Source organism: Coloeus monedula, assembly GCF_965178545.1.
Source record: "Coloeus monedula genome assembly, chromosome: Z".
In the NCBI taxonomy this organism is placed as follows: domain Eukaryota; kingdom Metazoa; phylum Chordata; class Aves; order Passeriformes; family Corvidae; genus Coloeus; species Coloeus monedula.
Window position 1 is genome coordinate 16,966,365 of NC_138822.1, and position 70,096 is coordinate 17,036,460.

Below are 70,096 nucleotides of genomic sequence, written 5' to 3' on the forward strand. Positions count from 1 at the left end.
GGAACACATGCTGGTCGATGCTGTCTTTTTCTAGGGACAGCTCCTGCTCAATGCAGGCTTCCCCTTGGGACCCTTCCTGGTCGTCCCTGGCTTCTTCCAGGGGCAGCTCCTGCTCAGTGCAGGCTTCCCCTTGGAATACATCCTGGTCATTGCTGTCTTTTTCTAGGGATAGCTCCTGCTCAATGCAGGCTTCCCCTTGGGACCCTTCCTGGTGTTTGTTGGTTTCTCCTTGGGACAGCTCTGTGTTTTCCTCATCTTTGCACTGAGAAAGCTCGAGCTCCCCAGCCGAGTCCCTCTCCTCAGTCTCTTTCTCTGCCAGGACTGAGCCCCTGTCTGCCTCCTCCTGCTGCTCACTGAGGGCTTGGGCTCCCAGTGGGCTGGGCGAGGCGCTGGGGGTGCAGCAGGGGCTGTGCAGGCCAGAGATGGGGCTCTCTTGCTTTTCTTCTGGAGCTGCTGCTTCTAGTTCTGCAGCTGTGCTTTGCTCCAGGTCCCTCTGTTCCTCTGGCTGCTGGCCAGATGCCTGGGCCTCAAGCACAGCCTCTCGCACCACCTCATGGCTGATGTGCCACGCCAAGTCCAGCAGAGCCTGGCTGTAGCCTGGGGGGCTGCGTGGAGCAGGGACTGGGCTCTCTGGCGCTGCCGATGGCACCTCCTCCGTGAGGCCAGGAGAAGCTGGTGCCTTTTCCACCTCGGCAGGCAGAGGCTCGGGAGGCTCCTCCTCCTCCTCAGCAGCTCCAGCTGGAGCAGCAGCGGCTGCCAGCTCGTCCTCTGTGGGACTCCCTGGGGCAGGAGAGGCGCTGGGCAGCTCATGGGCTGCCTCTCCTGCCACCTGGGTGCCCACGCTGCTGGGAGAGGCGGGCCCCTCCTGGGCATCCTCATCCTTCTCTGGGTACAAGGGTTTGTCCCACATCTTGTCACTGACACCTTCTGCCCATTGGGGCAGCCCCTGGCTGCTGACACTTCCTTCCCATTGGGGCAGCTTTTGGTCACTCCTGTCTTTTTCCCACCGGGCTAGCTCCTGGACATTGTAGTCTTTTCCTTGTGATAGCTCCTTGTCCCTGTTGTCTCCCACCTGGGGCAACTCTGGCTGTCTCTTGTCTCCTTCCCATTGGGACATGTGCAGGTGGCCTTGCACATCTTCTTCCAAAGGAGACAGCTCCTGCTCTCCCTCCCCTTCCCACTGGGACAGCTCTTGGCACGTCAGGTCTTCTTCCCACTGGGACCATTCTTGGCATAGCTCATCCTCTTCCTCCCATGGGTACAGCTCCTGGCCTGTCACGCTTTCTTTCCCGTAGTACAGCTCTTGCTGTGTGCCATCCCCCCACTGGACTTTCATACCTACCTCCCTCTGATGCAACTCTTGGTGTGTCACAACTCCCCATGGGGAAACTTCCTGGATCGTCACTTCTTGCCCTTGGTAAAACTCTTGGATTGTCACTTCTTCCCAGAGGCAAAGTTCTTGGCCACTAAGGCCTCCCCACTGGGAAAGCTCTTGATCCGAGTCGTATTCCCACTCTTCGTCCATGTTGACAAAGGCCCCCTCCTCCTCAGTGTCCGACAGGGGCAGGCCTGAGCTGCTGCCTGCCCCCAGCCACTGCCCACTGAGGGCCTGGTCTGGCAGCCAGCCGGGCAAGGGGCTGGGGGGCTGTGAGTTGGGGTTCACGTGGTCCTCCTTCACGTCTGACGTTGTCTGACGCACAGGAATCCCGGGAGCTGCTTCCTCCTGCGAGAGCGGCTCTGGCGGGACTGGGCTCCCCAGGGCTCTGCGCCCCTTGGATACCCCCTGGCAGGGCAGGGCGGGGCTCTACCGTGTCACAAGGGCCTCTGGGCACCACAATGTCCCACATCATCCAGGGCCCTGACACAAGGCGCCTGTGTCACAAAGGGCCACACCTGGCACCCCTTTGACAGCTGAAGCCACTGGAAGTGGCATGGAGCAGCCCCCAGGCTTGCGGGCTTCTAGACCCTTGTTATGATCCCGTCATTAAACTTGTCAGAAATGCTTCGGCCTGAATTAAGGTGCAAATGAGGCCATATGCCAAAGTCAGTAGTATGGGTTTTATTGAACAGTAAGTGAGAGAGAGAGAGAGAGAGAAAGAGAGAGAAAGAGAAAGAAATAGAAAAGAGGTGGGGGCAGACAAAGAGAGTGACAGAGACAGATTTAAAAACATCACCACTCTGAGGATGCCAATGGCATTCTGCTGATGCTCTCCATCAGGGCTTCTTGGCAGTAAGGGTTCCCTGGAAACATGGAGTTTGGGGGATTGACGTACGTTTGGGCCAGGTGGGAACGCCCAGGTACCTGCCCTGGTGGGGGGCAAGTTTGACACAGTCTCTTGCAACAGACTCTGGATCTGTTGTATCCCTTTGCATGGCGTGTGATGCTCTGCTGCAAGGCCTCAGCAATGAGTCTGGGGAGCGCTTTGGGGGTCTTTGATGGATTATGACACCTGCTCAGCTGCCCGTCATGTGAATTTCTCATGGATGTGGCCTTCCCAGGGTGGGGGGTTTTACAGCTGAGCCAGTTTGTGTGAGGGAGGATGGGTGTTCAGTGCCTCTGACCAGAGGTCACGCCACAGCCCCAAAACTCTCCTCCTCCCTTCTTGGTTGTGGGGGACTGTTGGGGTTTTAGGAGCTCTGCTGGGTTTTTTTCTGTTACAGGAATTTTCCCCATATGTGTTGCTGGGGGGACAAATGGCTGCATATTTCATCAAACAAAAGAGCTGGCGATGGGGGTGGGGTGCATCTGGCTACTCTTTTGTTTTGCCTGGGTGTGTGGGCAGTCGGTGCCCGGCGTTTGGACAGAGAGGGAGGCTGCTTTCTTTGGCTGCTTTTCCTTCTGCCAGAGAAACCCCGGGATCCAAAGCCCGCCTTCCCTGCCCCCACCATTGCTTTGAGCCTGCGCTACCTTGTAGCCCTGCTCATCCTGCCTGCCCAGACCTCCGGGGGGCTCCCACCGCAGCTCCGCGCTTTGGATACATCTCGCCTGCCACCCAGGATTTGTGCTCGTCCCTGCCGCTCCAGCCTGCCGCTCCAGCCTGCTGTTGCCCAGGGTCCGGCCGGACACCGGGATCGGCTGCCCAGGGCTTTGCGAAGCCTTTGTCCCATCCCTTCCCGGCATCCCAGGCCACCAGGGCCGCGTGCTCCCCGAGCTCGCTCCGGAGCGCCCCCTGCAGCCGCGGGGGAACCATCGCACCTGCCCTGCTCACCGGGAGCCGCCAGCGCCCCTGCCGGCTGCGAGCGGAACTGCACCCCAGGGGAAAGGGCCCGACAGCCCAGAGGGCTGGCACTGGGCTTGGGATTGTTTGCTGCTACTGCCAGAATTGTTGCTGTTTGCTTGACTGGTTATACACATAGAGATCTATCATAGTAAAGAACTGTTCTTCCTATTTTCCCACATCTTTGCCTAAAAGCCCCTTGGTTTCAAAATTATAATAACTCGGAGGGAAGGGGGGGTTGCATCTGCCATTCCAAGGGAGGCTCCTGCCTTCCTTAGCAGACACCTGTCTTTCAAACCAAGACAGGGAGTGTGTGCAAACCTGGCCTCAGCAGATGAGCCTGTGGCCTATGGCCTCCCCAGGCTGAATCCAGCCCAAGCTGATTTTCAGGACAGCTTCTGCGTTTGGCTTTCTTGTGGCTACCTTCTCCTCCCTTAGTCTTGTTTCCTTGTTCCTAGACCAGAGGTAACTGAGCACTAATGTCGCCGTCATGCTATCTCAAGTTCTGTCAGGCAGCTTAAGTCCCAGCCCAAAGCTGCAGTCAGGTGAAGGAGAGGTGGGCTTGGGGAGTCTCAGCCTCTTTATACAGTTTTGCCATAATGGGCAAAACTCCTTTGTAACAATGTTTAAGTCCTTACCCATAACATTTCAGTCTCTGACAATCCTGATGTGCCCAGAGCCCCTGTGAGGCTTTGGACACAGTGCCACACGACACCTCAAGCCCCACACTGCACAGCCCTGCCTTTGGAGGGTGGGCTATGCAGGGCATGAAGACTTGGCCAGATGGAGGCAGCTGGGGAGCTGTGGTCAGTGGCTCCATGCCCAGGTGGAGGCTGGGGACGAGGAGCGTCCATCAGGGCTCTGGCCTTGGCCCTGGGGCTCTTGAATGGCTTCGCCAGTGACACAGAGAGTGCATGGAGCTCCCTCTCAGCACAGGGTTTGCAGGGCACAGGAAGCTGAGTGGGGCAGGGGCTGAGGAGAAGGACTTGGGGGTGCTGATGGAGGAGAAGCTCAGCGTGAGCCAACAATCTGTGCTGCCAGCCCAAAAAGCCACCCGTGGGCTGAGCTGCATGGAAAGGAGCAAAGAGCTGCAGGTCAAGGGAGGTAATTGTGGCCCTCTAGTCCATTGTTTGAAATCTCACCCGCACCACTACCTCTGTGTCTGGGGGCCCCAGGATAAGGGATGCGGGCCTGTTAGAATGAGTTCAGAGGAGAGCGACTGAGGGTTCCTAAGAGCGTTGGAGAACCTCTGCTTTGAAGACAGGTTGGGAGTGTTAGCGTTGTTCAGCCTAGGGAAGAGAAGACCCCAGGGAAACCTTAGAACCCTTGCCAGTACCTAAGAGGGCCCCCTACAAGAATGATGGAGAGAGACTTTTCACAGGCATATGTAGTGATGATAGAAGAAAGGGCAGTGGCCTTTAACTGAAACAGATATGGATTAAATAGCAGGAAGACATTCTCTTCTGTGAGGCTGGTGAGGCATTGGCATAGGTCTCCCAGAGGCTTTGTGGATGCCCCCTCCCTGGAAGAGATACATTTGTGAAACTGAAGTGAAACAATGAGATGAAGCCGAGTGATACTCATTTAATAACTGTTAGGATTGGATTAGAGAGAGATGCCTCTGCCCAAATTAAGGTTCAAATGAGACCATATGATGACAACATACAGATTTTATTGAACGTGGATTTTATTTAACAAGAATTGTGAAGGAGAGAGATAGAAAGGTTTGAGGTCCTTCCCAAATTAAACCTTTCTGTGATGCTAGAGGATGTGTGGATGTGTATTTTAACTTGATATAACTGTTCTAATAATAATAATAATTTGTTACTCCTACTATTTAATCTTCTTCTTTAGCCTCTTCTTCTTCTTCTTCTGATCCCCATGCTTCTTCTCCTTCTTCTTAGTATTTACTTTTACTCCTCTTTCTTCTTCTACATCAACTTAGTCTTAGATTTATTCTTTTTACTTTGTCTTGTTTCTATTCTTATTCTTATTCTTATTCTTATTCTTATTCTTATTCTTATTCTTATTCTTCTTATTCTCATTCTCATTCTCATTCTCATTCTTATTTATTTAATTCTTATTTTTATTCTTATTCTTATGCTTTTTCCTATTCTTTTTCTTATTATTTTTTCTTTTCCTTTTTCCTATTCTTATTCTTATTCTTAATCCTATTCTTATGCTTGCTCTTATTCTCACTCTTATTCTCATTCTTCTTATTATTCTTTTTTTTCTTGTTCTTATTCTTAAGTTTACTTCTTTTTCTTATTTACTACCACTATTTCTTCATTTTCTTCATCTTCTTTGTATTATTATTAGTCCTATTCCTATTATTTTTCTTTTTGTGGATTTTTTTTGTGTTTTGTGTTGGTTTTAGGGTTTTTTTGGTTGGTTTGGTTTGGTTTGGTTTGGTTTGGTTTGGTTTGGTTTTGCTTTTCACTACTGCCACTATTTCTTAAAGCCAACTTCCCTCTGTTTTGGAAGAATTGTTTGGTGAAGCCATGCAGTGGAGTCCTGGGAGCAATACCTCCTGTCTGCGCCCATTCCTCATGGATAAAATCCCAAAGGATCAGCACGTAGTCCTTTCAGGATGAGAGGAAATGGCCTTGGATTCCACCAGGGGAGGTACAGATTAAATATTCCAAACAACTTTTCCCTGACAGAGTGGTCAGGAATCGATTGCAAGAAGTTGCTCAGGGAGGTGGTAGAGTCACTGTCTCTGGAAGTGTTCAAGTCTTGTCTGGATGTGGCACTTGGGGACATGGTTTCAGGGTGATGATGGTGATGCCAGGGTGACGGTGGGACTGGATGACTTTCAAGGTCTCTTCCCACCCTGATGAGTCTCTGGCCTTCACCGCTGAGCCACCTGGCACCAAGTGTCCCGTGTGGATACTGGTCTGAGGCTGGCCACATGGGTAATATTTGCTCTTGGGGAGAGTGGCTTGGGATGCTCCAAAGCAGCCAGGGATTGCTGAGGCTGCAGGGACATGTCCAGGCAAAGGCAGCCCGTGTGGCTCCCCCAGGATGTGGGGCAGGCTGCCAGCCAGCTGCCGTCCAGGGGGCCCGGGCTGGCGCCGGCCGCAGCCCTAATCCTCGGGCCGTGGCGCCAGGCAGGAGCAGCGGAATAGGCCGCGCAGCATCCGCAGCGCCCGCCCGAGGCGGGAGGGACGTTTCTTGCGGGGACTCAGCTGCTGCCTGAGGGCCTGGGCTCCCAGCTGGGGAGGCGAGGCACAGAGCGGCGCTTGGGGGCACGGCTCAGATGGCCCATGCTCAACCCAGGCCTCGCGAGGGGCAGGCACTGGGAGCCTGCCTCCTGCCAAACCTCCCAGCTCTCTGTCTTCTTCACGGAGCTCGAGGAGGCTCACTCCATCCCACTCGTCCTCCTCCTGCAGCAAGGGCTTGTCCCCAGTGTTCTGTTCCCAGCTGTCCTGCATCGGGTCTTGGTCACTGTCATTTTCCCAGCTGGACTGAACTGAAGGTCTCTTGCCATTCCCTTTGGAAACCTCCTGACCAATGGAGTCTTCCTCTTCAGAAACCTCCTGGCCAATGGACTCTTCCCAGTCAGACACTTCTTGGTAGCTACCGACATCTCCATGGGACAGCTCCTGCTCAATGCAGGCTTCCCCTTGCAATACATCCTGGTCGATCCTGGCTTCTTGCAGGGGCAGCTCCTGCTCAATGCAGGCTTCGCCTTGGAATGCATCCTGGTCGATCCTGGCTGCTTCTAGGGACGGCTCCTGCTCAATGCAGGCTTCCCCTTGGAACACATGCTGGTCGATGCTGTCTTTTTCTAGGGACAGCTCCTGCTCAATGCAGGCTTCCCCTTGGGACCCTTCCTGGTCGTCCCTGGCTTCTTCCAGGGGCAGCTCCTGCTCAGTGCAGGCTTCCCCTTGGAATACATCCTGGTCATTGCTGTCTTTTTCTAGGGATAGCTCCTGCTCAATGCAGGCTTCCCCTTGGGACCCTTCCTGGTGTTTGTTGGTTTCTCCTTGGGACAGCTCTGTGTTTTCCTCATCTTTGCACTGAGAAAGCTCGAGCTCCCCAGCCGAGTCCCTCTCCTCAGTCTCTTTCTCTGCCAGGACTGAGCCCCTGTCTGCCTCCTCCTGCTGCTCACTGAGGGCTTGGGCTCCCAGTGGGCTGGGCGAGGCGCTGGGGGTGCAGCAGGGGCTGTGCAGGCCAGAGATGGGGCTCTCTTGCTTTTCTTCTGCAGCTGCTGCTTCTAGTTCTGCAGCTGTGCTTTGCTCCAGGTCCCTCTGTTCCTCTGGCTGCTGGCCAGATGCCTGGGCCTCAAGCACAGCCTCTCGCACCACCTCATGGCTGATGTGCCACGCCAAGTCCAGCAGAGCCTGGCTGTAGCCTGGGGGGCTGCGTGGAGCAGGGACTGGGCTCTCTGGCGCTGCCGATGGCACCTCCTCCGTGAGGCCAGGAGAAGCTGGTGCCTTTTCCACCTCGGCAGGCAGAGGCTCGGGAGGCTCCTCCTCCTCCTCAGCAGCTCCAGCTGGAGCAGCAGCGGCTGCCAGCTCGTCCTCTGTGGGACTCCCTGGGGCAGGAGAGGCGCTGGGCAGCTCATGGGCTGCCTCTCCTGCCACCTGGGTGCCCACGCTGCTGGGAGAGGCGGGCCCCTCCTGGGCATCCTCATCCTTCTCTGGGTACAAGGGTTTGTCCCACATCTTGTCACTGACACCTTCTGCCCATTGGGGCAGCCCCTGGCTGCTGACACTTCCTTCCCATTGGGGCAGCTTTTGGTCACTCCTGTCTTTTTCCCGCCAGGCTAGCTCCTGGACATTGTAGTCTTTTCCTTGTGATAGCTCCTTGTCCCTGTTGTCTCCCACCTGGGGCAACTCTGGCTGTCTCTTGTCTCCTTCCCATTGGGACATGTGCAGGTGGCCTTGCACATCTTCTTCCAAAGGAGACAGCTCCTGCTCTCCCTCCCCTTCCCACTGGGACAGCTCTTGGCACGTCAGGTCTTCTTCCCACTGGGACCATTCTTGGCATAGCTCATCCTCTTCCTCCCATGGGTACAGCTCCTGGCCTGTCACGCTTTCTTTCCCGTAGTACAGCTCTTGCTGTGTGCCATCCCCCCACTGGACTTTCATACCTACCTCCCTCTGATGCAACTCTTGGTGTGTCACAACTCCCCATGGGGAAACTTCCTGGATCGTCACTTCTTGCCCTTGGTAAAACTCTTGGATTGTCACTTCTTCCCAGAGGCAAAGTTCTTGGCCACTAAGGCCTCCCCACTGGGAAAGCTCTTGATCCGAGTCGTATTCCCACTCTTCGTCCATGTTGACAAAGGCCCCCTCCTCCTCAGTGTCCGACAGGGGCAGGCCTGAGCTGCTGCCTGCCCCCAGCCACTGCCCACTGAGGGCCTGGTCTGGCAGCCAGCCGGGCAAGGGGCTGGGGGGCTGTGAGTTGGGGTTCACGTGGTCCTCCTTCACGTCTGACGTTGTCTGACGCACAGGAATCCCGGGAGCTGCTTCCTCCTGCGAGAGCGGCTCTGGCGGGACTGGGCTCCCCAGGGCTCTGCGCCCCTTGGATACCCCCTGGCAGGGCAGGGCGGGGCTCTACCGTGTCACAAGGGCCTCTGGGCACCACAATGTCCCACATCATCCAGGGCCCTGACACAAGGCGCCTGTGTCACAAAGGGCCACACCTGGCACCCCTTTGACAGCTGAAGCCACTGGAAGTGGCATGGAGCAGCCCCCAGGCTTGCGGGCTTCTAGACCCTTGTTATGATCCCGTCATTAAACTTGTCAGAAATGCTTCGGCCTGAATTAAGGTGCAAATGAGGCCATATGCCAAAGTCAGTAGTATGGGTTTTATTGAACAGTAAGTGAGAGAGAGAGAGAGAGAGAAAGAGAGAGAAAGAGAAAGAAATAGAAAAGAGGTGGGGGCAGACAAAGAGAGTGACAGAGACAGATTTAAAAACATCACCACTCTGAGGATGCCAATGGCATTCTGCTGATGCTCTCCATCAGGGCTTCTTGGCAGTAAGGGTTCCCTGGAAACATGGAGTTTGGGGGATTGACGTACGTTTGGGCCAGGTGGGAACGCCCAGGTACCTGCCCTGGTGGGGGGCAAGTTTGACACAGTCTCTTGCAACAGACTCTGGATCTGTTGTATCCCTTTGCATGGCGTGTGATGCTCTGCTGCAAGGCCTCAGCAATGAGTCTGGGGAGCGCTTTGGGGGTCTTTGATGGATTATGACACCTGCTCAGCTGCCCGTCATGTGAATTTCTCATGGATGTGGCCTTCCCAGGGTGGGGGGTTTTACAGCTGAGCCAGTTTGTGTGAGGGAGGATGGGTGTTCAGTGCCTCTGACCAGAGGTCACGCCACAGCCCCAAAACTCTCCTCCTCCCTTCTTGGTTGTGGGGGACTGTTGGGGTTTTAGGAGCTCTGCTGGGTTTTTTTCTGTTACAGGAATTTTCCCCATATGTGTTGCTGGGGGGACAAATGGCTGCATATTTCATCAAACAAAAGAGCTGGCGATGGGGGTGGGGTGCATCTGGCTACTCTTTTGTTTTGCCTGGGTGTGTGGGCAGTCGGTGCCCGGCGTTTGGACAGAGAGGGAGGCTGCTTTCTTTGGCTGCTTTTCCTTCTGCCAGAGAAACCCCGGGATCCAAAGCCCGCCTTCCCTGCCCCCACCATTGCTTTGAGCCTTCGCTACCTTGTAGCCCTGCTCATCCTGCCTGCCCAGACCTCCGGGGGGCTCCCACCGCAGCTCCGCGCTTTGGATACATCTCGCCTGCCACCCAGGATTTGTGCTCGTCCCTGCCGCTCCAGCCTGCTGTTGCCCAGGGTCCGGCCGGACACCGGGATCGGCTGCCCAGGGCTTTGCGAAGCCTTTGTCCCATCCCTTCCCGGCATCCCAGGCCACCAGGGCCGCGTGCTCCCCGAGCTCGCTCCGGAGCGCCCCCTGCAGCCGCGGGGGAACCATCGCACCTGCCCTGCTCACCGGGAGCCGCCAGCGCCCCTGCCGGCTGCGAGCGGAACTGCACCCCAGGGGAAAGGGCCCGACAGCCCAGAGGGCTGGCACTGGGCTTGGGATTGTTTGCTGCTACTGCCAGAATTGTTGCTGTTTGCTTGACTGGTTATACACATAGAGATCTATCATAGTAAAGAACTGTTCTTCCTATTTTCCCACATCTTTGCCTAAAAGCCCCTTGGTTTCAAAATTATAATAACTCGGAGGGAAGGGGGGGTTGCATCTGCCATTCCAAGGGAGGCTCCTGCCTTCCTTAGCAGACACCTGTCTTTCAAACCAAGACAGGGAGTGTGTGCAAACCTGGCCTCAGCAGATGAGCCTGTGGCCTATGGCCTCCCCAGGCTGAATCCAGCCCAAGCTGATTTTCAGGACAGCTTCTGCGTTTGGCTTTCTTGTGGCTACCTTCTCCTCCCTTAGTCTTGTTTCCTTGTTCCTAGACCAGAGGTAACTGAGCACTAATGTCGCCGTCATGCTATCTCAAGTTCTGTCAGGCAGCTTAAGTCCCAGCCCAAAGCTGCAGTCAGGTGAAGGAGAGGTGGGCTTGGGGAGTCTCAGCCTCTTTATACAGTTTTGCCATAATGGGCAAAACTCCTTTGTAACAATGTTTAAGTCCTTACCCATAACATTTCAGTCTCTGACAATCCTGATGTGCCCAGAGCCCCTGTGAGGCTTTGGACACAGTGCCACACGACACCTCAAGCCCCACACTGCACAGCCCTGCCTTTGGAGGGTGGGCTATGCAGGGCATGAAGAATTGGCCAGATGGAGGCAGCTGGGGAGCTGTGGTCAGTGGCTCCATGCCCAGGTGGAGGCTGGGGACGAGGAGCGTCCATCAGGGCTCTGGCCTTGGCCCTGGGGCTCTTGAATGGCTTCGCCAGTGACACAGAGAGTGCATGGAGCTCCCTCTCAGCACAGGGTTTGCAGGGGACAGGAAGCTGAGTGGGGCAGGGGCTGAGGAGAAGGACTTGGGGGTGCTGATGGAGGAGAAGCTCAGCGTGAGCCAACAATCTGTGCTGCCAGCCCAAAAAGCCACCCGTGGGCTGAGCTGCATGGAAAGGAGCAAAGAGCTGCAGGTCAAGGGAGGTAATTGTGGCCCTCTAGTCCATTGTTTGAAATCTCACCCGCACCACTACCTCTGTGTCTGGGGGCCCCAGGATAAGGGATGCGGGCCTGTTAGAATGAGTTCAGAGGAGAGCGACTGAGGGTTCCTAAGAGCGTTGGAGAACCTCTGCTTTGAAGACAGGTTGGGAGTGTTAGCGTTGTTCAGCCTAGGGAAGAGAAGACCCCAGGGAAACCTTAGAACCCTTGCCAGTACCTAAGAGGGCCCCCTACAAGAATGATGGAGAGAGACTTTTCACAGGCATATGTAGTGATGATAGAAGAAAGGGCAGTGGCCTTTAACTGAAACAGATATGGATTAAATAGCAGGAAGACATTCTCTTCTGTGAGGCTGGTGAGGCATTGGCATAGGTCTCCCAGAGGCTTTGTGGATGCCCCCTCCCTGGAAGAGATACATTTGTGAAACTGAAGTGAAACAATGAGATGAAGCCGAGTGATACTCATTTAATAACTGTTAGGATTGGATTAGGGAGAGATGCCTCTGCCCAAATTAAGGTTCAAATGAGACCATATGATGACAACATACAGATTTTATTGAACGTGGATTTTATTTAACAAGAATTGTGAAGGAGAGAGATAGAAAGGTTTGAGGTCCTTCCCAAATTAAACCTTTCTGTGATGCTACAGGATGTGTGGATGTGTATTTTAACTTGATATAACTGTTCTAATAATAATAATAATTTGTTACTCCTACTATTTAATCTTCTTCTTTAGCCTCTTCTTCTTCTTCTTCTGATCCCCATGCTTCTTCTCCTTCTTCTTAGTATTTACTTTTACTCCTCTTTCTTCTTCTACATCAACTTAGTCTTAGATTTATTCTTTTTACTTTGTCTTGTTTCTATTCTTATTCTTATTCTTATTCTTATTCTTATTCTTATTCTTATTCTTATTCTTCTTATTCTCATTCTCATTCTCATTCTCATTCTTATTTATTTAATTCTTATTTTTATTCTTATTCTTATGCTTTTTCCTATTCTTTTTCTTATTATTTTTTCTTTTCCTTTTTCCTATTCTTATTCTTATTCTTAATCCTATTCTTATTCTTGCTCTTATTCTCACTCTTATTCTCATTCTTCTTATTATTCTTTTTTTTCTTGTTCTTATTCTTAAGTTTACTTCTTTTTCTTATTTACTACCACTATTTCTTCATTTTCTTCATCTTCTTTGTATTATTATTAGTCCTATTCCTATTATTTTTCTTTTTGTGGATTTTTTTTGTGTTTTGTGTTGGTTTTAGGGTTTTTTTGGTTGGTTTGGTTTGGTTTGGTTTGTTTTGTTTTGGTTTGGTTTGGTTTTGCTTTTCACTACTGCCACTATTTCTTAAAGCCAACTTCCCTCTGTTTTGGAAGAATTGTTTGGTGAAGCCATGCAGTGGAGTCCTGGGAGCAATACCTCCTGTCTGCGCCCATTCCTCATGGATAAAATCCCAAAGGATCAGCACGTAGTCCTTTCAGGATGAGAGGAAATGGCCTTGGATTCCACCAGGGGAGGTACAGATTAAATATTCCAAACAACTTTTCCCTGACAGAGTGGTCAGGAATCGATTGCAAGAAGTTGCTCAGGGAGGTGGTAGAGTCACTGTCTCTGGAAGTGTTCAAGTCTTGTCTGGATGTGGCACTTGGGGACATGGTTTCAGGGTGATGATGGTGATGCCAGGGTGACGGTGGGACTGGATGACTTTCAAGGTCTCTTCCCACCCTGATGAGTCTCTGGCCTTCACCGCTGAGCCACCTGGCACCAAGTGTCCCATGTGGATACTGGTCTGAGGCTGGCCACATGGGTAATATTTGCTCTTGGGGAGAGTGGCTTGGGATGCTCCAAAGCAGCCAGGGATTGCTGAGGCTGCAGGGACATGTCCAGGCAAAGGCAGCCCGTGTGGCTCCCCCAGGATGTGGGGCAGGCTGCCAGCCAGCTGCCGTCCAGGGGGCCCGGGCTGGCGCCGGCCGCAGCCCTAATCCTCGGGCCGTGGCGCCAGGCAGGAGCAGCGGAATAGGCTGCGCAGCATCCGCAGCGCCCGCCCGAGGCGGGAGGGACGTTTCTTGCGGGGACTCAGCTGCTGCCTGAGGGCCTGGGCTCCCAGCTGGGGAGGCGAGGCACAGAGCGGCGCTTGGGGGCACGGCTCAGATGGCCCATGCTCAACCCAGGCCTCGCGAGGGGCAGGCACTGGGAGCCTGCCTCCTGCCAAACCTCCCAGCTCTCTGTCTTCTTCACGGAGCTCGAGGAGGCTCACTCCATCCCACTCGTCCTCCTCCTGCAGCAAGGGCTTGTCCCCAGTGGTCTGTTCCCAGCTGTCCTGCATCGGGTCTTGGTCACTGTCATTTTCCCAGCTGGACTGAACTGAAGGTCTCTTGCCATTCCCTTTGGAAACCTCCTGACCAATGGAGTCTTCCTCTTCAGAAACCTCCTGGCCAATGGACTCTTCCCAGTCAGACACTTCTTGGTAGCTACCGACATCTCCATGGGACAGCTCCTGCTCAATGCAGGCTTCCCCTTGCAATACATCCTGGTCGATCCTGGCTTCTTCCAGGGGCAGCTCCTGCTCAATGCAGGCTTCCCCTTGGAATACATCCTGGTCATTGCTGTCTTTTTCTAGGGATAGCTCCTGCTCAATGCAGGCTTCCCCTTGGGACCCTTCCTGGTGTCTGTTGGTTTCTCCTTGGGACAGCTCTGTGTTTTCCTCATCTTTGCACTGAAAAAGCTCGAGCTCCCCAGCCGAGTCCCTCTCCTCAGTCTCTTTCTCTGCCAGGACTGAGCCCCTGTCTGCCTCCTCCTGCTGCTCACTGAGGGCTTGGGCTCCCAGTGGGCTGGGCGAGGTGCTGGGGGTGCAGCAGGGGCTGTGCAGGCCAGAGATGGGGCTCTCTTGCTTTTCTTCTGGAGCTGCTGCTTCTAGTTCTGCAGCTGTGCTTTGCTCCAGGTCCCTCTGTTCCTCTGGCTGCTGGCCAGATGCCTGGGCCTCAAGCACAGCCTCTCGCACCACCTCATGGCTGATGTGCCACGCCAAGTCCAGCAGAGCCTGGCTGTAGCCTGGGGGGCTGCGTGGAGCAGGGACTGGGCTCTCTGGCGCTGCCGATGGCACCTCCTCCGTGAGGCCAGGAGAAGCTGGTGCCTTTTCCACCTCGGCAGGCAGAGGCTCGGGAGGCTCCTCCTCCTCCTCAGCAGCTCCAGCTGGAGCAGCAGCGGCTGCCAGCTCGTCCTCTGTGGGACTCCCTGGGGCAGGAGAGGCGCTGGGCAGCTCATGGGCTGCCTCTCCTGCCACCTGGGTGCCCACGCTGCTGGGAGAGGCGGGCCCCTCCTGGGCATCCTCATCCTTCTCTGGGTACAAGGGTTTGTCCCACATCTTGTCACTGACACCTTCTGCCCATTGGGGCAGCCCCTGGCTGCTGACACTTCCTTCCCATTGGGGCAGCTTTTGGTCACTCCTGTCTTTTTCCCGCCAGGCTAGCTCCTGGACATTGTAGTCTTTTCCTTGTGATAGCTCCTTGTCCCTGTTGTCTCCCACCTGGGGCAACTCTGGCTGTCTCTTGTCTCCTTCCCATTGGGACATGTGCAGGTGGCCTTGCACATCTTCTTCCAAAGGAGACAGCTCCTGCTCTCCCTCCCCTTCCCACTGGGACAGCTCTTGGCACGTCAGGTCTTCTTCCCACTGGGACCATTCTTGGCATATCTCATCCTCTTCCTCCCATGGGTACAGCTCCTGGCCTGTCACGCTTTCTTTCCCGTAGTACAGCTCTTGCTGTGTGCCATCCCCCCACTGGACTTTCATACCTACCTCCCTCTGATGCAACTCTTGGTGTGTCACAACTCCCCATGGGGAAACTTCCTGGATCGTCACTTCTTGCCCTTGGTAAAACTCTTGGATTGTCACTTCTTCCCAGAGGCAAAGTTCTTGGCCACTAAGGCCTCCCCACTGGGAAAGCTCTTGATCCGAGTCGTATTCCCACTCTTCGTCCATGTTGACAAAGGCCCCCTCCTCCTCAGTGTCCGACAGGGGCAGGCCTGAGCTGCTGCCTGCCCCCAGCCACTGCCCACTGAGGGCCTGGTCTGGCAGCCAGCCGGGCAAGGGGCTGGGGGGCTGTGAGTTGGGGTTCACGTGGTCCTCCTTCACGTCTGACGTTGTCTGACGCACAGGAATCCCGGGAGCTGCTTCCTCCTGCGAGAGCGGCTCTGGCGGGACTGGGCTCCCCAGGGCTCTGCGCCCCTTGGATACCCCCTGGCAGGGCAGGGCGGGGCTCTACCGTGTCACAAGGGCCTCTGGGCACCACAATGTCCCACATCATCCAGGGCCCTGACACAAGGCGCCTGTGTCACAAAGGGCCACACCTGGCACCCCTTTGACAGCTGAAGCCACTGGAAGTGGCATGGAGCAGCCCCCAGGCTTGCGGGCTTCTAGACCCTTGTTATGATCCCGTCATTAAACTTGTCAGAAATGCTTCGGCCTGAATTAAGGTGCAAATGAGGCCATATGCCAAAGTCAGTAGTATGGGTTTTATTGAACAGTAAGTGAGAGAGAGAGAGAGAGAGAAAGAGAGAGAAAGAGAAAGAAATAGAAAAGAGGTGGGGGCAGACAAAGAGAGTGACAGAGACAGATTTAAAAACATCACCACTCTGAGGATGCCAATGGCATTCTGCTGATGCTCTCCATCAGGGCTTCTTGGCAGTAAGGGTTCCCTGGAAACATGGAGTTTGGGGGATTGACGTACGTTTGGGCCAGGTGGGAACGCCCAGGTACCTGCCCTGGTGGGGGGCAAGTTTGACACAGTCTCTTGCAACAGACTCTGGATCTGTTGTATCCCTTTGCATGGCGTGTGATGCTCTGCTGCAAGGCCTCAGCAATGAGTCTGGGGAGCGCTTTGGGGGTCTTTGATGGATTATGACACCTGCTCAGCTGCCCGTCATGTGAATTTCTCATGGATGTGGCCTTCCCAGGGTGGGGGGTTTTACAGCTGAGCCAGTTTGTGTGAGGGAGGATGGGTGTTCAGTGCCTCTGACCAGAGGTCACGCCACAGCCCCAAAACTCTCCTCCTCCCTTCTTGGTTGTGGGGGACTGTTGGGGTTTTAGGAGCTCTGCTGGGTTTTTTTCTGTTACAGGAATTTTCCCCATATGTGTTGCTGGGGGGACAAATGGCTGCATATTTCATCAAACAAAAGAGCTGGCGATGGGGGTGGGGTGCATCTGGCTACTCTTTTGTTTTGCCTGGGTGTGTGGGCAGTCGGTCCCCGGCGTTTGGACAGAGAGGGAGGCTGCTTTCTTTGGCTGCTTTTCCTTCTGCCAGAGAAACCCCGGGATCCAAAGCCCGCCTTCCCTGCCCCCACCATTGCTTTGAGCCTGCGCTACCTTGTAGCCCTGCTCATCCTGCCTGCCCAGACCTCCGGGGGGCTCCCACCGCAGCTCCGCGCTTTGGATACATCTCGCCTGCCACCCAGGATTTGTGCTCGTCCCTGCCGCTCCAGCCTGCCGCTCCAGCCTGCTGTTGCCCAGGGTCCGGCCGGACACCGGGATCGGCTGCCCAGGGCTTTGCGAAGCCTTTGTCCCATCCCTTCCCGGCATCCCAGGCCACCAGGGCCGCGTGCTCCCCGAGCTCGCTCCGGAGCGCCCCCTGCAGCCGCGGGGGAACCATCGCACCTGCCCTGCTCACCGGGAGCCGCCAGCGCCCCTGCCGGCTGCGAGCGGAACTGCACCCAAGGGGAAAGGGCCCGACAGCCCAGAGGGCTGGCACTGGGCTTGGGATTGTTTGCTGCTACTGCCAGAATTGTTGCTGTTTGCTTGACTGGTTATACACATAGAGATCTATCATAGTAAAGAACTGTTCTTCCTATTTTCCCACATCTTTGCCTAAAAGCCCCTTGGTTTCAAAATTATAATAACTCGGAGGGAAGGGGGGGTTGCATCTGCCATTCCAAGGGAGGCTCCTGCCTTCCTTAGCAGACACCTGTCTTTCAAACCAAGACAGGGAGTGTGTGCAAACCTGGCCTCAGCAGATGAGCCTGTGGCCTATGGCCTCCCCAGGCTGAATCCAGCCCAAGCTGATTTTCAGGACAGCTTCTGCGTTTGGCTTTCTTGTGGCTACCTTCTCCTCCCTTAGTCTTGTTTCCTTGTTCCTAGACCAGAGGTAACTGAGCACTAATGTCGCCGTCATGCTATCTCAAGTTCTGTCAGGCAGCTTAAGTCCCAGCCCAAAGCTGCAGTCAGGTGAAGGAGAGGTGGGCTTGGGGAGTCTCAGCCTCTTTATACAGTTTTGCCATAATGGGCAAAACTCCTTTGTAACAATGTTTAAGTCCTTACCCATAACATTTCAGTCTCTGACAATCCTGATGTGCCCAGAGCCCCTGTGAGGCTTTGGACACAGTGCCACACGACACCTCAAGCCCCACACTGCACAGCCCTGCCTTTGGAGGGTGGGCTATGGAGGGCATGAAGACTTGGCCAGATGGAGGCAGCTGGGGAGCTGTGGTCAGTGGCTCCATGCCCAGGTGGAGGCTGGGGACGAGGAGCGTCCATCAGGGCTCTGGCCTTGGCCCTGGGGCTCTTGAATGGCTTCGCCAGTGACACAGAGAGTGCATGGAGCTCCCTCTCAGCACAGGGTTTGCAGGGCACAGGAAGCTGAGTGGGGCAGGGGCTGAGGAGAAGGACTTGGGGGTGCTGATGGAGGAGAAGCTCAGCGTGAGCCAACAATCTGTGCTGCCAGCCCAAAAAGCCACCCGTGGGCTGAGCTGCATGGAAAGGAGCAAAGAGCTGCAGGTCAAGGGAGGTAATTGTGGCCCTCTAGTCCATTGTTTGAAATCTCACCCGCACCACTACCTCTGTGTCTGGGGGCCCCAGGATAAGGGATGCGGGCCTGTTAGAATGAGTTCAGAGGAGAGCGACTGAGGGTTCCTAAGAGCGTTGGAGAACCTCTGCTTTGAAGACAGGTTGGGAGTGTTAGCGTTGTTCAGCCTAGGGAAGAGAAGACCCCAGGGAAACCTTAGAACCCTTGCCAGTACCTAAGAGGGCCCCCTACAAGAATGATGGAGAGAGACTTTTCACAGGCATATGTAGTGATGATAGAAGAAAGGGCAGTGGCCTTTAACTGAAACAGATATGGATTAAATAGCAGGAAGACATTCTCTTCTGTGAGGCTGGTGAGGCATTGGCATAGGTCTCCCAGAGGCTTTGTGGATGCCCCCTCCCTGGAAGAGATACATTTGTGAAACTGAAGTGAAACAATGAGATGAAGCCGAGTGATACTCATTTAATAACTGTTAGGATTGGATTAGAGAGAGATGCCTCTGCCCAAATTAAGGTTCAAATGAGACCATATGATGACAACATACAGATTTTATTGAACGTGGATTTTATTTAACAAGAATTGTGAAGGAGAGAGATAGAAAGGTTTGAGGTCCTTCCCAAATTAAACCTTTCTGTGATGCTAGAGGATGTGTGGATGTGTATTTTAACTTGATATAACTGTTCTAATAATAATAATAATTTGTTACTCCTACTATTTAATCTTCTTCTTTAGCCTCTTCTTCTTCTTCTTCTGATCCCCATGCTTCTTCTCCTTCTTCTTAGTATTTACTTTTACTCCTCTTTCTTCTTCTACATCAACTTAGTCTTAGATTTATTCTTTTTACTTTGTCTTGTTTCTATTCTTATTCTTATTCTTATTCTTATTCTTATTCTTATTCTTATTCTTATTCTTATTCTTCTTATTCTCATTCTCATTCTCATTCTCATTCTTATTTATTTAATTCTTATTTTTATTCTTATTCTTATGCTTTTTCCTATTCTTTTTCTTATTATTTTTTCTTTTCCTTTTTCCTATTCTTATTCTTATTCTTAATCCTATTCTTATGCTTGCTCTTATTCTCACTCTTATTCTCATTCTTCTTATTATTCTTTTTTTTCTTGTTCTTATTCTTAAGTTTACTTCTTTTTCTTATTTACTACCACTATTTCTTCATTTTCTTCATCTTCTTTGTATTATTATTAGTCCTATTCCTATTATTTTTCTTTTTGTGGATTTTTTTTGTGTTTTGTGTTGGTTTTAGGGTTTTTTTGGTTGGTTTGGTTTGGTTTGGTTTGGTTTGGTTTGGTTTGGTTTTGCTTTTCACTACTGCCACTATTTCTTAAAGCCAACTTCCCTCTGTTTTGGAAGAATTGTTTGGTGAAGCCATGCAGTGGAGTCCTGGGAGCAATACCTCCTGTCTGCGCCCATTCCTCATGGATAAAATCCCAAAGGATCAGCACGTAGTCCTTTCAGGATGAGAGGAAATGGCCTTGGATTCCACCAGGGGAGGTACAGATTAAATATTCCAAACAACTTTTCCCTGACAGAGTGGTCAGGAATCGATTGCAAGAAGTTGCTCAGGGAGGTGGTAGAGTCACTGTCTCTGGAAGTGTTCAAGTCTTGTCTGGATGTGGCACTTGGGGACATGGTTTCAGGGTGATGATGGTGATGCCAGGGTGACGGTGGGACTGGATGACTTTCAAGGTCTCTTCCCACCCTGATGAGTCTCTGGCCTTCACCGCTGAGCCACCTGGCACCAAGTGTCCCGTGTGGATACTGGTCTGAGGCTGGCCACATGGGTAATATTTGCTCTTGGGGAGAGTGGCTTGGGATGCTCCAAAGCAGCCAGGGATTGCTGAGGCTGCAGGGACATGTCCAGGCAAAGGCAGCCCGTGTGGCTCCCCCAGGATGTGGGGCAGGCTGCCAGCCAGCTGCCGTCCAGGGGGCCCGGGCTGGCGCCGGCCGCAGCCCTAATCCTCGGGCCGTGGCGCCAGGCAGGAGCAGCGGAATAGGCCGCGCAGCATCCGCAGCGCCCGCCCGAGGCGGGAGGGACGTTTCTTGCGGGGACTCAGCTGCTGCCTGAGGGCCTGGGCTCCCAGCTGGGGAGGCGAGGCACAGAGCGGCGCTTGGGGGCACGGCTCAGATGGCCCATGCTCAACCCAGGCCTCGCGAGGGGCAGGCACTGGGAGCCTGCCTCCTGCCAAACCTCCCAGCTCTCTGTCTTCTTCACGGAGCTCGAGGAGGCTCACTCCATCCCACTCGTCCTCCTCCTGCAGCAAGGGCTTGTCCCCAGTGTTCTGTTCCCAGCTGTCCTGCATCGGGTCTTGGTCACTGTCATTTTCCCAGCTGGACTGAACTGAAGGTCTCTTGCCATTCCCTTTGGAAACCTCCTGACCAATGGAGTCTTCCTCTTCAGAAACCTCCTGGCCAATGGACTCTTCCCAGTCAGACACTTCTTGGTAGCTACCGACATCTCCATGGGACAGCTCCTGCTCAATGCAGGCTTCCCCTTGCAATACATCCTGGTCGATCCTGGCTTCTTGCAGGGGCAGCTCCTGCTCAATGCAGGCTTCGCCTTGGAATGCATCCTGGTCGATCCTGGCTGCTTCTAGGGACGGCTCCTGCTCAATGCAGGCTTCCCCTTGGAACACATGCTGGTCGATGCTGTCTTTTTCTAGGGACAGCTCCTGCTCAATGCAGGCTTCCCCTTGGGACCCTTCCTGGTCGTCCCTGGCTTCTTCCAGGGGCAGCTCCTGCTCAGTGCAGGCTTCCCCTTGGAATACATCCTGGTCATTGCTGTCTTTTTCTAGGGATAGCTCCTGCTCAATGCAGGCTTCCCCTTGGGACCCTTCCTGGTGTTTGTTGGTTTCTCCTTGGGACAGCTCTGTGTTTTCCTCATCTTTGCACTGAGAAAGCTCGAGCTCCCCAGCCGAGTCCCTCTCCTCAGTCTCTTTCTCTGCCAGGACTGAGCCCCTGTCTGCCTCCTCCTGCTGCTCACTGAGGGCTTGGGCTCCCAGTGGGCTGGGCGAGGCGCTGGGGGTGCAGCAGGGGCTGTGCAGGCCAGAGATGGGGCTCTCTTGCTTTTCTTCTGCAGCTGCTGCTTCTAGTTCTGCAGCTGTGCTTTGCTCCAGGTCCCTCTGTTCCTCTGGCTGCTGGCCAGATGCCTGGGCCTCAAGCACAGCCTCTCGCACCACCTCATGGCTGATGTGCCACGCCAAGTCCAGCAGAGCCTGGCTGTAGCCTGGGGGGCTGCGTGGAGCAGGGACTGGGCTCTCTGGCGCTGCCGATGGCACCTCCTCCGTGAGGCCAGGAGAAGCTGGTGCCTTTTCCACCTCGGCAGGCAGAGGCTCGGGAGGCTCCTCCTCCTCCTCAGCAGCTCCAGCTGGAGCAGCAGCGGCTGCCAGCTCGTCCTCTGTGGGACTCCCTGGGGCAGGAGAGGCGCTGGGCAGCTCATGGGCTGCCTCTCCTGCCACCTGGGTGCCCACGCTGCTGGGAGAGGCGGGCCCCTCCTGGGCATCCTCATCCTTCTCTGGGTACAAGGGTTTGTCCCACATCTTGTCACTGACACCTTCTGCCCATTGGGGCAGCCCCTGGCTGCTGACACTTCCTTCCCATTGGGGCAGCTTTTGGTCACTCCTGTCTTTTTCCCGCCAGGCTAGCTCCTGGACATTGTAGTCTTTTCCTTGTGATAGCTCCTTGTCCCTGTTGTCTCCCACCTGGGGCAACTCTGGCTGTCTCTTGTCTCCTTCCCATTGGGACATGTGCAGGTGGCCTTGCACATCTTCTTCCAAAGGAGACAGCTCCTGCTCTCCCTCCCCTTCCCACTGGGACAGCTCTTGGCACGTCAGGTCTTCTTCCCACTGGGACCATTCTTGGCATAGCTCATCCTCTTCCTCCCATGGGTACAGCTCCTGGCCTGTCACGCTTTCTTTCCCGTAGTACAGCTCTTGCTGTGTGCCATCCCCCCACTGGACTTTCATACCTACCTCCCTCTGATGCAACTCTTGGTGTGTCACAACTCCCCATGGGGAAACTTCCTGGATCGTCACTTCTTGCCCTTGGTAAAACTCTTGGATTGTCACTTCTTCCCAGAGGCAAAGTTCTTGGCCACTAAGGCCTCCCCACTGGGAAAGCTCTTGATCCGAGTCGTATTCCCACTCTTCGTCCATGTTGACAAAGGCCCCCTCCTCCTCAGTGTCCGACAGGGGCAGGCCTGAGCTGCTGCCTGCCCCCAGCCACTGCCCACTGAGGGCCTGGTCTGGCAGCCAGCCGGGCAAGGGGCTGGGGGGCTGTGAGTTGGGGTTCACGTGGTCCTCCTTCACGTCTGACGTTGTCTGACGCACAGGAATCCCGGGAGCTGCTTCCTCCTGCGAGAGCGGCTCTGGCGGGACTGGGCTCCCCAGGGCTCTGCGCCCCTTGGATACCCCCTGGCAGGGCAGGGCGGGGCTCTACCGTGTCACAAGGGCCTCTGGGCACCACAATGTCCCACATCATCCAGGGCCCTGACACAAGGCGCCTGTGTCACAAAGGGCCACACCTGGCACCCCTTTGACAGCTGAAGCCACTGGAAGTGGCATGGAGCAGCCCCCAGGCTTGCGGGCTTCTAGACCCTTGTTATGATCCCGTCATTAAACTTGTCAGAAATGCTTCGGCCTGAATTAAGGTGCAAATGAGGCCATATGCCAAAGTCAGTAGTATGGGTTTTATTGAACAGTAAGTGAGAGAGAGAGAGAGAGAGAAAGAGAGAGAAAGAGAAAGAAATAGAAAAGAGGTGGGGGCAGACAAAGAGAGTGACAGAGACAGATTTAAAAACATCACCACTCTGAGGATGCCAATGGCATTCTGCTGATGCTCTCCATCAGGGCTTCTTGGCAGTAAGGGTTCCCTGGAAACATGGAGTTTGGGGGATTGACGTACGTTTGGGCCAGGTGGGAACGCCCAGGTACCTGCCCTGGTGGGGGGCAAGTTTGACACAGTCTCTTGCAACAGACTCTGGATCTGTTGTATCCCTTTGCATGGCGTGTGATGCTCTGCTGCAAGGCCTCAGCAATGAGTCTGGGGAGCGCTTTGGGGGTCTTTGATGGATTATGACACCTGCTCAGCTGCCCGTCATGTGAATTTCTCATGGATGTGGCCTTCCCAGGGTGGGGGGTTTTACAGCTGAGCCAGTTTGTGTGAGGGAGGATGGGTGTTCAGTGCCTCTGACCAGAGGTCACGCCACAGCCCCAAAACTCTCCTCCTCCCTTCTTGGTTGTGGGGGACTGTTGGGGTTTTAGGAGCTCTGCTGGGTTTTTTTCTGTTACAGGAATTTTCCCCATATGTGTTGCTGGGGGGACAAATGGCTGCATATTTCATCAAACAAAAGAGCTGGCGATGGGGGTGGGGTGCATCTGGCTACTCTTTTGTTTTGCCTGGGTGTGTGGGCAGTCGGTGCCCGGCGTTTGGACAGAGAGGGAGGCTGCTTTCTTTGGCTGCTTTTCCTTCTGCCAGAGAAACCCCGGGATCCAAAGCCCGCCTTCCCTGCCCCCACCATTGCTTTGAGCCTTCGCTACCTTGTAGCCCTGCTCATCCTGCCTGCCCAGACCTCCGGGGGGCTCCCACCGCAGCTCCGCGCTTTGGATACATCTCGCCTGCCACCCAGGATTTGTGCTCGTCCCTGCCGCTCCAGCCTGCTGTTGCCCAGGGTCCGGCCGGACACCGGGATCGGCTGCCCAGGGCTTTGCGAAGCCTTTGTCCCATCCCTTCCCGGCATCCCAGGCCACCAGGGCCGCGTGCTCCCCGAGCTCGCTCCGGAGCGCCCCCTGCAGCCGCGGGGGAACCATCGCACCTGCCCTGCTCACCGGGAGCCGCCAGCGCCCCTGCCGGCTGCGAGCGGAACTGCACCCCAGGGGAAAGGGCCCGACAGCCCAGAGGGCTGGCACTGGGCTTGGGATTGTTTGCTGCTACTGCCAGAATTGTTGCTGTTTGCTTGACTGGTTATACACATAGAGATCTATCATAGTAAAGAACTGTTCTTCCTATTTTCCCACATCTTTGCCTAAAAGCCCCTTGGTTTCAAAATTATAATAACTCGGAGGGAAGGGGGGGTTGCATCTGCCATTCCAAGGGAGGCTCCTGCCTTCCTTAGCAGACACCTGTCTTTCAAACCAAGACAGGGAGTGTGTGCAAACCTGGCCTCAGCAGATGAGCCTGTGGCCTATGGCCTCCCCAGGCTGAATCCAGCCCAAGCTGATTTTCAGGACAGCTTCTGCGTTTGGCTTTCTTGTGGCTACCTTCTCCTCCCTTAGTCTTGTTTCCTTGTTCCTAGACCAGAGGTAACTGAGCACTAATGTCGCCGTCATGCTATCTCAAGTTCTGTCAGGCAGCTTAAGTCCCAGCCCAAAGCTGCAGTCAGGTGAAGGAGAGGTGGGCTTGGGGAGTCTCAGCCTCTTTATACAGTTTTGCCATAATGGGCAAAACTCCTTTGTAACAATGTTTAAGTCCTTACCCATAACATTTCAGTCTCTGACAATCCTGATGTGCCCAGAGCCCCTGTGAGGCTTTGGACACAGTGCCACACGACACCTCAAGCCCCACACTGCACAGCCCTGCCTTTGGAGGGTGGGCTATGCAGGGCATGAAGAATTGGCCAGATGGAGGCAGCTGGGGAGCTGTGGTCAGTGGCTCCATGCCCAGGTGGAGGCTGGGGACGAGGAGCGTCCATCAGGGCTCTGGCCTTGGCCCTGGGGCTCTTGAATGGCTTCGCCAGTGACACAGAGAGTGCATGGAGCTCCCTCTCAGCACAGGGTTTGCAGGGGACAGGAAGCTGAGTGGGGCAGGGGCTGAGGAGAAGGACTTGGGGGTGCTGATGGAGGAGAAGCTCAGCGTGAGCCAACAATCTGTGCTGCCAGCCCAAAAAGCCACCCGTGGGCTGAGCTGCATGGAAAGGAGCAAAGAGCTGCAGGTCAAGGGAGGTAATTGTGGCCCTCTAGTCCATTGTTTGAAATCTCACCCGCACCACTACCTCTGTGTCTGGGGGCCCCAGGATAAGGGATGCGGGCCTGTTAGAATGAGTTCAGAGGAGAGCGACTGAGGGTTCCTAAGAGCGTTGGAGAACCTCTGCTTTGAAGACAGGTTGGGAGTGTTAGCGTTGTTCAGCCTAGGGAAGAGAAGACCCCAGGGAAACCTTAGAACCCTTGCCAGTACCTAAGAGGGCCCCCTACAAGAATGATGGAGAGAGACTTTTCACAGGCATATGTAGTGATGATAGAAGAAAGGGCAGTGGCCTTTAACTGAAACAGATATGGATTAAATAGCAGGAAGACATTCTCTTCTGTGAGGCTGGTGAGGCATTGGCATAGGTCTCCCAGAGGCTTTGTGGATGCCCCCTCCCTGGAAGAGATACATTTGTGAAACTGAAGTGAAACAATGAGATGAAGCCGAGTGATACTCATTTAATAACTGTTAGGATTGGATTAGGGAGAGATGCCTCTGCCCAAATTAAGGTTCAAATGAGACCATATGATGACAACATACAGATTTTATTGAACGTGGATTTTATTTAACAAGAATTGTGAAGGAGAGAGATAGAAAGGTTTGAGGTCCTTCCCAAATTAAACCTTTCTGTGATGCTACAGGATGTGTGGATGTGTATTTTAACTTGATATAACTGTTCTAATAATAATAATAATTTGTTACTCCTACTATTTAATCTTCTTCTTTAGCCTCTTCTTCTTCTTCTTCTGATCCCCATGCTTCTTCTCCTTCTTCTTAGTATTTACTTTTACTCCTCTTTCTTCTTCTACATCAACTTAGTCTTAGATTTATTCTTTTTACTTTGTCTTGTTTCTATTCTTATTCTTATTCTTATTCTTATTCTTATTCTTATTCTTATTCTTATTCTTCTTATTCTCATTCTCATTCTCATTCTCATTCTTATTTATTTAATTCTTATTTTTATTCTTATTCTTATGCTTTTTCCTATTCTTTTTCTTATTATTTTTTCTTTTCCTTTTTCCTATTCTTATTCTTATTCTTAATCCTATTCTTATGCTTGCTCTTATTCTCACTCTTATTCTCATTCTTCTTATTATTCTTTTTTTTCTTGTTCTTATTCTTAAGTTTACTTCTTTTTCTTATTTACTACCACTATTTCTTCATTTTCTTCATCTTCTTTGTATTATTATTAGTCCTATTCCTATTATTTTTCTTTTTGTGGATTTTTTTTGTGTTTTGTGTTGGTTTTAGGGTTTTTTTGGTTGGTTTGGTTTGGTTTGGTTTGTTTTGTTTTGGTTTGGTTTGGTTTTGCTTTTCACTACTGCCACTATTTCTTAAAGCCAACTTCCCTCTGTTTTGGAAGAATTGTTTGGTGAAGCCATGCAGTGGAGTCCTGGGAGCAATACCTCCTGTCTGCGCCCATTCCTCATGGATAAAATCCCAAAGGATCAGCACGTAGTCCTTTCAGGATGAGAGGAAATGGCCTTGGATTCCACCAGGGGAGGTACAGATTAAATATTCCAAACAACTTTTCCCTGACAGAGTGGTCAGGAATCGATTGCAAGAAGTTGCTCAGGGAGGTGGTAGAGTCACTGTCTCTGGAAGTGTTCAAGTCTTGTCTGGATGTGGCACTTGGGGACATGGTTTCAGGGTGATGATGGTGATGCCAGGGTGACGGTGGGACTGGATGACTTTCAAGGTCTCTTCCCACCCTGATGAGTCTCTGGCCTTCACCGCTGAGCCACCTGGCACCAAGTGTCCCATGTGGATACTGGTCTGAGGCTGGCCACATGGGTAATATTTGCTCTTGGGGAGAGTGGCTTGGGATGCTCCAAAGCAGCCAGGGATTGCTGAGGCTGCAGGGACATGTCCAGGCAAAGGCAGCCCGTGTGGCTCCCCCAGGATGTGGGGCAGGCTGCCAGCCAGCTGCCGTCCAGGGGGCCCGGGCTGGCGCCGGCCGCAGCCCTAATCCTCGGGCCGTGGCGCCAGGCAGGAGCAGCGGAATAGGCTGCGCAGCATCCGCAGCGCCCGCCCGAGGCGGGAGGGACGTTTCTTGCGGGGACTCAGCTGCTGCCTGAGGGCCTGGGCTCCCAGCTGGGGAGGCGAGGCACAGAGCGGCGCTTGGGGGCACGGCTCAGATGGCCCATGCTCAACCCAGGCCTCGCGAGGGGCAGGCACTGGGAGCCTGCCTCCTGCCAAACCTCCCAGCTCTCTGTCTTCTTCACGGAGCTCGAGGAGGCTCACTCCATCCCACTCGTCCTCCTCCTGCAGCAAGGGCTTGTCCCCAGTGGTCTGTTCCCAGCTGTCCTGCATTGGGTCTTGGTCACTGTCATTTTCCCAGCTGGACTGAACTGAAGGTCTCTTGCCATTCCCTTTGGAAACCTCCTGACCAATGGAGTCTTCCTCTTCAGAAACCTCCTGGCCAATGGACTCTTCCCAGTCAGACACTTCTTGGTAGCTACCGACATCTCCATGGGACAGCTCCTGCTCAATGCAGGCTTCCCCTTGCAATACATCCTGGTCGATCCTGGCTTCTTGCAGGGGCAGCTCCTGCTCAATGCAGGCTTCCCCTTGGGACCCTTCCTGGTCATCCCTGGCTTCTTCCAGGGGCAGCTCCTGCTCAATGCAGGCTTCGCCTTGGAATGCATCCTGGTCGATCCTGGCTGCTTCTAGGGACGGCTCCTGCTCAATGCAGGCTTCCCCTTGGAACACATGCTGGTCGATGCTGTCTTTTTCTAGGGACAGCTCCTGCTCAATGCAGGCTTCCCCTTGGGACCCTTCCTGGTCGTCCCTGGCTTCTTCCAGGGGCAGCTCCTGCTCAATGCAGGCTTCCCCTTGGAATACATCCTGGTCATTGCTGTCTTTTTCTAGGGATAGCTCCTGCTCAATGCAGGCTTCCCCTTGGGACCCTTCCTGGTGTCTGTTGGTTTCTCCTTGGGACAGCTCTGTGTTTTCCTCATCTTTGCACTGAAAAAGCTCGAGCTCCCCAGCCGAGTCCCTCTCCTCAGTCTCTTTCTCTGCCAGGACTGAGCCCCTGTCTGCCTCCTCCTGCTGCTCACTGAGGGCTTGGGCTCCCAGTGGGCTGGGCGAGGTGCTGGGGGTGCAGCAGGGGCTGTGCAGGCCAGAGATGGGGCTCTCTTGCTTTTCTTCTGGAGCTGCTGCTTCTAGTTCTGCAGCTGTGCTTTGCTCCAGGTCCCTCTGTTCCTCTGGCTGCTGGCCAGATGCCTGGGCCTCAAGCACAGCCTCTCGCACCACCTCATGGCTGATGTGCCACGCCAAGTCCAGCAGAGCCTGGCTGTAGCCTGGGGGGCTGCGTGGAGCAGGGACTGGGCTCTCTGGCGCTGCCGATGGCACCTCCTCCGTGAGGCCAGGAGAAGCTGGTGCCTTTTCCACCTCGGCAGGCAGAGGCTCGGGAGGCTCCTCCTCCTCCTCAGCAGCTCCAGCTGGAGCAGCAGCGGCTGCCAGCTCGTCCTCTGTGGGACTCCCTGGGGCAGGAGAGGCGCTGGGCAGCTCATGGGCTGCCTCTCCTGCCACCTGGGTGCCCACGCTGCTGGGAGAGGCAGGCCCCTCCTGGGCATCCTCATCCTTCTCTGGGTACAAGGGTTTGTCCCACATCTTGTCACTGACACCTTCTGCCCATTGGGGCAGCCCCTGGCTGCTGACACTTCCTTCCCATTGGGGCAGCTTTTGGTCACTCCTGTCTTTTTCCCGCCAGGCTAGCTCCTGGACATTGTAGTCTTTTCCTTGTGATAGCTCCTTGTCCCTGTTGTCTCCCACCTGGGGCAACTCTGGCTGTCTCTTGTCTCCTTCCCATTGGGACATGTGCAGGTGGCCTTGCACATCTTCTTCCAAAGGAGACAGCTCCTGCTCTCCCTCCCCTTCCCACTGGGACAGCTCTTGGCACGTCAGGTCTTCTTCCCACTGGGACCATTCTTGGCATATCTCATCCTCTTCCTCCCATGGGTACAGCTCCTGGCCTGTCACGCTTTCTTTCCCGTAGTACAGCTCTTGCTGTGTGCCATCCCCCCACTGGACTTTCATACCTACCTCCCTCTGATGCAACTCTTGGTGTGTCACAACTCCCCATGGGGAAACTTCCTGGATCGTCACTTCTTGCCCTTGGTAAAACTCTTGGATTGTCACTTCTTCCCAGAGGCAAAGTTCTTGGCCACTAAGGCCTCCCCACTGGGAAAGCTCTTGATCCGAGTCGTATTCCCACTCTTCGTCCATGTTGACAAAGGCCCCCTCCTCCTCAGTGTCCGACAGGGGCAGGCCTGAGCTGCTGCCTGCCCCCAGCCACTGCCCACTGAGGGCCTGGTCTGGCAGCCAGCCGGGCAAGGGGCTGGGGGGCTGTGAGTTGGGGTTCACGTGGTCCTCCTTCACGTCTGACGTTGTCTGACGCACAGGAATCCCGGGAGCTGCTTCCTCCTGCGAGAGCGGCTCTGGCGGGACTGGGCTCCCCAGGGCTCTGCGCCCCTTGGATACCCCCTGGCAGGGCAGGGCGGGGCTCTACCGTGTCACAAGGGCCTCTGGGCACCACAATGTCCCACATCATCCAGGGCCCTGACACAAGGCGCCTGTGTCACAAAGGGCCACACCTGGCACCCCTTTGACAGCTGAAGCCACTGGAAGTGGCATGGAGCAGCCCCCAGGCTTGCGGGCTTCTAGACCCTTGTTATGATCCCGTCATTAAACTTGTCAGAAATGCTTCGGCCTGAATTAAGGTGCAAATGAGGCCATATGCCAAAGTCAGTAGTATGGGTTTTATTGAACAGTAAGTGAGAGAGAGAGAGAGAGAGAAAGAGAGAGAAAGAGAAAGAAATAGAAAAGAGGTGGGGGCAGACAAAGAGAGTGACAGAGACAGATTTAAAAACATCACCACTCTGAGGACGCCAATGGCATTCTGCTGATGCTCTCCATCAGGGCTTCTTGGCAGTAAGGGTTCCCTGGAAACATGGAGTTTGGGGGATTGACGTACGTTTGGGCCAGGTGGGAACGCCCAGGTACCTGCCCTGGTGGGGGGCAAGTTTGACACAGTCTCTTGCAACAGACTCTGGATCTGTTGTATCCCTTTGCATGGCGTGTGATGCTCTGCTGCAAGGCCTCAGCAATGAGTCTGGGGAGCGCTTTGGGGGTCTTTGATGGATTATGACACCTGCTCAGCTGCCCGTCATGTGAATTTCTCATGGATGTGGCCTTCCCAGGGTGGGGGGTTTTACAGCTGAGCCAGTTTGTGTGAGGGAGGATGGGTGTTCAGTGCCTCTGACCAGAGGTCACGCCACAGCCCCAAAACTCTCCTCCTCCCTTCTTGGTTGTGGGGGACTGTTGGGGTTTTAGGAGCTCTGCTGGGTTTTTTTCTGTTACAGGAATTTTCCCCATATGTGTTGCTGGGGGGACAAATGGCTGCATATTTCATCAAACAAAAGAGCTGGCGATGGGGGTGGGGTGCATCTGGCTACTCTTTTGTTTTGCCTGGGTGTGTGGGCAGTCAGTCCCCGGCGTTTGGACAGAGAGGGAGGCTGCTTTCTTCGGCTGCTTTTCCTTCTGCCAGAGAAACCCCGGGATCTAAAGCCCGCCTTCCCTGCCCCCACCATTGCTTTGAGCCTTCGCTACCTTGTAGCCCTGCTCATCCTGCCTGCCCAGACCTCCGGGGGGCTCCCACCGCAGCTCCGCGCTTTGGATACATCTCGCCTGCCACCCAGGATTTGTGCTCGTCCCTGCCGCTCCAGCCTGCCGCTCCAGCCTGCTGTTGCCCAGGGTCCGGCCGGACACCGGGATCGGCTGCCCAGGGCTTTGCGAAGCCTTTGTCCCATCCCTTCCCGGCATCCCAGGCCACCAGGGCCGCGTGCTCCCCGAGCTCGCTCCGGAGCGCCCCCTGCAGCCGCGGGGGAACCATCGCACCTGCCCTGCTCACCGGGAGCCGCCAGCGCCCCTGCCGGCTGCGGGCGGAACTGCACCCCAGGGGAAAGGGCCCGACAGCCCAGAGGGCTGGCACTGGGCTTGGGATTGTTTGCTGCTACTGCCAGAATTGTTGCTGTTTGCTTGACTGGTTATACACATAGAGATCTATCATAGTAAAGAACTGTTCTTCCTATTTTCCCACATCTTTGCCTAAAAGCCCCTTGATTTCAAAATTATAATAACTCGGAGGGAAGGGGGGGTTGCATCTGCCGTTCCAAGGGAGGCTCCTGCCTTCCTTAGCAGACACCTGTCTTTCAAACCAAGACAGGGAGTGTGTGCAAACCTGGCCTCAGCAGATGAGCCTGTGGGCTATGGCCTCCCCAGGCTGAATCCAGCCCAAGCTGATTTTCAGGACAGCTTCTGCGTTTGGCTTTCTTGTGGCTACCTTCTCCTCCCTTAGTCTTGTTTCCTTGTTCCTAGACCAGAGGTAACTGAGCACTAATGTCGCCGTCATGCTATCTCAAGTTCTGTTAGGCAGCTTAAGTCCCAGCCCAAAGCTGCAGTCAGGTGAAGGAGAGGTGGGCTTGGGGAGTCTCAGCCTCTTTATACAGTTTTGCCATAATGGGCAAAACTCCTTTGTAACAATGTTTAAGTCCTTACCCATAACATTTCAGTCTCTGACAATCCTGATGTGCCCAGAGCCCCTGTGAGGCTTTGGACACAGTGCCACACGACACCTCAAGCCCCACACTGCACAGCCCTGCCTTTGGAGGGTGGGCTATGCAGGGCATGAAGAATTGGCCAGATGGAGGCAGCTGGGGAGCTGTGGTCAGTGGCTCCATGCCCAGGTGGAGGCTGGGGACGAGGAGCGTCCATCAGGGCTCTGGCCTTGGCCCTGGGGCTCTTGAATGGCTTCGCCAGTGACACAGAGAGTGCATGGAGCTCCCTCTCAGCACAGGGTTTGCAGGGCACAGGAAGCTGAGTGGGGCAGGGGCTGAGGAGAAGGACTTGGGGGTGCTGATGGAGGAGAAGCTCAGCGTGAGCCAACAATCTGTGCTGCCAGCCCAAAAAGCCACCCGTGGGCTGAGCTGCATGGAAAGGAGCAAAGAGCTGCAGGTCAAGGGAGGTAATTGTGGCCCTCTAGTCCATTGTTTGAAATCTCACCCGCACCACTACCTCTGTGTCTGGGGGCCCCAGGATAAGGGATGCGGGCCTGTTAGAATGAGTTCAGAGGAGAGCGACTGAGGGTTCCTAAGAGCGTTGGAGAACCTCTGCTTTGAAGACAGGTTGGGAGTGTTAGCGTTGTTCAGCCTAGGGAAGAGAAGACCCCAGGGAAACCTTAGAACCCTTGCCAGTACCTAAGAGGGCCCCCTACAAGAATGATGGAGAGAGACTTTTCACAGGCATATGTAGTGATGATAGAAGAAAGGGCAGTGGCCTTTAACTGAAACAGATATGGATTAAATAGCAGGAAGACATTCTCTTCTGTGAGGCTGGTGAGGCATTGGCATAGGTCTCCCAGAGGCTTTGTGGATGCCCCCTCCCTGGAAGAGATACATTTGTCAGGTTTGCCTGAAGTGAAACAATGAGATGAAGCCGAGTGATACTCATTTAATAACTGTTAGGATTGGATTAGGGAGAGATGCCTCTGCCCAAATTAAGGTTCAAATGAGACCATATGATGACAACATACAGATTTTATTGAACGTGGATTTTATTTAACAAGAATTGTGAAGGAGAGAGATAGAAAGGTTTGAGGTCCTTCCCAAATTAAACCTTTCTGTGATGCTACAGGATGTGTGGATGTGTATTTTAACTTGATATTATTGTTCTAATAATAATAATAATTTGTTACTCCTACTATTTAATCTTCTTCTTTAGCCTCTTCTTCTTCTTCTTCTGATCCCCATGCTTCTTCTCCTTCTTCTTAGTATTTACTTTTACTCCTCTTTCTTCTTCTACATCAACTTAGTCTTAGATTTATTCTTTTTACTTTGTCTTGTTTCTATTCTTATTCTTATTCTTATTCTTATTCTTATTCTTATTCTTATTCTTATTCTTATTCTTCTTATTCTCATTCTCATTCTCATTCTTATTTTTTTAATTCTTATTTTTATTCTTATTCTTATGCTTTTTCCTATTCTTTTTCTTATTATTTTTTCTTTTCCTTTTTCCTATTCTTATTCTTATTCTTAATCCTATTCTTATTCTTGCTCTTATTCTCACTCTTATTCTCATTCTTCTTATTATTCTTTTTTTTCTTGTTCTTATTCTTAAGTTTACTTCTTTTTCTTATTTACTACCACTATTTCTTCATTTTCTTCATCTTCTTTGTATTATTATTAGTCCTATTCCTATTATTTTTCTTTTTGTGGATTTTTTTGTGTTTTGTGTTGTTTTTAGGGGTTTTTTGTTTGGTTGGTTTTTGGTTTTTTTTTTTGTTTGTTTTGTTTTGTTTGTTTGTTTTGTTTTGCTTTTCACTACTGCCACTATTTCTTAAAGCCAACTTCCCTCTGTTTTGGAAGAATTGTTTGGTGAAGCCATGCAGTGGAGTCCTGGGAGCAATACCTCCTGTCTGCGCCCATTCCTCATGGATAAAATCCCAAAGGATCAGCACGTAGTCCTTTCAGGATGAGAGGAAATGGCCTTGGATTCCACCAGGGGAGGTACAGATTAAATATTCCAAACAACTTTTCCCTGACAGAGTGGTCAGGAATCGATTGCAAGAAGTTGCTCAGGGAGGTGGTAGAGTCACTGTCTCTGGAAGTGTTCAAGTCTTGTCTGGATGTGGCACTTGGGGACATGGTTTCAGGGTGATGATGGTGATGCCAGGGTGACGGTGGGACTGGATGACTTTCAAGGTCTCTTCCCACCCTGATGAGTCTCTGGCCTTCACCGCTGAGCCACCTGGCACCAAGTGTCCCGTGTGGATACTGGTCTGAGGCTGGCCACATGGGTAATATTTGCTCTTGGGGAGAGTGGCTTGGGATGCTCCAAAGCAGCCAGGGATTGCTGAGGCTGCAGGGACATGTCCAGGCAAAGGCAGCCCGTGTGGCTCCCCCAGGATGTGGGGCAGGCTGCCAGCCAGCTGCCGTCCAGGGGGCCCGGGCTGGCGCCGGCCGCAGCCCTAATCCTCGGGCCGTGGCGCCAGGCAGGAGCAGCGGAATAGGCTGCGCAGCATCCGCAGCGCCCGCCCGAGGCGGGAGGGACGTTTCTTGCGGGGACTCAGCTGCTGCCTGAGGGCCTGGGCTCCCAGCTGGGGAGGCGAGGCACAGAGCGGCGCTTGGGGGCACGGCTCAGATGGCCCATGCTCAACCCAGGCCTCGCGAGGGGCAGGCACTGGGAGCCTGCCTCCTGCCAAACCTCCCAGCTCTCTGTCTTCTTCACGGAGCTCGAGGAGGCTCACTCCATCCCACTCGTCCTCCTCCTGCAGCAAGGGCTTGTCCCCAGTGGTCTGTTCCCAGCTGTCCTGCATCGGGTCTTGGTCACTGTCATTTTCCCAGCTGGACTGAACTGAAGGTCTCTTGCCATTCCCTTTGGAAACCTGCTGACCAATGGAGTCTTCCTCTTCAGAAACCTCCTGGCCAATGGACTCTTCCCAGTCAGACACTTCTTGGTAGCTACCGACATCTCCATGGGACAGCTCCTGCTCAATGCAGGCTTCCCCTTGCAATACATCCTGGTCGATCCTGGCTTCTTCCAGGGGCAGCTCCTGCTCAATGCAGGCTTCCCCTTGGGACCCTTCCTGGTCATCCCTGGCTTCTTCCAGGGGCAGCTCCTGCTCAATGCAGGCTTCGCCTTGGAATGCATCCTGGTCGATCCTGGCTGCTTCTAGGGACGGCTCCTGCTCAATGCAGGCTTCCCCTTGGAACACATGCTGGTCGATGCTGTCTTTTTCTAGGGACAGCTCCTGCTCAATGCAGGCTTCCCCTTGGGACCCTTCCTGGTCGTCCCTGGCTTCTTCCAGGGGCAGCTCCTGCTCAATGCAGGCTTCCCCTTGGAATACATCCTGGTCATTGCTGTCTTTTTCTAGGGATAGCTCCTGCTCAATGCAGGCTTCCCCTTGGGACCCTTCCTGGTGTTTGTTGGTTTCTCCTTGGGACAGCTCTGTGTTTTCCTCATCTTTGCACTGAGAAAGCTCGAGCTCCCCAGCTGAGTCCCTCTCCTCAGTCTCTTTCTCTGCCAGGACTGAGCCCCTGTCTGCCTCCTCCTGCTGCTCACTGAGGGCTTGGGCTCCCAGTGGGCTGGGCGAGGCACTGGGGGTGCAGCAGGGGCTGTGCAGGCCAGAGATGGGGCTCTCTTGCTTTTCTTCTGGAGCTGCTGCTTCTAGTTCTGCAGCTGTGCTTTGCTCCAGGTCCCTCTGTTCCTCTGGCTGCTGGCCAGATGCCTGGGCCTCAAGCACAGCCTCTCGCACCACCTCATGGCTGATGTGCCACGCCAAGTCCAGCAGAGCCTGGCTGTAGCCTGGGGGGCTGCGTGGAGCAGGGACTGGGCTCTCTGGCGCTGCCGATGGCACCTCCTCCGTGAGGCCAGGAGAAGCTGGTGCCTTTTCCACCTCGGCAGGCAGAGGCTCGGGAGGCTCCTCCTCCTCCTCAGCAGCTCCAGCTGGAGCAGCAGCGGCTGCCAGCTCGTCCTCTGTGGGACTCCCTGGGGCAGGAGAGGCGCTGGGCAGCTCATGGGCTGCCTCTCCTGCCACCTGGGTGCCCACGCTGCTGGGAGAGGCGGGCCCCTCCTGGGCATCCTCATCCTTCTCTGGGTACAAGGGTTTGTCCCACATCTTGTCACTGACACCTTCTGCCCATTGGGGCAGCCCCTGGCTGCTGACACTTCCTTCCCATTGGGGCAGCTTTTGGTCACTCCTGTCTTTTTCCCGCCAGGCTAGCTCCTGGACATTGTAGTCTTTTCCTTGTGATAGCTCCTTGTCCCTGTTGTCTCCCACCTGGGGCAACTCTGGCTGTCTCTTGTCTCCTTCCCATTGGGACATGTGCAGGTGGCCTTGCACATCTTCTTCCAAAGGAGACAGCTCCTGCTCTCCCTCCCCTTCCCACTGGGACAGCTCTTGGCACGTCAGGTCTTCTTCCCACTGGGACCATTCTTGGCATATCTCATCCTCTTCCTCCCATGGGTACAGCTCCTGGCCTGTCACGCTTTCTTTCCCGTAGTACAGCTCTTGCTGTGTGCCATCCCCCCACTGGACTTTCATACCTACCTCCCTCTGATGCAACTCTTGGTGTGTCACAACTCCCCATGGGGAAACTTCCTGGATCGTCACTTCTTGCCCTTGGTAAAACTCTTGGATTGTCACTTCTTCCCAGAGGCAAAGTTCTTGGCCACTAAGGCCTCCCCACTGGGAAAGCTCTTGATCCGAGTCGTATTCCCACTCTTCGTCCATGTTGACAAAGGCCCCCTCCTCCTCAGTGTCCGACAGGGGCAGGCCTGAGCTGCTGCCTGCCCCCAGCCACTGCCCACTGAGGGCCTGGTCTGGCAGCCAGCCGGGCAAGGGGCTGGGGGGCTGTGAGTTGGGGTTCACGTGGTCCTCCTTCACGTCTGACGTTGTCTGACGCGCAGGAATCCCGGGAGCTGCTTCCTCCTGCGAGAGCGGCTCTGGCGGGACTGGGCTCCCCAGGGCTCTGCGCCCCTTGGATACCCCCTGGCAGGGCAGGGCGGGGCTCTACCGTGTCACAAGGGCCTCTGGGCACCACAATGTCCCACATCATCCAGGGCCCTGACACAAGGCGCCTGTGTCACAAAGGGCCACACCTGGCACCCCTTTGACAGCTGAAGCCACTGGAAGTGGCATGGAGCAGCCCCCAGGCTTGCGGGCTTCTAGACCCTTGTTATGATCCCGTCATTAAACTTGTCAGAAATGCTTCGGCCTGAATTAAGGTGCAAATGAGGCCATATGCCAAAGTCAGTAGTATGGGTTTTATTGAACAGTAAGTGAGAGAGAGAGAGAGAGAAAGAGAGAGAAAGAGAAAGAAATAGAAAAGAGGTGGGGGCAGACAAAGAGAGTGACAGAGACAGATTTAAAAACATCACCACTCTGAGGATGCCAATGGCATTCTGCTGATGCTCTCCATCAGGGCTTCTTGGCAGTAAGGGTTCCCTGGAAACATGGAGTTTGGGGGATTGACGTACGTTTGGGCCAGGTGGGAACGCCCAGGTACCTGCCCTGGTGGGGGGCAAGTTTGACACAGTCTCTTGCAACAGACTCTGGATCTGTTGTATCCCTTTGCATGGCGTGTGATGCTCTGCTGCAAGGCCTCAGCAATGAGTCTGGGGAGCGCTTTGGGGGTCTTTGATGGATTATGACACCTGCTCAGCTGCCCGTCATGTGAATTTCTCATGGATGTGGCCTTCCCAGGGTGGGGGGTTTTACAGCTGAGCCAGTTTGTGGGAGGGAGGATGGGTGTTCAGTGCCTCTGACCAGAGGTCACGCCACAGCCCCAAAACTCTCCTCCTCCCTTCTTGGTTGTGGGGGACTGTTGGGGTTTTAGGAGCTCTGCTGGGTTTTTTTCTGTTACAGGAATTTTCCCCATATGTGTTGCTGGGGGGACAAATGGCTGCATATTTCATCAAACAAAAGAGCTGGCGATGGGGGTGGGGTGCATCTGGCTACTCTTTTGTTTTGCCTGGGTGTGTGGGCAGTCGGTCCCCGGCGTTTGGACAGAGAGGGAGGCTGCTTTCTTTGGCTGCTTTTCCTTCTGCCAGAGAAACCCCGGGATCCAAAGCCCGCCTTCCCTGCCCCCACCATTGCTTTGAGCCTTCGCTACCTTGTAGCCCTGCTCATCCTGCCTGCCCAGACCTCCGGGGGGCTCCCACCGCAGCTCCGCGCTTTGGATACATCTCGCCTGCCACCCAGGATTTGTGCTCGTCCCTGCCGCTCCAGCCTGCCGCTCCAGCCTGCTGTTGCCCAGGGTCCGGCCGGACACCGGGATCGGCTGCCCAGGGCTTTGCGAAGCCTTTGTCCCATCCCTTCCCGGCATCCCAGGCCACCAGGGCCGCGTGCTCCCCGAGCTCGCTCCGGAGCGCCCCCTGCAGCCGCGGGGGAACCATCGCACCTGCCCTGCTCACCGGGAGCCGCCAGCGCCCCTGCCGGCTGCGAGCGGAACTGCACCCCAGGGGAAAGGGCCCGACAGCCCAGAGGGCTGGCACTGGGCTTGGGATTGTTTGCTGCTACTGCCAGAATTGTTGCTGTTTGCTTGACTGGTTATACACATAGAGATCTATCATAGTAAAGAACTGTTCTTCCTATTTTCCCACATCTTTGCCTAAAAGCCCCTTGATTTCAAAATTATAATAACTCGGAGGGAAGGGGGGGTTGCATCTGCCATTCCAAGGGAGGCTCCTGCCTTCCTTAGCAGACACCTGTCTTTCAAACCAAGACAGGGAGTGTGTGCAAACCTGGCCTCAGCAGATGAGCCTGTGGCCTATGGCCTCCCCAGGCTGAATCCAGCCCAAGCTGATTTTCAGGACAGCTTCTGCGTTTGGCTTTCTTGTGGCTACCTTCTCCTCCCTTAGTCTTGTTTCCTTGTTCCTAGACCAGAGGTAACTGAGCACTAATGTCGCCGTCATGCTATCTCAAGTTCTGTTAGGCAGCTTAAGTCCCAGCCCAAAGCTGCAGTCAGGTGAAGGAGAGGTGGGCTTGGGGAGTCTCAGCCTCTTTATACAGTTTTGCCATAATGGGCAAAACTCCTTTGTAACAATGTTTAAGTCCTTACCCATAACATTTCAGTCTCTGACAATCCTGATGTGCCCAGAGCCCCTGTGAGGCTTTGGACACAGTGCCACACGACACCTCAAGCCCCACACTGCACAGCCCTGCCTTTGGAGGGTGGGCTATGCAGGGCATGAAGAATTGGCCAGATGGAGGCAGCTGGGGAGCTGTGGTCAGTGGCTCCATGCCCAGGTGGAGGCTGGGGATGAGGAGCGTCCATCAGGGCTCTGGCCTTGGCCCTGGGGCTCTTGAATGGCTTCGCCAGTGACACAGAGAGTGCATGGAGCTCCCTCTCAGCACAGGGTTTGCAGGGCACAGGAAGCTGAGTGGGGCAGGGGCTGAGGAGAAGGACTTGGGGGTGCTGATGGAGGAGAAGCTCAGCGTGAGCCAACAATCTGTGCTGCCAGCCCAAAAAGCCACCCGTGGGCTGAGCTGCATGGAAAGGAGCAAAGAGCTGCAGGTCAAGGGAGGTAATTGTGGCCCTCTAGTCCATTGTTTGAAATCTCACCCGCACCACTACCTCTGTGTCTGGGGGCCCCAGGATAAGGGATGCGGGCCTGTTAGAATGAGTTCAGAGGAGAGCGACTGAGGGTTCCTAAGAGCGTTGGAGAACCTCTGCTTGGAAGACAGGTTGGGAGTGTTAGCGTTGTTCAGCCTAGGGAAGAGAAGACCCCAGGGAAACCTTAGAACCCTTGCCAGTACCTAAGAGGGCCCCCTACAAGAATGATGGAGAGAGACTTTTCACAGGCATATGTAGTGATGATAGAAGAAAGGGCAGTGGCCTTTAACTGAAACAGATATGGATTAAATAGCAGGAAGACATTCTCTTCTGTGAGGCTGGTGAGGCATTGGCATAGGTCTCCCAGAGGCTTTGTGGATGCCCCCTCCCTGGAAGAGATACATTTGTGAAACTGAAGTGAATTGTGATACTGAAGTGAAACAATGAGATGAAGCCGAGTGATACTCATTTAATAACTGTTAGGATTGGATTAGGGAGAGATGCCTCTGCCCAAATTAAGGTTCAAATGAGACCATATGATGACAACATACAGATTTTATTGAACGTGGATTTTATTTAACAAGAATTGTGAAGGAGAGAGATAGAAAGGTTTGAGGTCCTTCCCAAATTAAACCTTTCTGTGATGCTAGAGGATGTGTGGATGTGTATTTTAACTTGATATAACTGTTCTAATAATAATAATAATTTGTTACTCCTACTATTTAATCTTCTTCTTTAGCCTCTTCTTCTTCTTCTTCTGATCCCCATGCTTCTTCTCCTTCTTCTTAGTATTTACTTTTACTCCTCTTTCTTCTTCTACATCAACTTAGTCTTAGATTTATTCTTTTTACTTTGTCTTGTTTCTATTCTTATTCTTATTCTTATTCTTATTCTTATTCTTATTCTTATTCTTATTCTCATTCTCATTCTCATTCTCATTCTTATTTATTTAATTCTTATTTTTATTCTTATTCTTATGCTTTTTCCTATTCTTTTTCTTATTATTTTTTCTTTTCCTTTTTCCTATTCTTATTCTTATTCTTAATCCTATTCTTATTCTTGCTCTTATTCTCACTCTTATTCTCATTCTTACTATTATTCTTTTTTTTCTTGCTCTTATTCTTAAGTTTACTTCTTTTTCTTATTTACTACCACTATTTCTTCATTTTCTTCATCTTCTTTGTATTATTATTAGTCCTATTCCTATTATTTTTCTTTTTGTGGATTTTTTTGTGTTTTGTGTTGTTTTTAGGGGGTTTTGTTTGTTTTGGTTTTTTTTTTGTTTGTTTGGTTTTGTTTTGTTTTGCTTTTCACTACTGCCACTATTTCTTAAAGCCAACTTCCCTCTGTTTTGGAAGAATTGTTTGGTGAAGCCATGCAGTGGAGTCCTGGGAGCAATACCTCCTGTCTGCGCCCATTCCTCATGGATAAAATCCCAAAGGATCAGCACGTAGTCCTTTCAGGATGAGAGGAAATGGCCTTGGATTCCACCAGGGGAGGTACAGATTAAATATTCCAAACAACTTTTCCCTGACAGAGTGGTCAGGAATCGATTGCAAGAAGTTGCTCAGGGAGGTGGTAGAGTCACTGTCTCTGGAAGTGTTCAAGTCTTGTCTGGATGTGGCACTTGGGGACATGGTTTCAGGGTGATGATGGTGATGCCAGGGTGACGGTGGGACTGGATGACTTTCAAGGTCTCTTCCCACCCTGATGAGTGTCTGGCCTTCACCGCTGAGCCACCTGGCACCAAGTGTCCCGTGTGGATACTGGTCTGAGGCTGGCCACATGGGTAATATTTGCTCTTGGGGAGAGTGGCTTGGGATGCTCCAAAGCAGCCAGGGATTGCTGAGGCTGCAGGGACATGTCCAGGCAAAGGCAGCCCGTGTGGCTCCCCCAGGATGTGGGGCAGGCTGCCAGCCAGCTGCCGTCCAGGGGGCCCGGGCTGGCGCCGGCCGCAGCCCTAATCCTCGGGCCGTGGCGCCAGGCAGGAGCAGCGGAATAGGCTGCGCAGCATCCGCAGCGCCCGCCCGAGGCGGGAGGGACGTTTCTTGCGGGGACTCAGCTGCTGCCTGAGGGCCTGGGCTCCCAGCTGGGGAGGCGAGGCACAGAGCGGCGCTTGGGGGCACGGCTCAGATGGCCCATGCTCAACCCAGGCCTCGCGAGGGGCAGGCACTGGGAGCCTGCCTCCTGCCAAACCTCCCAGCTCTCTGTCTTCTTCACGGAGCTCGAGGAGGCTCACTCCATCCCACTCGTCCTCCTCCTGCAGCAAGGGCTTGTCCCCAGTGGTCTGTTCCCAGCTGTCCTGCATCGGGTCTTGGTCACTGTCATTTTCCCAGCTGGACTGAACTGAAGGTCTCTTGCCATTCCCTTTGGAAACCTCCTGACCAATGGAGTCTTCCTCTTCAGAAACCTCCTGGCCAATGGACTCTTCCCAGTCAGACACTTCTTGGTAGCTACCGACATCTCCATGGGACAGCTCCTGCTCAATGCAGGCTTCCCCTTGCAATACATCCTGGTCGATCCTGGCTTCTTCCAGGGGCAGCTCCTGCTCAATGCAGGCTTCCCCTTGGGACCCTTCCTGGTCATCCCTGGCTTCTTCCAGGGGCAGCTCCTGCTCAATGCAGGCTTCGCCTTGGAATGCATCCTGGTCGATCCTGGCTGCTTCTAGGGACGGCTCCTGCTCAATGCAGGCTTCCCCTTGGAACACATGCTGGTCGATGCTGTCTTTTTCTAGGGACAGCTCCTGCTCAATGCAGGCTTCCCCTTGGGACCCTTCCTGGTCGTCCCTGGCTTCTTCCAGGGGCAGCTCCTGCTCAATGCAGGCTTCCCCTTGGAATACATCCTGGTCATTGCTGTCTTTTTCTAGGGATAGCTCCTGCTCAATGCAGGCTTCCCCTTGGGACCCTTCCTGGTGTTTGTTGGTTTCTCCTTGGGACAGCTCTGTGTTTTCCTCATCTTTGCACTGAGAAAGCTCGAGCTCCCCAGCTGAGTCCCTCTCCTCAGTCTCTTTCTCTGCCAGGACTGAGCCCCTGTCTGCCTCCTCCTGCTGCTCACTGAGGGCTTGGGCTCCCAGTGGGCTGGGCGAGGCGCTGGGGGTGCAGCAGGGGCTGTGCAGGCCAGAGATGGGGCTCTCTTGCTTTTCTTCTGGAGCTGCTGCTTCTAGTTCTGCAGCTGTGCTTTGCTCCAGGTCCCTCTGTTCCTCTGGCTGCTGGCCAGATGCCTGGGCCTCAAGCACAGCCTCTCGCACCACCTCATGGCTGATGTGCCACGCCAAGTCCAGCAGAGCCTGGCTGTAGCCTGGGGGGCTGCGTGGAGCAGGGACTGGGCTCTCTGGCGCTGCCGATGGCACCTCCTCCGTGAGGCCAGGAGAAGCTGGTGCCTTTTCCACCTCGGCAGGCAGAGGCTCGGGAGGCTCCTCCTCCTCCTCAGCAGCTCCAGCTGGAGCAGCAGCGGCTGCCAGCTCGTCCTCTGTGGGACTCCCTGGGGCAGGAGAGGCGCTGGGCAGCTCATGGGCTGCCTCTCCTGCCACCTGGGTGCCCACGCTGCTGGGAGAGGCGGGCCCCTCCTGGGCATCCTCATCCTTCTCTGGGTACAAGGGTTTGTCCCACATCTTGTCACTGACACCTTCTGCCCATTGGGGCAGCCCCTGGCTGCTGACACTTCCTTCCCATTGGGGCAGCTTTTGGTCACTCCTGTCTTTTTCCCGCCAGGCTAGCTCCTGGACATTGTAGTCTTTTCCTTGTGATAGCTCCTTGTCCCTGTTGTCTCCCACCTGGGGCAACTCTGGCTGTCTCTTGTCTCCTTCCCATTGGGACATGTGCAGGTGGCCTTGCACATCTTCTTCCAAAGGAGACAGCTCCTGCTCTCCCTCCCCTTCCCACTGGGACAGCTCTTGGCACGTCAGGTCTTCTTCCCACTGGGACCATTCTTGGCATATCTCATCCTCTTCCTCCCATGGGTACAGCTCCTGGCCTGTCACGCTTTCTTTCCCGTAGTACAGCTCTTGCTGTGTGCCATCCCCCCACTGGACTTTCATACCTACCTCCCTCTGATGCAACTCTTGGTGTGTCACAACTCCCCATGGGGAAACTTCCTGGATCGTCACTTCTTGCCCTTGGTAAAACTCTTGGATTGTCACTTCTTCCCAGAGGCAAAGTTCTTGGCCACTAAGGCCTCCCCACTGGGAAAGCTCTTGATCCGAGTCGTATTCCCACTCTTCGTCCATGTTGACAAAGGCCCCCTCCTCCTCAGTGTCCGACAGGGGCAGGCCTGAGCTGCTGCCTGCCCCCAGCCACTGCCCACTGAGGGCCTGGTCTGGCAGCCAGCCGGGCAAGGGGCTGGGGGGCTGTGAGTTGGGGTTCACATGGTCCTCCTTCACGTCTGACGTTGTCTGACGCGCAGGAATCCCGGGAGCTGCTTCCTCCTGCGAGAGCGGCTCTGGCGGGACTGGGCTCCCCAGGGCTCTGCGCCCCTTGGATACCCCCTGGCAGGGCAGGGCGGGGCTCTACCGTGTCACAAGGGCCTCTGGGCACCACAATGTCCCACATCATCCAGGGCCCTGACACAAGGCGCCTGTGTCACAAAGGGCCACACCTGGCACCCCTTTGACAGCTGAAGCCACTGGAAGTGGCATGGAGCAGCCCCCAGGCTTGCGGGCTTCTAGACCCTTGTTATGATCCCGTCATTAAACTTGTCAGAAATGCTTCGGCCTGAATTAAGGTGCAAATGAGGCCATATGCCAAAGTCAGTAGTATGGGTTTTATTGAACAGTAAGTGAGAGAGAGAGAGAGAGAAAGAGAGAGAAAGAGAAAGAAATAGAAAAGAGGTGGGGGCAGACAAAGAGAGTGACAGAGACAGATTTAAAAACATCACCACTCTGAGGATGCCAATGGCATTCTGCTGATGCTCTCCATCAGGGCTTCTTGGCAGTAAGGGTTCCCTGGAAACATGGAGTTTGGGGGATTGACGTACGTTTGGGCCAGGTGGGAACGCCCAGGTACCTGCCCTGGTGGGGGGCAAGTTTGACACAGTCTCTTGCAACAGACTCTGGATCTGTTGTATCCCTTTGCATGGCGTGTGATGCTCTGCTGCAAGGCCTCAGCAATGAGTCTGGGGAGCGCTTTGGGGGTCTTTGATGGATTATGACACCTGCTCAGCTGCCCGTCATGTGAATTTCTCATGGATGTGGCCTTCCCAGGGTGGGGGGTTTTACAGCTGAGCCAGTTTGTGGGAGGGAGGATGGGTGTTCAGTGCCTCTGACCAGAGGTCACGCCACAGCCCCAAAACTCTCCTCCTCCCTTCTTGGTTGTGGGGGACTGTTGGGGTTTTAGGAGCTCTGCTGGTTTTTTTTCTGTTACAGGAATTTTCCCCATATGTGTTGCTGGGGGGACAAATGGCTGCATATTTCATCAAACAAAAGAGCTGGCGATGGGGGTGGGGTGCATCTGGCTACTCTTTTGTTTTGCCTGGGTGTGTGGGCAGTCGGTGCCCGGCGTTTGGACAGAGAGGGAGGCTGCTTTCTTTGGCTGCTTTTCCTTCTGCCAGAGAAACCCCGGGATCCAAAGCCCGCCTTCCCTGCCCCCACCATTGCTTTGAGCCTTCGCTACCTTGTAGCCCTGCTCATCCTGCCTGCCCAGACCTCCGGGGGGCTCCCACCGCAGCTCCGCGCTTTGGATACATCTCGCCTGCCACCCAGGATTTGTGCTCGTCCCTGCCGCTCCAGCCTGCCGCTCCAGCCTGCTGTTGCCCAGGGTCCGGCCGGACACCGGGATCGGCTGCCCAGGGCTTTGCGAAGCCTTTGTCCCATCCCTTCCCGGCATCCCAGGCCACCAGGGCCGCGTGCTCCCCGAGCTCGCTCCGGAGCGCCCCCTGCAGCCGCGGGGGAACCATCGCACCTGCCCTGCTCACCGGGAGCCGCCAGCGCCCCTGCCGGCTGCGAGCGGAACTGCACCCCAGGGGAAAGGGCCCGACAGCCCAGAGGGCTGGCACTGGGCTTGGGATTGTTTGCTGCTACTGCCAGAATTGTTGCTGTTTGCTTGACTGGTTATACACATAGAGATCTATCATAGTAAAGAACTGTTCTTCCTATTTTCCCACATCTTTGCCTAAAAGCCCCTTGATTTCAAAATTATAATAACTCGGAGGGAAGGGGGGGTTGCATCTGCCATTCCAAGGGAGGCTCCTGCCTTCCTTAGCAGACACCTGTCTTTCAAACCAAGACAGGGAGTGTGTGCAAACCTGGCCTCAGCAGATGAGCCTGTGGCCTATGGCCTCCCCAGGCTGAATCCAGCCCAAGCTGATTTTCAGGACAGCTTCTGCGTTTGGCTTTCTTGTGGCTACCTTCTCCTCCCTTAGTCTTGTTTCCTTGTTCCTAGACCAGAGGTAACTGAGCACTAATGTCGCCGTCATGCTATCTCAAGTTCTGTTAGGCAGCTTAAGTCCCAGCCCAAAGCTGCAGTCAGGTGAAGGAGAGGTGGGCTTGGGGAGTCTCAGCCTCTTTATACAGTTTTGCCATAATGGGCAAAACTCCTTTGTAACAATGTTTAAGTCCTTACCCATAACATTTCAGTCTCTGACAATCCTGATGTGCCCAGAGCCCCTGTGAGGCTTTGGACACAGTGCCACACGACACCTCAAGCCCCACACTGCACAGCCCTGCCTTTGGAGGGTGGGCTATGCAGGGCATGAAGAATTGGCCAGATGGAGGCAGCTGGGGAGCTGTGGTCAGTGGCTCCATGCCCAGGTGGAGGCTGGGGACGAGGAGCGTCCATCAGGGCTCTGGCCTTGGCCCTGGGGCTCTTGAATGGCTTCGCCAGTGACACAGAGAGTGCATGGAGCTCCCTCTCAGCACAGGGTTTGCAGGGCACAGGAAGCTGAGTGGGGCAGGGGCTGAGGAGAAGGACTTGGGGGTGCTGATGGAGGAGAAGCTCAGCGTGAGCCAACAATCTGTGCTGCCAGCCCAAAAAGCCACCCGTGGGCTGAGCTGCATGGAAAGGAGCAAAGAGCTGCAGGTCAAGGGAGGTAATTGTGGCCCTCTAGTCCATTGTTTGAAATCTCACCCGCACCACTACCTCTGTGTCTGGGGGCCCCAGGATAAGGGATGCGGGCCTGTTAGAATGAGTTCAGAGGAGAGCCACTGAGGGTTCCTAAGAGCGTTGGAGAACCTCTGCTTTGAAGACAGGTTGGGAGTGTTAGCGTTGTTCAGCCTAGGGAAGAGAAGACCCCAGGGAAACCTTAGAACCCTTGCCAGTACCTAAGAGGGCCCCCTACAAGAATGATGGAGAGAGACTTTTCACAGGCATATGTAGTGATGATAGAAGAAAGGGCAGTGGCCTTTAACTGAAACAGATATGGATTAAATAGCAGGAAGACATTCTCTTCTGTGAGGCTGGTGAGGCATTGGCATAGGTCTCCCAGAGGCTTTGTGGATGCCCCCTCCCTGGAAGAGATACATTTGTGAAACTGAAGTGAAACAATGAGATGAAGCCGAGTGATACTCATTTAATAACTGTTAGGATTGGATTAGGGAGAGATGCCTCTGCCCAAATTAAGGTTCAAATGAGACCATATGATGACAACATACAGATTTTATTGAACGTGGATTTTATTTAACAAGAATTGTGAAGGAGAGAGATAGAAAGGTTTGAGGTCCTTCCCAAATTAAACCTTTCTGTGATGCTAGAGGATGTGTGGATGTGTATTTTAACTTGATATAACTGTTCTAATAATAATAATAATTTGTTACTCCTACTATTTAATCTTCTTCTTTAGCCTCTTCTTCTTCTTCTTCTGATCCCCATGCTTCTTCTCCTTCTTCTTAGTATTTACTTTTACTCCTCTTTCTTCTTCTACATCAACTTAGTCTTAGATTTATTCTTTTTACTTTGTCTTGTTTCTATTCTTATTCTTATTCTTATTCTTATTCTTATTCTTATTCTTATTCTCATTCTCATTCTCATTCTCATTCTCATTCTTATTTATTTAATTCTTATTTTTATTCTTATTCTTATGCTTTTTCCTATTCTTTTTCTTATTATTTTTTCTTTTCCTTTTTCCTATTCTTATTCTTATTCTTAATCCTATTCTTATTCTTGCTCTTATTCTCACTCTTATTCTCATTCTTACTATTATTCTTTTTTTTCTTGCTCTTATTCTTAAGTTTACTTCTTTTTCTTATTTACTACCACTATTTCTTCATTTTCTTCATCTTCTTTGTATTATTATTAGTCCTATTCCTATTATTTTTCTTTTTGTGGATTTTTTTGTGTTTTGTGTTGTTTTTAGGGGGTTTTGTTTGTTTTGTTTTTTTTGTTTGTTTGTTTGGTTTTGTTTTGTTTTGCTTTTCACTACTGCCACTATTTCTTAAAGCCAACTTCCCTCTGTTTTGGAAGAATTGTTTGGTGAAGCCATGCAGTGGAGTCCTGGGAGCAATACCTCCTGTCTGCGCCCATTCCTCATGGATAAAATCCCAAAGGATCAGCACGTAGTCCTTTCAGGATGAGAGGAAATGGCCTTGGATTCCACCAGGGGAGGTACAGATTAAATATTCCAAACAACTTTTCCCTGACAGAGTGGTCAGGAATCGATTGCAAGAAGTTGCTCAGGGAGGTGGTAGAGTCACTGTCTCTGGAAGTGTTCAAGTCTTGTCTGGATGTGGCACTTGGGGACATGGTTTCAGGGTGATGATGGTGATGCCAGGGTGACGGTGGGACTGGATGACTTTCAAGGTCTCTTCCCACCCTGATGAGTCTCTGGCCTTCACCGCTGAGCCACCTGGCACCAAGTGTCCCATGTGGATACTGGTCTGAGGCTGGCCACATGGGTAATATTTGCTCTTGGGGAGAGTGGCTTGGGATGCTCCAAAGCAGCCAGGGATTGCTGAGGCTGCAGGGACATGTCCAGGCAAAGGCAGCCCGTGTGGCTCCCCCAGGATGTGGGGCAGGCTGCCAGCCAGCTGCCGTCCAGGGGGCCCGGGCTGGCGCCGGCCGCAGCCCTAATCCTCGGGCCGTGGCGCCAGGCAGGAGCAGCGGAATAGGCCGCGCAGCATCCGCAGCGCCCGCCCGAGGCGGGAGGGACGTTTCTTGCGGGGACTCAGCTGCTGCCTGAGGGCCTGGGCTCCCAGCTGGGGAGGCGAGGCACAGAGCGGCGCTTGGGGGCACGGCTCAGATGGCCCATGCTCAACCCAGGCCTCGCGAGGGGCAGGCACTGGGAGCCTGCCTCCTGCCAAACCTCCCAGCTCTCTGTCTTCTTCACGGAGCTCGAGGAGGCTCACTCCATCCCACTCGTCCTCCTCCTGCAGCAAGGGCTTGTCCCCAGTGGTCTGTTCCCAGCTGTCCTGCATCGGGTCTTGGTCACTGTCATTTTCCCAGCTGGACTGAACTGAAGGTCTCTTGCCATTCCCTTTGGAAACCTGCTGACCAATGGAGTCTTCCTCTTCAGAAACCTCCTGGCCAATGGACTCTTCCCAGTCAGACACTTCTTGGTAGCTACCGACATCTCCATGGGACAGCTCCTGCTCAATGCAGGCTTCCCCTTGCAATACATCCTGGTCGATCCTGGCTTCTTCCAGGGGCAGCTCCTGCTCAATGCAGGCTTCCCCTTGGGACCCTTCCTGGTCATCCCTGGCTTCTTCCAGGGGCAGCTCCTGCTCAATGCAGGCTTCGCCTTGGAATGCATCCTGGTCGATCCTGGCTGCTTCTAGGGACGGCTCCTGCTCAATGCAGGCTTCCCCTTGGAACACATGCTGGTCGATGCTGTCTTTTTCTAGGGACAGCTCCTGCTCAATGCAGGCTTCCCCTTGGGACCCTTCCTGGTCGTCCCTGGCTTCTTCCAGGGGCAGCTCCTGCTCAATGCAGGCTTCCCCTTGGAATACATCCTGGTCATTGCTGTCTTTTTCTAGGGATAGCTCCTGCTCAATGCAGGCTTCCCCTTGGGACCCTTCCTGGTGTTTGTTGGTTTCTCCTTGGGACAGCTCTGTGTTTTCCTCATCTTTGCACTGAGAAAGCTCGAGCTCCCCAGCTGAGTCCCTCTCCTCAGTCTCTTTCTCTGCCAGGACTGAGCCCCTGTCTGCCTCCTCCTGCTGCTCACTGAGGGCTTGGGCTCCCAGTGGGCTGGGCGAGGTGCTGGGGGTGCAGCAGGGGCTGTGCAGGCCAGAGATCAGGCTCTCTTGCTTTTCTTCTGGAGCTGCTGCTTCTAGTTCTGCAGCTGTGCTTTGCTCCAGGTCCCTCTGTTCCTCTGGCTGCTGGCCAGATGCCTGGGCCTCAAGCACAGCCTCTCGCACCACCTCATGGCTGATGTGCCACGCCAAGTCCAGCAGAGCCTGGCTGTAGCCTGGGGGGCTGCGTGGAGCAGGGACTGGGCTCTCTGGTGCTGCCGATGGCACCTCCTCCGTGAGGCCAGGAGAAGCTGGTGCCTTTTCCACCTCGGCAGGCAGAGGCTCGGGAGGCTCCTCCTCCTCCTCAGCAGCTCCAGCTGGAGCAGCAGCGGCTGCCAGCTCGTCCTCTGTGGGACTCCCTGGGGCAGGAGAGGCGCTGGGCAGCTCATGGGCTGCCTCTCCTGCCACCTGGGTGCCCACGCTGCTGGGAGAGGCGGGCCCCTCCTGGGCATCCTCATCCTTCTCTGGGTACAAGGGTTTGTCCCACATCTTGTCACTGACACCTTCTGCCCATTGGGGCAGCCCCTGGCTGCTGACACTTCCTTCCCATTGGGGCAGCTTTTGGTCACTCCTGTCTTTTTCCCGCCAGGCTAGCTCCTGGACATTGTAGTCTTTTCCTTGTGATAGCTCCTTGTCCCTGTTGTCTCCCACCTGGGGCAACTCTGGCTGTCTCTTGTCTCCTTCCCATTGGGACATGTGCAGGTGGCCTTGCACATCTTCTTCCAAAGGAGACAGCTCCTGCTCTCCCTCCCCTTCCCACTGGGACAGCTCTTGGCACGTCAGGTCTTCTTCCCACTGGGACCATTCTTGGCATATCTCATCCTCTTCCTCCCATGGGTACAGCTCCTGGCCTGTCACGCTTTCTTTCCCGTAGTACAGCTCTTGCTGTGTGCCATCCCCCCACTGGACTTTCATACCTACCTCCCTCTGATGCAACTCTTGGTGTGTCACAACTCCCCATGGGGAAACTTCCTGGATCGTCACTTCTTGCCCTTGGTAAAACTCTTGGATTGTCACTTCTTCCCAGAGGCAAAGTTCTTGGCCACTAAGGCCTCCCCACTGGGAAAGCTCTTGATCCGAGTCGTATTCCCACTCTTCGTCCATGTTGACAAAGGCCCCCTCCTCCTCAGTGTCCGACAGGGGCAGGCCTGAGCTGCTGCCTGCCCCCAGCCACTGCCCACTGAGGGCCTGGTCTGGCAGCCAGCCGGGCAAGGGGCTGGGGGGCTGTGAGTTGGGGTTCACGTGGTCCTCCTTCACGTCTGACGTTGTCTGACGCACAGGAATCCCGGGAGCTGCTTCCTCCTGCGAGAGCGGCTCTGGCGGGACTGGGCTCCCCAGGGCTCTGCGCCCCTTGGATACCCCCTGGCAGGGCAGGGCGGGGCTCTACCGTGTCACAAGGGCCTCTGGGCACCACAATGTCCCACATCATCCAGGGCCCTGACACAAGGCGCCTGTGTCACAAAGGGCCACACCTGGCACCCCTTTGACAGCTGAAGCCACTGGAAGTGGCATGGAGCAGCCCCCAGGCTTGCGGGCTTCTAGACCCTTGTTATGATCCCGTCATTAAACTTGTCAGAAATGCTTCGGCCTGAATTAAGGTGCAAATGAGGCCATATGCCAAAGTCAGTAGTATGGGTTTTATTGAACAGTAAGTGAGAGAGAGAGAGAGAGAAAGAGAGAGAAAGAGAAAGAAATAGAAAAGAGGTGGGGGCAGACAAAGAGAGTGACAGAGACAGATTTAAAAACATCACCACTCTGAGGATGCCAATGGCATTCTGTTGATGCTCTCCATCAGGGCTTCTTGGCGGTAAGGGTTCCCTGGAAACATGGAGTTTGGGGGATTGACGTACATTTGGGCCAGGTGGGAACGCCCAGGTACCTGCCCTGGTGGGGGGCAAGTTTGACACAGTCTCTTGCAACAGACTCTGGATCTGTTGTATCCCTTTGCATGGCGTGTGATGCTCTGCTGCAAGGCCTCAGCAATGAGTCTGGGGAGCGCTTTGGGGGTCTTTGATGGATTATGACACCTGCTCAGCTGCCCGTCATGTGAATTTCTCATGGATGTGGCCTTCCCAGGGTGGGGGGTTTTACAGCTGAGCCAGTTTGTGTGAGGGAGGATGGGTGTTCAGTGCCTCTGACCAGAGGTCACGCCACAGCCCCAAAACTCTCCTCCTCCCTTCTTGGTTGTGGGGGACTGTTGGGGTTTTAGGAGCTCTGCTGGTTTTTTTTCTGTTACAGGAATTTTCCCCATATGTGTTGCTGGGGGGACAAATGGCTGCATATTTCATCAAACAAAAGAGCTGGCGATGGGGGTGGGGTGCATCTGGCTACTCTTTTGTTTTGCCTGGGTGTGTGGGCAGTCGGTGCCCGGCGTTTGGACAGAGAGGGAGGCTGCTTTCTTCGGCTGCTTTTCCTTCTGCCAGAGAAACCCCGGGATCCAAAGCCCGCCTTCCCTGCCCCCACCATTGCTTTGAGCCTTCGCTACCTTGTAGCCCTGCTCATCCTGCCTGCCCAGACCTCCGGGGGGCTCCCACCGCAGCTCCGCGCTTTGGATACATCTCGCCTGCCACCCAGGATTTGTGCTCGTCCCTGCCGCTCCAGCCTGCTGTTGCCCAGGGTCCGGCCGGACACCGGGATCGGCTGCCCAGGGCTTTGCGAAGCCTTTGTCCCATCCCTTCCCGGCATCCCAGGCCACCAGGGCCGCGTGCTCCCCGAGCTCGCTCCGGAGCGCCCCCTGCAGCCGCGGGGGAACCATCGCACCTGCCCTGCTCACCGGGAGCCGCCAGCGCCCCTGCCGGCTGCGAGCGGAACTGCACCCCAGGGGAAAGGGCCCGACAGCCCAGAGGGCTGGCACTGGGCTTGGGATTGTTTGCTGCTACTGCCAGAATTGTTGCTGTTTGCTTGACTGGTTATACACATAGAGATCTATCATAGTAAAGAACTGTTCTTCCTATTTTCCCACATCTTTGCCTAAAAGCCCCTTGATTTCAAAATTATAATAACTCGGAGGGAAGGGGGGGTTGCATCTGCCATTCCAAGGGAGGCTCCTGCCTTCCTTAGCAGACACCTGTCTTTCAAACCAAGACAGGGAGTGTGTGCAAACCTGGCCTCAGCAGATGAGCCTGTGGCCTATGGCCTCCCCAGGCTGAATCCAGCCCAAGCTGATTTTCAGGACAGCTTCTGCGTTTGGCTTTCTTGTGGGTACCTTCTCCTCCCTTAGTCTTGTTTCCTTGTTCCTAGACCAGAGGTAACTGAGCACTAATGTCGCCGTCATGCTATCTCAAGTTCTGTTAGGCAGCTTAAGTCCCAGCCCAAAGCTGCAGTCAGGTGAAGGAGAGGTGGGCTTGGGGAGTCTCAGCCTCTTTATACAGTTTTGCCATAATGGGCAAAACTCCTTTGTAACAATGTTTAAGTCCTTACCCATAACATTTCAGTCTCTGACAATCCTGATGTGCCCAGAGCCCCTGTGAGGCTTTGGACACAGTGCCACACGACACCTCAAGCCCCACACTGCACAGCCCTGCCTTTGGAGGGTGGGCTATGCAGGGCATGAAGAATTGGCCAGATGGAGGCAGCTGGGGAGCTGTGGTCAGTGGCTCCATGCCCAGGTGGAGGCTGGGGACGAGGAGCGTCCATCAGGGCTCTGGCCTTGGCCCTGGGGCTCTTGAATGGCTTCGCCAGTGACACAGAGAGTGCATGGAGCTCCCTCTCAGCACAGGGTTTGCAGGGCACAGGAAGCTGAGTGGGGCAGGGGCTGAGGAGAAGGACTTGGGGGTGCTGATGGAGGAGAAGCTCAGCGTGAGCCAACAATCTGTGCTGCCAGCCCAAAAAGCCACCCGTGGGCTGAGCTGCATGGAAAGGAGCAAAGAGCTGCAGGTCAAGGGAGGTAATTGTGGCCCTCTAGTCCATTGTTTGAAATCTCACCCGCACCACTACCTCTGTGTCTGGGGGCCCCAGGATAAGGGATGCGGGCCTGTTAGAATGAGTTCAGAGGAGAGCCACTGAGGGTTCCTAAGAGCGTTGGAGAACCTCTGCTTTGAAGACAGGTTGGGAGTGTTAGCGTTGTTCAGCCTAGGGAAGAGAAGACCCCAGGGAAACCTTAGAACCCTTGCCAGTACCTAAGAGGGCCCCCTACAAGAATGATGGAGAGAGACTTTTCACAGGCATATGTAGTGATGATAGAAGAAAGGGCAGTGGCCTTTAACTGAAACAGATATGGATTAAATAGCAGGAAGACATTCTCTTCTGTGAGGCTGGTGAGGCATTGGCATAGGTCTCCCAGAGGCTTTGTGGATGCCCCCTCCCTGGAAGAGATACATTTGTGAAACTGAAGTGAATTGTGATACTGAAGTGAAACAATGAGATGAAGCCGAGTGATACTCATTTAATAACTGTTAGGATTGGATTAGGGAGAGATGCCTCTGCCCAAATTAAGGTTCAAATGAGACCATATGATGACAACATACAGATTTTATTGAACGTGGATTTTATTTAACAAGAATTGTGAAGGAGAGAGATAGAAAGGTTTGAGGTCCTTCCCAAATTAAACCTTTCTGTGATGCTAGAGGATGTGTGGATGTGTATTTTAACTTGATATAACTGTTCTAATAATAATAATAATTTGTTACTCCTACTATTTAATCTTCTTCTTTAGCCTCTTCTTCTTCTTCTTCTGATCCCCATGCTTCTTCTCCTTCTTCTTAGTATTTACTTTTACTCCTCTTTCTTCTTCTACATCAACTTAGTCTTAGATTTATTCTTTTTACTTTGTCTTGTTTCTATTCTTATTCTTATTCTTATTCTTATTCTTATTCTTATTCTTATTCTTATTCTCATTCTCATTCTCATTCTCATTCTCATTCTTATTTATTTAATTCTTATTTTTATTCTTATTCTTATGCTTTTTCCTATTCTTTTTCTTATTATTTTTTCTTTTCCTTTTTCCTATTCTTATTCTTATTCTTAATCCTATTCTTATTCTTGCTCTTATTCTCACTCTTATTCTCATTCTTACTATTATTCTTTTTTTTCTTGCTCTTATTCTTAAGTTTACTTCTTTTTCTTATTTACTACCACTATTTCTTCATTTTCTTCATCTTCTTTGTATTATTATTAGTCCTATTCCTATTATTTTTCTTTTTGTGGATTTTTTTGTGTTTTGTGTTGTTTTTAGGGGGTTTTGTTTGTTTTGTTTTTTTTGTTTGTTTGTTTGGTTTTGTTTTGTTTTGCTTTTCACTACTGCCACTATTTCTTAAAGCCAACTTCCCTCTGTTTTGGAAGAATTGTTTGGTGAAGCCATGCAGTGGAGTCCTGGGAGCAATACCTCCTGTCTGCGCCCATTCCTCATGGATAAAATCCCAAAGGATCAGCACGTAGTCCTTTCAGGATGAGAGGAAATGGCCTTGGATTCCACCAGGGGAGGTACAGATTAAATATTCCAAACAACTTTTCCCTGACAGAGTGGTCAGGAATCGATTGCAAGAAGTTGCTCAGGGAGGTGGTAGAGTCACTGTCTCTGGAAGTGTTCAAGTCTTGTCTGGATGTGGCACTTGGGGACATGGTTTCAGGGTGATGATGGTGATGCCAGGGTGACGGTGGGACTGGATGACTTTCAAGGTCTCTTCCCACCCTGATGAGTGTCTGGCCTTCACCGCTGAGCCACCTGGCACCAAGTGTCCCGTGTGGATACTGGTCTGAGGCTGGCCACATGGGTAATATTTGCTCTTGGGGAGAGTGGCTTGGGATGCTCCAAAGCAGCCAGGGATTGCTGAGGCTGCAGGGACATGTCCAGGCAAAGGCAGCCCGTGTGGCTCCCCCAGGATGTGGGGCAGGCTGCCAGCCAGCTGCCGTCCAGGGGGCCCGGGCTGGCGCCGGCCGCAGCCCTAATCCTCGGGCCGTGGCGCCAGGCAGGAGCAGCGGAATAGGCTGCGCAGCATCCGCAGCGCCCGCCCGAGGCGGGAGGGACGTTTCTTGCGGGGACTCAGCTGCTGCCTGAGGGCCTGGGCTCCCAGCTGGGGAGGCGAGGCACAGAGCGGCGCTTGGGGGCACGGCTCAGATGGCCCATGCTCAACCCAGGCCTCGCGAGGGGCAGGCACTGGGAGCCTGCCTCCTGCCAAACCTCCCAGCTCTCTGTCTTCTTCACGGAGCTCGAGGAGGCTCACTCCATCCCACTCGTCCTCCTCCTGCAGCAAGGGCTTGTCCCCAGTGGTCTGTTCCCAGCTGTCCTGCATCGGGTCTTGGTCACTGTCATTTTCCCAGCTGGACTGAACTGAAGGTCTCTTGCCATTCCCTTTGGAAACCTGCTGACCAATGGAGTCTTCCTCTTCAGAAACCTCCTGGCCAATGGACTCTTCCCAGTCAGACACTTCTTGGTAGCTACCGACATCTCCATGGGACAGCTCCTGCTCAATGCAGGCTTCCCCTTGCAATACATCCTGGTCGATCCTGGCTTCTTCCAGGGGCAGCTCCTGCTCAATGCAGGCTTCCCCTTGGGACCCTTCCTGGTCATCCCTGGCTTCTTCCAGGGGCAGCTCCTGCTCAATGCAGGCTTCGCCTTGGAATGCATCCTGGTCGATCCTGGCTGCTTCTAGGGACGGCTCCTGCTCAATGCAGGCTTCCCCTTGGAACACATGCTGGTCGATGCTGTCTTTTTCTAGGGACAGCTCCTGCTCAATGCAGGCTTCCCCTTGGGACCCTTCCTGGTCGTCCCTGGCTTCTTCCAGGGGCAGCTCCTGCTCAATGCAGGCTTCCCCTTGGAATACATCCTGGTCATTGCTGTCTTTTTCTAGGGATAGCTCCTGCTCAATGCAGGCTTCCCCTTGGGACCCTTCCTGGTGTCTGTTGGTTTCTCCTTGGGACAGCTCTGTGTTTTCCTCATCTTTGCACTGAGAAAGCTCGAGCTCCCCAGCTGAGTCCCTCTCCTCAGTCTCTTTCTCTGCCAGGACTGAGCCCCTGTCTGCCTCCTCCTGCTGCTCACTGAGGGCTTGGGCTCCCAGTGGGCTGGGCGAGGCGCTGGGGGTGCAGCAGGGGCTGTGCAGGCCAGAGATGGGGCTCTCTTGCTTTTCTTCTGCAGCTGCTGCTTCTAGTTCTGCAGCTGTGCTTTGCTCCAGGTCCCTCTGTTCCTCTGGCTGCTGGCCAGATGCCTGGGCCTCAAGCACAGCCTCTCGCACCACCTCATGGCTGATGTGCCACGCCAAGTCCAGCAGAGCCTGGCTGTAGCCTGGGGGGCTGCGTGGAGCAGGGACTGGGCTCTCTGGCGCTGCCGATGGCACCTCCTCCGTGAGGCCAGGAGAAGCTGGTGCCTTTTCCACCTCGGCAGGCAGAGGCTCGGGAGGCTCCTCCTCCTCCTCAGCAGCTCCAGCTGGAGCAGCAGCGGCTGCCAGCTCGTCCTCTGTGGGACTCCCTGGGGCAGGAGAGGCGCTGGGCAGCTCATGGGCTGCCTCTCCTGCCACCTGGGTGCCCACGCTGCTGGGAGAGGCGGGCCCCTCCTGGGCATCCTCATCCTTCTCTGGGTACAAGGGTTTGTCCCACATCTTGTCACTGACACCTTCTGCCCATTGGGGCAGCCCCTGGCTGCTGACACTTCCTTCCCATTGGGGCAGCTTTTGGTCACTCCTGTCTTTTTCCCGCCAGGCTAGCTCCTGGACATTGTAGTCTTTTCCTTGTGATAGCTCCTTGTCCCTGTTGTCTCCCACCTGGGGCAACTCTGGCTGTCTCTTGTCTCCTTCCCATTGGGACATGTGCAGGTGGCCTTGCACATCTTCTTCCAAAGGAGACAGCTCCTGCTCTCCCTCCCCTTCCCACTGGGACAGCTCTTGGCACGTCAGGTCTTCTTCCCACTGGGACCATTCTTGGCATATCTCATCCTCTTCCTCCCATGGGTACAGCTCCTGGCCTGTCACGCTTTCTTTCCCGTAGTACAGCTCTTGCTGTGTGCCATCCCCCCACTGGACTTTCATACCTACCTCCCTCTGATGCAACTCTTGGTGTGTCACAACTCCCCATGGGGAAACTTCCTGGATCGTCACTTCTTGCCCTTGGTAAAACTCTTGGATTGTCACTTCTTCCCAGAGGCAAAGTTCTTGGCCACTAAGGCCTCCCCACTGGGAAAGCTCTTGATCCGAGTCGTATTCCCACTCTTCGTCCATGTTGACAAAGGCCCCCTCCTCCTCAGTGTCCGACAGGGGCAGGCCTGAGCTGCTGCCTGCCCCCAGCCACTGCCCACTGAGGGCCTGGTCTGGCAGCCAGCCGGGCAAGGGGCTGGGGGGCTGTGAGTTGGGGTTCACGTGGTCCTCCTTCACGTCTGACGTTGTCTGACGCACAGGAATCCCGGGAGCTGCTTCCTCCTGCGAGAGCGGCTCTGGCGGGACTGGGCTCCCCAGGGCTCTGCGCCCCTTGGATACCCCCTGGCAGGGCAGGGCGGGGCTCTACCGTGTCACAAGGGCCTCTGGGCACCACAATGTCCCACATCATCCAGGGCCCTGACACAAGGCGCCTGTGTCACAAAGGGCCACACCTGGCACCCCTTTGACAGCTGAAGCCACTGGAAGTGGCATGGAGCAGCCCCCAGGCTTGCGGGCTTCTAGACCCTTGTTATGATCCCGTCATTAAACTTGTCAGAAATGCTTCGGCCTGAATTAAGGTGCAAATGAGGCCATATGCCAAAGTCAGTAGTATGGGTTTTATTGAACAGTAAGTGAGAGAGAGAGAGAGAGAAAGAGAGAGAAAGAGAAAGAAATAGAAAAGAGGTGGGGGCAGACAAAGAGAGTGACAGAGACAGATTTAAAAACATCACCACTCTGAGGATGCCAATGGCATTCTGCTGATGCTCTCCATCAGGGCTTCTTGGCAGTAAGGGTTCCCTGGAAACATGGAGTTTGGGGGATTGACGTACGTTTGGGCCAGGTGGGAACGCCCAGGTACCTGCCCTGGTGGGGGGCAAGTTTGACACAGTCTCTTGCAACAGACTCTGGATCTGTTGTATCCCTTTGCATGGCGTGTGATGCTCTGCTGCAAGGCCTCAGCAATGAGTCTGGGGAGCGCTTTGGGGGTCTTTGATGGATTATGACACCTGCTCAGCTGCCCGTCATGTGAATTTCTCATGGATGTGGCCTTCCCAGGGTGGGGGGTTTTACAGCTGAGCCAGTTTGTGTGAGGGAGGATGGGTGTTCAGTGCCTCTGACCAGAGGTCACGCCACAGCCCCAAAACTCTCCTCCTCCCTTCTTGGTTGTGGGGGAGTGTTGGGGTTTTAGGAGCTCTGCTGGGTTTTTTTCTGTTACAGGAATTTTCCCCATATGTGTTGCTGGGGGGACAAATGGCTGCATATTTCATCAAACAAAAGAGCTGGCGATGGGGGTGGGGTGCATCTGGCTACTCTTTTGTTTTGCCTGGGTGTGTGGGCAGTCGGTGCCCGGCGTTTGGACAGAGAGGGAGGCTGCTTTCTTTGGCTGCTTTTCCTTCTGCCAGAGAAACCCCGGGATCCAAAGCCCGCCTTCCCTGCCCCCACCATTGCTTTGAGCCTTCGCTACCTTGTAGCCCTGCTCATCCTGCCTGCCCAGACCTCCGGGGGGCTCCCACCGCAGCTCCGCGCTTTGGATACATCTCGCCTGCCACCCAGGATTTGTGCTCGTCCCTGCCGCTCCAGCCTGCCGCTCCAGCCTGCTGTTGCCCAGGGTCCGGCCGGACACCGGGATCGGCTGCCCAGGGCTTTGCGAAGCCTTTGTCCCATCCCTTCCCGGCATCCCAGGCCACCAGGGCCGCGTGCTCCCCGAGCTCGCTCCGGAGCGCCCCCTGCAGCCGCGGGGGAACCATCGCACCTGCCCTGCTCACCGGGAGCCGCCAGCGCCCCTGCCGGCTGCGAGCGGAACTGCACCCCAGGGGAAAGGGCCCGACAGCCCAGAGGGCTGGCACTGGGCTTGGGATTGTTTGCTGCTACTGCCAGAATTGTTGCTGTTTGCTTGACTGGTTATACACATAGAGATCTATCATAGTAAAGAACTGTTCTTCCTATTTTCCCACATCTTTGCCTAAAAGCCCCTTGATTTCAAAATTATAATAACTCGGAGGGAAGGGGGGGTTGCATCTGCCATTCCAAGGGAGGCTCCTGCCTTCCTTAGCAGACACCTGTCTTTCAAACCAAGACAGGGAGTGTGTGCAAACCTGGCCTCAGCAGATGAGCCTGTGGGCTATGGCCTCCCCAGGCTGAATCCAGCCCAAGCTGATTTTCAGGACAGCTTCTGCGTTTGGCTTTCTTGTGGGTACCTTCTCCTCCCTTACTCTTGTTTCCTTGTTCCTAGACCAGAGGTAACTGAGCACTAATGTCGCCGTCATGCTATCTCAAGTTCTGTTAGGCAGCTTAAGTCCCAGCCCAAAGCTGCAGTCAGGTGAAGGAGAGGTGGGCTTGGGGAGTCTCAGCCTCTTTATACAGTTTTGCCATAATGGGCAAAACTCCTTTGTAACAATGTTTAAGTCCTTACCCATAACATTTCAGTCTCTGACAATCCTGATGTGCCCAGAGCCCCTGTGAGGCTTTGGACACAGTGCCACACGACACCTCAAGCCCCACACTGCACAGCCCTGCCTTTGGAGGGTGGGCTATGCAGGGCATGAAGAATTGGCCAGATGGAGGCAGCTGGGGAGCTGTGGTCAGTGGCTCCATGCCCAGGTGGAGGCTGGGGACGAGGAGCGTCCATCAGGGCTCTGGCCTTGGCCCTGGGGCTCTTGAATGGCTTCGCCAGTGACACAGAGAGTGCATGGAGCTCCCTCTCAGCACAGGGTTTGCAGGGCACAGGAAGCTGAGTGGGGCAGGGGCTGAGGAGAAGGACTTGGGGGTGCTGATGGAGGAGAAGCTCAGCGTGAGCCAACAATCTGTGCTGCCAGCCCAAAAAGCCACCTGTGGGCTGAGCTGCATGGAAAGGAGCAAAGAGCTGCAGGTCAAGGGAGGTAATTGTGGCCCTCTAGTCCATTGTTTGAAATCTCACCCGCACCACTACCTCTGTGTCTGGGGGCCCCAGGATAAGGGATGCGGGCCTGTTAGAATGAGTTCAGAGGAGAGCGACTGAGGGTTCCTAAGAGCGTTGGAGAACCTCTGCTTTGAAGACAGGTTGGGAGTGTTAGCGTTGTTCAGCCTAGGGAAGAGAAGACCCCAGGGAAACCTTAGAACCCTTGCCAGTACCTAAGAGGGCCCCCTACAAGAATGATGGAGAGAGACTTTTCACAGGCATATGTAGTGATGATAGAAGAAAGGGCAGTGGCCTTTAACTGAAACAGATATGGATTAAATAGCAGGAAGACATTCTCTTCTGTGAGGCTGGTGAGGCATTGGCATAGGTCTCCCAGAGGCTTTGTGGATGCCCCCTCCCTGGAAGAGATACATTTGTCAGGTTTGCCTGAAGTGAAACAATGAGATGAAGCCGAGTGATACTCATTTAATAACTGTTAGGATTGGATTAGGGAGAGATGCCTCTGCCCAAATTAAGGTTCAAATGAGACCATATGATGACAACATACAGATTTTATTGAACGTGGATTTTATTTAACAAGAATTGTGAAGGAGAGAGATAGAAAGGTTTGAGGTCCTTCCCAAATTAAACCTTTCTGTGATGCTAGAGGATGTGTGGATGTGTATTTTAACTTGATATAACTGTTCTAATAATAATAATAATTTGTTACTCCTACTATTTAATCTTCTTCTTTAGCCTCTTCTTCTTCTTCTTCTGATCCCCATGCTTCTTCTCCTTCTTCTTAGTATTTACTTTTACTCCTCTTTCTTCTTCTACATCAACTTAGTCTTAGATTTATTCTTTTTACTTTGTCTTGTTTCTATTCTTATTCTTATTCTTATTCTTATTCTTATTCTTATTCTTATTCTTATTCTCATTCTCATTCTCATTCTCATTCTCATTCTTATTCTTATTCTTATTCTTATTCTCATTCTCATTCTCATTCTCATTCTCATTCTTATTTATTTAATTCTTATTTTTATTCTTATTCTTATGCTTTTTCCTATTCTTTTTCTTATTATTTTTTCTTTTCCTTTTTCCTATTCTTATTCTTATTCTTAATCCTATTCTTATTCTTGCTCTTATTCTCACTCTTATTCTCATTCTTACTATTATTCTTTTTTTTCTTGCTCTTATTCTTAAGTTTACTTCTTTTTCTTATTTACTACCACTATTTCTTCATTTTCTTCATCTTCTTTGTATTATTATTAGTCCTATTCCTATTATTTTTCTTTTTGTGGATTTTTTTGTGTTTTGTGTTGTTTTTAGGGGGTTTTGTTTGTTTTGTTTTTTTTGTTTGTTTGTTTGGTTTTGTTTTGTTTTGCTTTTCACTACTGCCACTATTTCTTAAAGCCAACTTCCCTCTGTTTTGGAAGAATTGTTTGGTGAAGCCATGCAGTGGAGTCCTGGGAGCAATACCTCCTGTCTGCGCCCATTCCTCATGGATAAAATCCCAAAGGATCAGCACGTAGTCCTTTCAGGATGAGAGGAAATGGCCTTGGATTCCACCAGGGGAGGTACAGATTAAATATTCCAAACAACTTTTCCCTGACAGAGTGGTCAGGAATCGATTGCAAGAAGTTGCTCAGGGAGGTGGTAGAGTCACTGTCTCTGGAAGTGTTCAAGTCTTGTCTGGATGTGGCACTTGGGGACATGGTTTCAGGGTGATGATGGTGATGCCAGGGTGACGGTGGGACTGGATGACTTTCAAGGTCTCTTCCCACCCTGATGAGTCTCTGGCCTTCACCGCTGAGCCACCTGGCACCAAGTGTCCCGTGTGGATACTGGTCTGAGGCTGGCCACATGGGTAATATTTGCTCTTGGGGAGAGTGGCTTGGCATGCTCCAAAGCAGCCAGGGATTGCTGAGGCTGCAGGGACATGTCCAGGCAAAGGCAGCCCGTGTGGCTCCCCCAGGATGTGGGGCAGGCTGCCAGCCAGCTGCCGTCCAGGGGGCCCGGGCTGGCGCCGGCCGCAGCCCTAATCCTCGGGCCGTGGCGCCAGGCAGGAGCAGCGGAATAGGCTGCGCAGCATCCGCAGCGCCCGCCCGAGGCGGGAGGGACGTTTCTTGCGGGGACTCAGCTGCTGCCTGAGGGCCTGGGCTCCCAGCTGGGGAGGCGAGGCACAGAGCGGCGCTTGGGGGCACGGCTCAGATGGCCCATGCTCAACCCAGGCCTCGCGAGGGGCAGGCACTGGGAGCCTGCCTCCTGCCAAACCTCCCAGCTCTCTGTCTTCTTCACGGAGCTCGAGGAGGCTCACTCCATCCCACTCGTCCTCCTCCTGCAGCAAGGGCTTGTCCCCAGTGGTCTGTTCCCAGCTGTCCTGCATCGGGTCTTGGTCACTGTCATTTTCCCAGCTGGACTGAACTGAAGGTCTCTTGCCATTCCCTTTGGAAACCTGCTGACCAATGGAGTCTTCCTCTTCAGAAACCTCCTGGCCAATGGACTCTTCCCAGTCAGACACTTCTTGGTAGCTACCGACATCTCCATGGGACAGCTCCTGCTCAATGCAGGCTTCCCCTTGCAATACATCCTGGTCGATCCTGGCTTCTTCCAGGGGCAGCTCCTGCTCAATGCAGGCTTCCCCTTGGGACCCTTCCTGGTCATCCCTGGCTTCTTCCAGGGGCAGCTCCTGCTCAATGCAGGCTTCGCCTTGGAATGCATCCTGGTCGATCCTGGCTGCTTCTAGGGACGGCTCCTGCTCAATGCAGGCTTCCCCTTGGAACACATGCTGGTCGATGCTGTCTTTTTCTAGGGACAGCTCCTGCTCAATGCAGGCTTCCCCTTGGGACCCTTCCTGGTCGTCCCTGGCTTCTTCCAGGGGCAGCTCCTGCTCAATGCAGGCTTCCCCTTGGAATACATCCTGGTCATTGCTGTCTTTTTCTAGGGATAGCTCCTGCTCAATGCAGGCTTCCCCTTGGGACCCTTCCTGGTGTTTGTTGGTTTCTCCTTGGGACAGCTCTGTGTTTTCCTCATCTTTGCACTGAGAAAGCTCGAGCTCCCCAGCTGAGTCCCTCTCCTCAGTCTCTTTCTCTGCCAGGACTGAGCCCCTGTCTGCCTCCTCCTGCTGCTCACTGAGGGCTTGGGCTCCCAGTGGGCTGGGCGAGGCGCTGGGGGTGCAGCAGGGGCTGTGCAGGCCAGAGATGGGGCTCTCTTGCTTTTCTTCTGGAGCTGCTGCTTCTAGTTCTGCAGCTGTGCTTTGCTCCAGGTCCCTCTGTTCCTCTGGCTGCTGGCCAGATGCCTGGGCCTCAAGCACAGCCTCTCGCACCACCTCATGGCTGATGTGCCACGCCAAGTCCAGCAGAGCCTGGCTGTAGCCTGGGGGGCTGCGTGGAGCAGGGACTGGGCTCTCTGGCGCTGCCGATGGCACCTCCTCCGTGAGGCCAGGAGAAGCTGGTGCCTTTTCCACCTCGGCAGGCAGAGGCTCGGGAGGCTCCTCCTCCTCCTCAGCAGCTCCAGCTGGAGCAGCAGCGGCTGCCAGCTCGTCCTCTGTGGGACTCCCTGGGGCAGGAGAGGCGCTGGGCAGCTCATGGGCTGCCTCTCCTGCCACCTGGGTGCCCACGCTGCTGGGAGAGGCGGGCCCCTCCTGGGCATCCTCATCCTTCTCTGGGTACAAGGGTTTGTCCCACATCTTGTCACTGACACCTTCTGCCCATTGGGGCAGCCCCTGGCTGCTGACACTTCCTTCCCATTGGGGCAGCTTTTGGTCACTCCTGTCTTTTTCCCGCCAGGCTAGCTCCTGGACATTGTAGTCTTTTCCTTGTGATAGCTCCTTGTCCCTGTTGTCTCCCACCTGGGGCAACTCTGGCTGTCTCTTGTCTCCTTCCCATTGGGACATGTGCAGGTGGCCTTGCACATCTTCTTCCAAAGGAGACAGCTCCTGCTCTCCCTCCCCTTCCCACTGGGACAGCTCTTGGCACGTCAGGTCTTCTTCCCACTGGGACCATTCTTGGCATATCTCATCCTCTTCCTCCCATGGGTACAGCTCCTGGCCTGTCACGCTTTCTTTCCCGTAGTACAGCTCTTGCTGTGTGCCATCCCCCCACTGGACTTTCATACCTACCTCCCTCTGATGCAACTCTTGGTGTGTCACAACTCCCCATGGGGAAACTTCCTGGATCGTCACTTCTTGCCCTTGGTAAAACTCTTGGATTGTCACTTCTTCCCAGAGGCAAAGTTCTTGGCCACTAAGGCCTCCCCACTGGGAAAGCTCTTGATCCGAGTCGTATTCCCACTCTTCGTCCATGTTGACAAAGGCCCCCTCCTCCTCAGTGTCCGACAGGGGCAGGCCTGAGCTGCTGCCTGCCCCCAGCCACTGCCCACTGAGGGCCTGGTCTGGCAGCCAGCCGGGCAAGGGGCTGGGGGGCTGTGAGTTGGGGTTCACGTGGTCCTCCTTCACGTCTGACGTTGTCTGACGCACAGGAATCCCGGGAGCTGCTTCCTCCTGCGAGAGCGGCTCTGGCGGGACTGGGCTCCCCAGGGCTCTGCGCCCCTTGGATACCCCCTGGCAGGGCAGGGCGGGGCTCTACCGTGTCACAAGGGCCTCTGGGCACCACAATGTCCCACATCATCCAGGGCCCTGACACAAGGCGCCTGTGTCACAAAGGGCCACACCTGGCACCCCTTTGACAGCTGAAGCCACTGGAAGTGGCATGGAGCAGCCCCCAGGCTTGCGGGCTTCTAGACCCTTGTTATGATCCCGTCATTAAACTTGTCAGAAATGCTTCGGCCTGAATTAAGGTGCAAATGAGGCCATATGCCAAAGTCAGTAGTATGGGTTTTATTGAACAGTAAGTGAGAGAGAGAGAGAGAGAAAGAGAGAGAAAGAGAAAGAAATAGAAAAGAGGTGGGGGCAGACAAAGAGAGTGACAGAGACAGATTTAAAAACATCACCACTCTGAGGATGCCAATGGCATTCTGTTGATGCTCTCCATCAGGGCTTCTTGGCGGTAAGGGTTCCCTGGAAACATGGAGTTTGGGGGATTGACGTACATTTGGGCCAGGTGGGAACGCCCAGGTACCTGCCCTGGTGGGGGGCAAGTTTGACACAGTCTCTTGCAACAGACTCTGGATCTGTTGTATCCCTTTGCATGGCGTGTGATGCTCTGCTGCAAGGCCTCAGCAATGAGTCTGGGGAGCGCTTTGGGGGTCTTTGATGGATTATGACACCTGCTCAGCTGCCCGTCATGTGAATTTCTCATGGATGTGGCCTTCCCAGGGTGGGGGGTTTTACAGCTGAGCCAGTTTGTGGGAGGGAGGATGGGTGTTCAGTGCCTCTGACCAGAGGTCACGCCACAGCCCCAAAACTCTCCTCCTCCCTTCTTGGTTGTGGGGGAGTGTTGGGGTTTTAGGAGCTCTGCTGGGTTTTTTTCTGTTACAGGAATTTTCCCCATATGTGTTGCTGGGGGGACAAATGGCTGCATATTTCATCAAACAAAAGAGCTGGCGATGGGGGTGGGGTGCATCTGGCTACTCTTTTGTTTTGCCTGGGTGTGTGGGCAGTCGGTGCCCGGCGTTTGGACAGAGAGGGAGGCTGCTTTCTTTGGCTGCTTTTCCTTCTGCCAGAGAAACCCCGGGATCCAAAGCCCGCCTTCCCTGCCCCCACCATTGCTTTGAGCCTTCGCTACCTTGTAGCCCTGCTCATCCTGCCTGCCCAGACCTCCGGGGGGCTCCCACCGCAGCTCCGCGCTTTGGATACATCTCGCCTGCCACCCAGGATTTGTGCTCGTCCCTGCCGCTCCAGCCTGCCGCTCCAGCCTGCTGTTGCCCAGGGTCCGGCCGGACACCGGGATCGGCTGCCCAGGGCTTTGCGAAGCCTTTGTCCCATCCCTTCCCGGCATCCCAGGCCACCAGGGCCGCGTGCTCCCCGAGCTCGCTCCGGAGCGCCCCCTGCAGCCGCGGGGGAACCATCGCACCTGCCCTGCTCACCGGGAGCCGCCAGCGCCCCTGCCGGCTGCGAGCGGAACTGCACCCCAGGGGAAAGGGCCCGACAGCCCAGAGGGCTGGCACTGGGCTTGGGATTGTTTGCTGCTACTGCCAGAATTGTTGCTGTTTGCTTGACTGGTTATACACATAGAGATCTATCATAGTAAAGAACTGTTATTCCTATTTTCCCACATCTTTGCCTAAAAGCCCCTTGGTTTCAAAATTATAATAACTCGGAGGGAAGGGGGGGTTGCATCTGCCATTCCAAGGGAGGCTCCTGCCTTCCTTAGCAGACACCTGTCTTTCAAACCAAGACAGGGAGTGTGTGCAAACCTGGCCTCAGCAGATGAGCCTGTGGCCTATGGCCTCCCCAGGCTGAATCCAGCCCAAGCTGATTTTCAGGACAGCTTCTGCGTTTGGCTTTCTTGTGGCTACCTTCTCCTCCCTTAGTCTTGTTTCCTTGTTCCTAGACCAGAGGTAACTGAGCACTAATGTCGCCGTCATGCTATCTCAAGTTCTGTTAGGCAGCTTAAGTCCCAGCCCAAAGCTGCAGTCAGGTGAAGGAGAGGTGGGCTTGGGGAGTCTCAGCCTCTTTATACAGTTTTGCCATAATGGGCAAAACTCCTTTGTAACAATGTTTAAGTCCTTACCCATAACATTTCAGTCTCTGACAATCCTGATGTGCCCAGAGCCCCTGTGAGGCTTTGGACACAGTGCCACACGACACCTCAAGCCCCACACTGCACAGCCCTGCCTTTGGAGGGTGGGCTATGCAGGGCATGAAGAATTGGCCAGATGGAGGCAGCTGGGGAGCTGTGGTCAGTGGCTCCATGCCCAGGTGGAGGCTGGGGACGAGGAGCGTCCATCAGGGCTCTGGCCTTGGCCCTGGGGCTCTTGAATGGCTTCGCCAGTGACACAGAGAGTGCATGGAGCTCCCTCTCAGCACAGGGTTTGCAGGGCACAGGAAGCTGAGTGGGGCAGGGGCTGAGGAGAAGGACTTGGGGGTGCTGATGGAGGAGAAGCTCAGCGTGAGCCAACAATCTGTGCTGCCAGCCCAAAAAGCCACCCGTGGGCTGAGCTGCATGGAAAGGAGCAAAGAGCTGCAGGTCAAGGGAGGTAATTGTGGCCCTCTAGTCCATTGTTTGAAATCTCACTCGCACCACTACCTCTGTGTCTGGGGGCCCCAGGATAAGGGATGCGGGCCTGTTAGAATGAGTTCAGAGGAGAGCGACTGAGGGTTCCTAAGAGCGTTGGAGAACCTCTGCTTTGAAGACAGGTTGGGAGTGTTAGCGTTGTTCAGCCTAGGGAAGAGAAGACCCCAGGGAAACCTTAGAACCCTTGCCAGTACCTAAGAGGGCCCCCTACAAGAATGATGGAGAGAGACTTTTCACAGGCATATGTAGTGATGATAGAAGAAAGGGCAGTGGCCTTTAACTGAAACAGATATGGATTAAATAGCAGGAAGACATTCTCTTCTGTGAGGCTGGTGAGGCATTGGCATAGGTCTCCCAGAGGCTTTGTGGATGCCCCCTCCCTGGAAGAGATACATTTGTGAAACTGAAGTGAATTGTGATACTGAAGTGAAACAATGAGATGAAGCCGAGTGATACTCATTTAATAACTGTTAGGATTGGATTAGGGAGAGATGCCTCTGCCCAAATTAAGGTTCAAATGAGACCATATGATGACAACATACAGATTTTATTGAACGTGGATTTTATTTAACAAGAATTGTGAAGGAGAGAGATAGAAAGGTTTGAGGTCCTTCCCAAATTAAACCTTTCTGTGATGCTAGAGGATGTGTGGATGTGTATTTTAACTTGATATAACTGTTCTAATAATAATAATAATTTGTTACTCCTACTATTTAATCTTCTTCTTTAGCCTCTTCTTCTTCTTCTTCTGATCCCCATGCTTCTTCTCCTTCTTCTTAGTATTTACTTTTACTCCTCTTTCTTCTTCTACATCAACTTAGTCTTAGATTTATTCTTTTTACTTTGTCTTGTTTCTATTCTTATTCTTATTCTTATTCTTATTCTTATTCTTATTCTTATTCTTATTCTCATTCTCATTCTCATTCTCATTCTCATTCTTATTTATTTAATTCTTATTTTTATTCTTATTCTTATGCTTTTTCCTATTCTTTTTCTTATTATTTTTTCTTTTCCTTTTTCCTATTCTTATTCTTATTCTTAATCCTATTCTTATTCTTGCTCTTATTCTCACTCTTATTCTCATTCTTACTATTATTCTTTTTTTTCTTGCTCTTATTCTTAAGTTTACTTCTTTTTCTTATTTACTACCACTATTTCTTCATTTTCTTCATCTTCTTTGTATTATTATTAGTCCTATTCCTATTATTTTTCTTTTTGTGGATTTTTTTGTGTTTTGTGTTGTTTTTAGGGGGTTTTGTTTGTTTTGTTTTTTTTGTTTGTTTGTTTGGTTTTGTTTTGTTTTGCTTTTCACTACTGCCACTATTTCTTAAAGCCAACTTCCCTCTGTTTTGGAAGAATTGTTTGGTGAAGCCATGCAGTGGAGTCCTGGGAGCAATACCTCCTGTCTGCGCCCATTCCTCATGGATAAAATCCCAAAGGATCAGCACGTAGTCCTTTCAGGATGAGAGGAAATGGCCTTGGATTCCACCAGGGGAGGTACAGATTAAATATTCCAAACAACTTTTCCCTGACAGAGTGGTCAGGAATCGATTGCAAGAAGTTGCTCAGGGAGGTGGTAGAGTCACTGTCTCTGGAAGTGTTCAAGTCTTGTCTGGATGTGGCACTTGGGGACATGGTTTCAGGGTGATGATGGTGATGCCAGGGTGACGGTGGGACTGGATGACTTTCAAGGTCTCTTCCCACCCTGATGAGTCTCTGGCCTTCACCGCTGAGCCACCTGGCACCAAGTGTCCCGTGTGGATACTGGTCTGAGGCTGGCCACATGGGTAATATTTGCTCTTGGGGAGAGTGGCTTGGCATGCTCCAAAGCAGCCAGGGATTGCTGAGGCTGCAGGGACATGTCCAGGCAAAGGCAGCCCGTGTGGCTCCCCCAGGATGTGGGGCAGGCTGCCAGCCAGCTGCCGTCCAGGGGGCCCGGGCTGGCGCCGGCCGCAGCCCTAATCCTCGGGCCGTGGCGCCAGGCAGGAGCAGCGGAATAGGCTGCGCAGCATCCGCAGCGCCCGCCCGAGGCGGGAGGGACGTTTCTTGCGGGGACTCAGCTGCTGCCTGAGGGCCTGGGCTCCCAGCTGGGGAGGCGAGGCACAGAGCGGCGCTTGGGGGCACGGCTCAGATGGCCCATGCTCAACCCAGGCCTCGCGAGGGGCAGGCACTGGGAGCCTGCCTCCTGCCAAACCTCCCAGCTCTCTGTCTTCTTCACGGAGCTCGAGGAGGCTCACTCCATCCCACTCGTCCTCCTCCTGCAGCAAGGGCTTGTCCCCAGTGGTCTGTTCCCAGCTGTCCTGCATCGGGTCTTGGTCACTGTCATTTTCCCAGCTGGACTGAACTGAAGGTCTCTTGCCATTCCCTTTGGAAACCTGCTGACCAATGGAGTCTTCCTCTTCAGAAACCTCCTGGCCAATGGACTCTTCCCAGTCAGACACTTCTTGGTAGCTACCGACATCTCCATGGGACAGCTCCTGCTCAATGCAGGCTTCCCCTTGCAATACATCCTGGTCGATCCTGGCTTCTTCCAGGGGCAGCTCCTGCTCAATGCAGGCTTCCCCTTGGGACCCTTCCTGGTCATCCCTGGCTTCTTCCAGGGGCAGCTCCTACTCAATGCAGGCTTCGCCTTGGAATGCATCCTGGTCGATCCTGGCTGCTTCTAGGGACGGCTCCTGCTCAAT